Source organism: Cyprinus carpio, chromosome A1 (assembly GCF_018340385.1).
Source record: "Cyprinus carpio isolate SPL01 chromosome A1, ASM1834038v1, whole genome shotgun sequence".
NCBI classification, from domain to species: Eukaryota; Metazoa; Chordata; class Actinopteri; order Cypriniformes; family Cyprinidae; genus Cyprinus; species Cyprinus carpio.
In genome coordinates, this window is record NC_056572.1 from 35,112,133 (window position 1) to 35,166,678 (window position 54,546).

A 54,546-nucleotide genomic window follows, 5' to 3' on the forward strand; every position below is an offset into this window, starting at 1 on the left:
AATTCCTTTAAAGGGATACGGCTAGGAACCTAGCATTTTATACTAAGTCTTGCCTATCACACAGGGGCTACCACTTGCTTTCGCAAAAGCTTGCTGAAGGAGCTGTCTCAACAGATCTCCAGTAGCAACACCCTGTTTAGATGGGTATCCAAGGATACATAGGTGGAGTGGCACCCAAGATGAACGGGGCTTATACCAACTCAAGAAAGGGCACGAAGCAACCGCGTGAAGCCCTCACCATATAGGATTTTAGAAAGAACGCAGAATACTAGCGTGTGAAATTACCACAGTGTGGATTTCAGAAAGAGTGCAAAGACTTCACGTGCACACTTACCATAGCATGGATTTTCAATTACTGTTCTAAGGAAGGGCTCTCGTGGCATATTGATAGTGCAGCTCATAGATGGAATGGTGCACCTCAAAACAGTATGTTTAAGAGTCATCTGTGCCAGAATGCTGCCTCGTCTGGATCACATACCTTAGGTTCTGCTTACCTCCTTGTGACCCACACCTCCTCTTTTTTACCCTGCCCGCAGGTGGGGGAGGTGCAGAGCGAGTCGCAACACTAGCCTCAGTCCCATCTTTGATCCTCAGATCGAGACAGGCTAGGACCCCTATGTTGTTCGGGCTCAGACCTGGACCATCATCCTCCCGAGTCTCTCTCGTCCGCCGCCATTTTGAGTGCGAAAGGGAAAGTCCCTCTTTAAACCATTCAGACAGATCCACCTGAAATTCTCACGAGCTCATTCTCCTCCGTGCCTCAGCAGCGGCGGGTCCTGAACCCCATGAGGGAAACGGAATGGCTGCTAGCACTTTATCGGAAAGAGAGACTAAGCGTAGAGCAGAGCTTTTTCCTTGAAAAAACGCTGCCAATGCATGCAGATTGCCTCCTCCAAGGCAGCCGCATGCTCTTTACCCAAAACAAATGATTTGAAAAGATCGTGTGTATCATCGCAGTCAAATAACTTGAAACATGGATGCACACATTGTCCCTCAACAACTTGCTAGTAGTTGCCATATGATAGACAGAGAAAGAGCGCCTTACCGGTTCTTTTTTCAGATGCACGCATTCAAAAAAAACAGTCAGTTTGAAGGTTATCTTAAGAAGAGAATGACGTGTTATCCCGTTGTCTGTTTATAATCGCTAGCCGGTAGTGACGCCAGAGGCTGCTGCCGCTGCCAACTCGTTGGTGTTTTTTCGTCAATGTATGCTTGGTGACACGGGTCACTTAATGAGGTGTTCCCCATAGCGACCCCCAGAGGACGCAGTTCGAAGTTCCCTTGAAAGGGAACATATGATTTTGCTTAAAATAATCATGTTAAAACTCTTCATTTAAAATCAGAAACCGTGTTCATAGAAAACAGTAACTGAAATTGTATAACAGTTTTTAGTTCACATCAACCTTGCAGACACCATATCTGCTTCAAAAGAAACTTCTGCTTACTGCATTTTGTGAGCTTTTCTCCTTCATCCTGCCTGCATGACCCTCGTGTTTGAGGAGTCCAAATAAAATCCTTAATGACTATGTGTTCAACACATTTTACGTCAAATGGTCTCGATCTCCATTAGTCTCTGTGGCTGACCGTCTTCACAGATGAGTTGTGATTTTTAGCATGTTGCCTAGTGTTTTTAAAACCCAAAACCTTCGCAGGAAGTGATTTCGTTTCCAAAGTTACAAATTCAAAAGATGTGTTGGCACATGATGCAGTCCTTGAGTTTCTTGCTACCAAGTTTATTTTTTTCTCTGAATCATAAGATCAGCATACTTTATGCAAACATAAACTTCTGACAAACGAAAACCATGACAGTCATGTTTTAACAAACTTTATCCCATCACAGGTCTGTCAGTAAAAAGCATCAAATATCAATAACAATTCACTAATTCACAAATTATTCGATACACAGGAAGTTGTTTCATTTGGCTCTGGTCTTCAAGAAGAATATTTGCTGATGAGAATATTTTCTGAAAAGAGAAAAAGACTAAAAATTCTGGTGTGAGTTTGATAGCTGTAAAATTTCGCTGGTCACATTTTCTCTCTATTTTTTTTGTTGTTGTATAAATTTTTTTTTTTTTTTTTTTTTTTTGATGAGTATATATATATTGTATAAAGTGTGATATATTATTGTTGAAATGGATTACCTTTAACTCTGAACTTAGATTTGGTTGAAGGAAGTTCCGGAGATTCTTTCCAGTTTAGAGAAACAACAACAGACACTCATCAGACTGCATTTGAAAACAGTTCCTGAATCTGGTGTCCAACACCATGTCTTCTGATCTAAATTGTTGGAGTTGAATAATGAAAACAGGCAGCAGTAAGAAAACATTATTATGAGGCGTTCATGAAGGCTTTCAGTGTATGCACAAGAACTACTGACGCTCTCTATTGTCAATTTATATGATGTCAATTTATAGGCATTTCAACGAGACGTTTGTGTAATTGAAAGGATGGGTAGTATTTAACAGACTCTTATTGCCCTGTTTAGACAAGCTCTCCACAAAACAGACAAAACAAGCCCTGCAAATTAATAATTATGTTAAAAAAACAATTAATTTTTAATGGTATTTTATTATTTTAATTGCATTTAATATATTATAATTTTAATAAAGCACTTGCATTGGGTTTTGTAAAAAGCTGACTTTTATGCATGTTTTTGACATGAGTTTTTTGTTGCATTTATACCAGTTTTGACCAGCAGTCTCGTCAGCGGGGTGTAGTTAATAGTGCATCGAGAAACAGAGAATCATTTTTGCGAAGCTTAATTGTTTCCAGTTGATTCAGAAGCTTCCAAAGGAATCATGTGTTTTCCATCACTAGCTAGAGTCGGTTTAAGGATTTTGATACGTATTACACAAAACAAGCTTGAATACGGTGAGGAGCTAGGCTCCGTAAATATCTATAATTTGGTGGAAACACTTGGGCATGCTTTGGAGCTCATGTTTCTTGAACACTTCAGTCTGACAAACCTGCTCCTGCTGGATGCCTGGACTGGAGAAATCCCACTCCATTTCAAAGTGAAGCAGATAAGAATTAATTAAATATGAAATGAAAATAACAATGCAGTTTACTATGATAGAAATTGACAAATTTATTCAGCGAGAAAGCAATTACAGACGCCAACATCAGAATAGAGAGGAGTCAGGGCAGTCTGAGACACTTTGGGCTTCTAACTTATTTTTGCTGTGATTGTCTCTCAACATTCAGAATCCAACAAAAGAGACTCATGATCACAGCTAAGAATGAATGTAATGTGTATAGAGCTGTGCTTGTGATGGAACAAACATGAACACATCAGGGTTTTGTATCCCAGATGCTTTTAGATTTACAGCATGAGAAGCGAAGATTATTATAGCAGCCACAGAAAATAAATAGCATTTTTACAATGTCAGCTACAACAAATGTAAGATCAGCTGATTGTTTTTTTTTTAAAGGCAGGAACCTTAATGCAGAACTCATGTGTTTTAGTAGAATGATTGTATTTAAGATGGCAAGAGCAAACCACAGGCGGATGACTGTTTACCACAAAATCCTTTATCTTCTCAGGGAAAAATGCATCAGACTCCAGCTGTTCAGCAGGTGAGCGCATCGGCCCATCTCTCCACTATAGTTAGGTTGAATACAGTGATCCCCTCATTTTCAGTTATGGTTGTTTGGCTCACCTTTGAGCCAAAAGCCTGAACAACATCATGTATCATGAGGTTTTAGTTTTTGATGAGACACAAATTTATGAATCAACAAGCCACCAGTATATAGCACGCTGCAGGAGTATTAAACTAAAGTAGTGCAATGAAGCTGGAGTAGAAGTAGTGCCATAAGAGAGAAGAAGAGTTTTCTTTACTAGAATTTATGTGTAAATCTGCCTTTAATTGTGGTTGTGCTGTTTGTGAAAGAAGCTTTCTCTTGCAAAAACTTTCTTCGAAGGTTGTGGATTTTATAAATAAGAATCAAAAAGACCAAAACAAATGAACACACACTGATTTTTTAGCTTTCTTCTTACCTCCTTGTTTCCAGTGGTAGGAGTTATCCACCCATTTCATGATGCCCTCGCTGCCACTCTGTCAGGACAAACCAATCCACACTCTCTCACTTTGACTAATGAAGATATGACCTCTGTGTTAAAAAAAACAGGGATAAGATGTGAATAAGTGTGATTACTCTCATTCATTAACAGACACTCCACAGAACCTGCCTGCTTCTTTCTTTCAGTGTTGATAATGACCAGATCAGCTTCCGATCCTGCAGTCCTATCTTGCCATCAGACCAGAGTCATCAACTCGGTGGATATGAAGAACCTACCTGAACCACACAGAAACATTTTTTCTATAAGGCCTGTACGTACAAAGATACAAAAAGAAACGGCAACATAACATATGGCGCGGTATTTGTTTAGATGCTTCTCTTTCTTTGCTTCCTCTCCATGAAGAAGTGACTTTGCTTTCTAACTCCAGTTTCTTCTTATTTAAAGAGTAAAATCTCTCAACTGACTTTTTTCTCAGCAGTGGTGATCTTTGACTCTAGTCTCCCAGTTTCAAGGTTCTTCTTATGTTAAAATCAGTGTGATTGTCACTGTAAGCTGTTGATGGTTCTGATTGAACTCTTCAGCTGTGTTCTTGTAACTCTTTACCAGGTCTCTCTCTGGTGTAATGGTGATGTGCTGCAGTATGATGAAGACAAGCAGAAGAACACAAATGAACTTCCGGAGACTCACTGTGATCAACACCAAACATCTACTTCCTCCCGGGCCGTTTGTTCAAACACAAGAATTGTGTGTTATCATTTTCATATAGTCAGTTTCAAATCAACCTAGGTAATCTACTATTGCTTTGGCAATACAGTTTTTGTTTTATGAATATGTTTTTATAAGTCATCTGTAATTTCATTATAAATATGAAAACAAGAACATTTTTGAAATGCAAATAGAAAAGAGAAGTCCATACTAATACACTTCATTTACAACGGCGAAAAACATTAACATTTAATTCATATATAAAGAGTTTTGAAATTGTACGATGGTTCTCATTTCCTCTATAGTGATGCTATTGTCATCATCCATCAAGAAACCATTTCAAAAAGTCCAAATAATCCTTTCTGTCTGTATAGATCTTTCTTTCCTTCATTCTGACCGTGACTCTGAGTTTGAGGTCCAGTTGTGCTTCCCCACACTTCATGTTTAAATGATTTTCATAAATAGTCTCTAAATCCATTATCCCACTGTGTTGATCGATGCGTCTTCACAGATGAGCTGTTGTCTTTGAAATGTTTATTAGCATTTTCAAAAGTGTTAAGGCTACACAGGAAGTGGTTTCATTTCGCAATGGTCTTATACCCTGACCTCTTTCAGTCACACTTAAAACCTCTCAGCAGAGCCATACTACTTAGTTTGTGTTTTCTACATTCAACCTTATGTTATCAGAAAGCCAACAAAAAGAGTCTGTAAACACTCAAATGGACCCAAACAACCTTAAACAGGAAACAGCAGGAAGTGCACTGGGTGCTTCTCACTACTCAAACTGATGCTTCCTCGTTTCATCACTTCTCTGTCCTCCAGCCTGTGACACGTTAAACAGAATCGTTTTTTAACTTGTATGTCATCAGGAAGTACCTAACTGACCCGCTGAGGAGGTGAGGAATAAGTAGTCAACCTATAGGTGCTTCTTAAATGGAAGGCTGCAGTCTAATGAGGATGTGTCCTTCTGAGGCTTCAAGGCTAGACCCTTTCTCAGCATTAAATGCTAGAATGAGGGTGTGTTCACATTTGTCATGTTTGGTTCGATTAAAACAAACCTGGTGCGATTGCTCTGTTAGTGCGGTTCATTTGAGTCACTGTAAAACCTGACAAGTAACTTAACTCAAACTGTTTGAGTAAACAGATATCCTTAAAAACCTGACAAGTTATGTTAACTCAAACAGTTTGAGGAAACCGATTGCCTTAAACCATTTAAGTTTTAAAACTAACAGTTATGAGTACTCTGAACTTAATTCAGTTGAGTTCAGAAAAAGAAGATATATACGTTGCAATTAAGTAATTAAGTTATTAACTGAGTGATAATTGAGCATTAGTGATGAACAGCTGCTGTTAACAAACAGAATTACTGAAGAAAAGAGAAACACAAGAACTACAACTGACTTCAGACACAGCCTTAGGTAAAATAAACTGAAATAAAATACATTAAATCTCTCAAGATCTGATTAAACAACCCCACAAACAGCATCACCAGCTCCACTTATTAATAACCAGACTGACTTTATTTCTGTCAGACGTCTACAGAAGATCTGATTGAGAATTAACTAAGGTTTAGATGTTGATTTATTGTTTTATTTGAAGTAACCATGTTAGAGATCAGTGTTTGCTTTAGTTGGGCTCTTGACTTCTGTCTTAGTTTATTTTTTCTCTGGTTGTTGTAGCCATGTGTTTTTGAAACATGTTTGTTATAACTCAAAAACCCAGCAAACATTAGGGATGGCTGACTTGAAACAGATGTTCCGAAGCTTTGCAAGATCCCGAAGCACAGATGTTTCAAAACACTAATCCGAAGCATGATTCAAAATGCCCATGCCACGTGACCACGGCTAATGAAATCTCAAAGTGTTTTGACAGGTGGCATGGTCCGCCGAATCAGTGTTTGATTGACACAGTCGGGTACAGACCACACAATGGTTTCTGTGGCTGTTGTAACCATATGTTTCTAAAACATATTTGTTGTAACTCAAAAGCCCAGAAGAAACTCACTCACTCACTCACTCACTCAGAAGTTTTTTTTTTTTTTGATCCAAAACAACTTACAGTGCCTTCAGGCAAACATTTTTTATCTAACCTGTACCTAGATATTGGTTGTTATACTGTATATTCATGATGATAATCATCAATTATTGAACTGTCTGGAGTTTAATCTCTGATGAAATATGTGTTACATGATAGAGGAAATGTGTGTGTAGTTGGTGTAGGACGGAGTATGTTGTTTAAAAAGCTAAAAACGCTGTGCAGTTTTACAAAGCCTTCATTATAATGCACAGAAGAGAAAAAAAAAAAACATTAGCCTGTAACTCGCCATGTCCCTGAAATGATTGTTTTGTTAAATTAAACTGATCTTTAGGCTAACAGACGAACAACCAACTACATTTAATGAATGAATTGGGTTTATTATCCACAGTGGGAGGATCAGGTCTTCAGATAGAAGAATGAATTATGAATTAAATAATTTTTGTAAATTTGATTTTCATATCATCAGAGTATGAGAAAGTATTCTTTTAATTTATATAGCATGACAAGACAATTATTGTTACGTATAATTATCTGCAACAGTCTAATATGTCTGGTGTGTGCCATTTATATTTTTATGAAACTTTAATTTTCTTTACTACATTGCAAAGCATAGACTTTTCCTCCCCTTTATTTCAGGAAAATATGCTGTTCCTCGTTATTTTAAAGTGAAGAAATCGAGAAACGATTATTTCTACCAGCCAGTGATGATTCTGAAAGGACATAGCTGTAATCTGTTGCTATAGTAGTATTTTAGTGCAGTTGTCTCACAGCCACTGCGGTCAAATATTGAGATAAACTTCATAAAGTATCATCTATTTATATTAAATTAATATATTAAATTTGTAATATGTGAAGCTTGTAACCTGTTGGCTTCTCACTGTGCATAATGTTATTTTGGTCATGAAAAATGATTATTAATAAAAGAAATCAAGCCACAATGTCTCACTTTTTTAGAGATTTTTATTAAAAAAATATTAATTTCTCTGCTGTGGAAGGACTTAGCCTACTTCTTTTTTTTTTACAGATAATTTCTCCAGCCTTTGATAACATCCTCTCACAAGGGAAACTTGTTGCTGGCATGCAAAGCTATTTTTTAGCAAGGACATACAAATGAGGAAAGATTACTGTTCTCTCTTTCCAGTAAATTAGGGGATCATGAGTTCTGGGCAAAAACACATCATGGAGGTATTTTTTGACTTCCACTGTGGCATCAGCTGTAGCATTGTGTATCAACTGGGTTTCATGGATACGATTATCAAAAAGTTCCCATAAACTGTCCTGTGTTTCTACTGGTGTTGATGTTGATGTTGATGGTGATGATGATGATGATGATGATGATGATGATGATGATGATTGGCCTGATGATGAAAACAGCAATTAGTAACAAATCCTACACTGACGGCATATATGAAGTATATTTTATATGAATCAGATAACATAACATAACATAGACCGAAACTGTAGCTCACTGGTTCATTAATTGGAAACCTTCATAAACACAGTTATGTAATGAACGTTTATGCTCAGTCGGCAGAGAAAAATCAAATGGAATGTAGAACTACAACAATTAGGAAAACCAAAATGATGTCTTCACTGGCTGTAGTTTGGGTGCTCATATGTAGATCTATAAAATGTATATTCACACAATAGTATATTATATTGACAACATATTAAATCATATTCACATTGAAGCTGTTTTTAACATGATTGTCAGTTGTGATTGGGACATTAGGTTGTAGGGCTTAGGTTGACACGGGGCTATGGACTTTCTAAACAGTTTCCCAACAGTTTGTTAATATATTTCAATTATAATTATATTTCAAACAATGCATACCTTGCTTAGATGGCCCAGCAGTGTCAGTAGCAGGCCTAGGTACAGGGGGAATGCTACCATCGTCTGCACCCTGCAAAATGACAGGATATATGCTCTTCAAATGGCGCATCATGGATGGTGTATTGTTGCAGTAGGCTAGCTGCCGATCACAATACATACATCTCACTTTATTTGGGGTTTCCAAATGGAAATGCTCCCACACCACAGATGTACGGCATCTCTTCTGAGGACCCTCCATTTTTATGGATCTATCTATCTATTTTAATCTATCTATGTATCTATCTATATTAATATATCTATATCTATATATGTATCTATCTATTAATCTATATATGTATCTATCTATTAATCTGTCTGTCTATATATATTTCTATCTATGCATCTATTAATGTGTCACTGTATGTATATTCTGTCTGTCTGTAGCCTATCAGTCAGTGTGTAAATTTAAATGTAAGCCTAAATATAACTAAACATATCGCACTATAAATGTCACTATATCACCAAATATCCGTAATCTCAAAATCAAACTCCTTTCACAAAAACCCACGAGGTCAAGATGCGTTGATTTCACTTTTATACAGATGTGCGATTGTGTGGTCTGTACCCGACCGTGTCAATCAAACACTGATTCGGCGGACCATGCCACCTGTCAAAACACTTTGAGATTTCATTAGCCGTAGTCACGTGGCATGGGCATTTTCAACATCTAAACCTTAGTTAATTCTCAATAAGATCTTCTGTAGACGTCTGACAGAAATAAAGTCAGTCTGGTTATTAATAAGTGGAGCTGGTGATGCTGTTTGTGGGGTTGTTTAATCAGATCTTGAGAGATTTAATGTATTTTATTTCAGTTTATTTTATCTAAGGTTGTGTCTGAAATCAGTTGTAGTAGTTCTTGTGTTTCTCTTTTCTTCAGTGATTCTGTTTGTTAACAGCAGCTGTTCATCACTAATGTTCAATCAGCACTTAGTTAATCAGTTAATTACTTAATTGCAAAGTTTTAAAACGTACATGGTTTAAATCAAGGCAATCTGTTTACTCAAACGGTTTGAGTTAAGTTACTTGTCGGGTTTTACAGTGCAGCACTCCTACTCGTGCTGTCCTCTGTTAAGCAAGTTGGGGACCTGAAGGCACTGTTAATTGACAACTCGTGTGTTGAGTTCGGGACAAGTGATTGCAGACTCAATTTAAAACCTAGGAAAGGTTATGTGCCTAAAGTGGTTTCGACTCCATTTAAAGCGCAGGTCATAACACTATCTGCTTTCCACCCAGAAACACTGGACGGGCCGGAGTCTTTAAACACTGGCCTGGTTTGGAGTGTATGTGTGGTGTTTGTTTTTACCTGTAGCTCTAGACAGTTCATGCTCTTGGAGCTGTTGGTTGTTTGTGTTCTTGGTGGGAGCACAAAAGGCCTGTCTGTGTCCAAGCAAAGGCTGTCACACTGGATCATCAACGCAATTGCTTTGGCTTTGGGTTCTAAGGGCGAGAAATGTCCTATAGGGGTTCGGACCCACTTAACTTACGGACTCGCGTCCTCGTGGGCCTGGGAAAATGGCATATCTATTCAGTACATTTGGATGGCAGCAGGCTGGTCAATACCCAGCACTTATGTGAGGTTTTTTTTAACCTCGATGTGTCGTCGCTTGCCTCACATATGCTGTCAGTGCATGCAGCACATGCGCCTACTCAGCCTCAATTATGATCTGAGCTGCTTGCCTCAGTGGTTTCTACTAGGTTGTATACACCCCTGTATTGATGTACCACTAATTCAGTGCTGTCCCTATCAGCTTATCACATTGTTATGATATTGTTCACGTCTTTTTGGACATGATCACCATCATACTCTGCTTATTTGAGCACCGGTACGGCCGTTGCATCATAACACATAACACTCAAATTAAACTTCATTGAAATTAAACAAACTTCAACTAATCTATGTGATGACGTTCCCATAGCAATGTAGAGTGACCGAATCGAAAGGGAACGCTCTCGGTTACTATCGTAACCTCAGTTCCCTGAGATGAGGGAACGAGACATTGCTTTTATTGCCGTGTCACCTAGCTCAGGATCTTAGAATGCCAAATGCTTCAATCAAGATTCTGAATGGATGATGTACAAGCGCTGCTTTATATAGAGTGGGGGGCCCTCTCATATTTCACTGGCGTGATTTAATAAGGCTTCAGTAGTATTTGGAAAAAAGGGTAATTCCCATAGCAATGTCTCGTTCCCTTATCTCAGGGAACCAAGGTTATGTTAGTAACCGAGAGCAGTTTCACTTGCAGAATAATAATCGCTGTTCCTCAATGCATGATGATATGAAAAGCACAGGCTCCGTCACACCTCCCCCCGACGACATTGAGTGGATCCGATTAACTCCTCCCTCCTCTAACAGGTCAGATAAATCATGAAGATCCTCTCCTTTCTCCCAACCTTGACTCGACGATCTCGCAATCTCGAAAAAAAACAACGCATGTGACAAACTCCAAACTACACACGCCACCATGATACTTTACACCAAATTAATAAAATAAACATGGGTATCTTCTTCCGTATTTCAAACGAATAATATGACTTATAACTGTAACAGTGAACTTGAATAAAATAAACACAGGAATATTCTTCCGGATGATTTCTCAACCTTAATCTAATAAAAACAATGACAAAAAAAAAAAAAAAATTCGTTATGAACTGTAAAACAGACTTCCTCACGTGGAATATCCTCGTGCTGGATTTCTTCCGCAGCAGACTCACGCGGGGCTGGAGTGCGCGCATGCGGCCTCCTTCGAACTCTCTCGCAGTGCTCTCTCCTGCGTTGAGCTGCAAACTGATGCGTGATACGATTATACTGAAATAACTCACAGAAACTTTCTCCACTGAGCCTGCTACTCAAAACATCCGCCTACGTGACAGCTATGAGCTTTTGCCACGGTGAGAGTTAACTCTTTTCACCCCTTGAACTTGAGGGGTCAAAATCCACAGATCTCATAGGACGAAGTGACATTCTCAGAAAATACAGCTAAATTGAAGTCCCCTGTATGACTTTTTCTTTCACACATAAATTAAATGGTATTAGAAATGTCTTAAATGAACATATATAAACCGAAGTCCATCAACATTTAACTTGCACATGTATGTAAGCAAAAATCAGCAATCTCATAAAATGTTATATTTTAAACAAATTTTAATGGTGAAATTCTCTTTTGCATTTCTTTTAAACACAACACTAAATTCAGAGATCCAAACATTTGTTCAGGGCTCTACAAAAGTTACATTATTATACTGCTCAAAAAAATTAAAGGAACACTTTTTAATTAGAGTATAGCATCAAGTTAATGAAACTTCTGGGATATTGATCTGGTCAGTTACGTAGCAGAGGGGGTTGTTAATTCATTTCAGCTGCTTTGGTGTTAATAAAATTAACAACAAGTGCACTAGATGGGCAACCATTAGAAAACCCCCAAAACAGGAATGGTTTTACAGGTGGAGGCCACTGACATTTTTTTCCCTACTCATCTTTTCTGGTTGTTTTTCACTAGTTTTGCATTTGGCTAGGGTCCATGTCACTACTGGTAGCATGAGGCAATACCTGGACCCTACAAAGGTTGCACAGGCAGTCAACTCCTCCAAGATGGCGCATCAATATGTGCCATTGCCAGAAGGTTTGCTGTGTCTCCCAGCACAGTCTCAAGAGCATGTAGGAGATTCCAGGAGACAGGCAGTTACTCTAGGAGAGCTGGACAGGATAGTAGAAGGTCCTTAACCCATCAGCAGGACCTGTTTCTGCTCCTTTGTGTGCAAGGAGGAACAGGATGAGCACTGCCAGAGTCCTACAAAATGACCTCCAGCAGAGCACTGGTGTGAATTCCCTCTGAGAAAACAATCAGAAACAGACTTCATGAGGGTGGCCTGAGGGCCTGACATCCTCTAGTGGGCTCTGTGCTCACTGCCTGGCACCGTGTAGCTTGATTGGCATTTGCCATTGAACACCAAAATTGGCAGGTCCGCCTCTGGCTCTCTGTGCTTTTCACAGATGAGAGCAGGTTCACCCTGAGCACATGTGACAGATGTAAAAGGGTCTGGAAAAAGGGTGGAGAATGTTATGCTGCCTGTAACATTGTTCAGCATGACCGGTTTGGTGGTGGGTCAGTGATGGTCTGGGAAGGCATATCCATGGAGGAACACAGAGACCTCTACAGGCTAGACAATGGCACACTTACTGCCATTAGGTATCGGGATGGAATCCTTGGACCCGTTGTCAGACCCTACGCTGGTGCATTGGGTCATTGTTCCTCCTGGTGCACGACAATGCCCGGCCTCATGTGGCGAGAGTATGCAGTCAGTTCCAGGAGGATGAAGGAATTGATACCATTGAATGTCCCCCATCTCGCCTGACCTAAATCCAATAGAACACATCTGGGACATTATGTTTCGGTCCATCTGACGTTGCCAGGTTGCACGTCAGTCTGTCCAGGAGCTCAGTGATGCCCTGGTCCAGATCTGGGAGGGAATACCCCAGGACACCATCCTTCGTCTCATTAGGAGCCTTCCCTGATGTTGTCAGGCGTGCATACAAGCACGTGGGGGCCATTCAAACTACTGAGTACCATTTTGAGTTGCTGCAATGAAATTTCAGCTTAATGGACTAGCCTGCTGCATCCTTTTTTCACTTTAATTTTGAGTGTCTTTGAATTCAGCCCTCTGTAGGTTGATAATTTTCATTTCCATTTCAAACAATGTGGCATCTTTTCGTTCCTAACAAATTACCCAGTCCATATCAGTATAGATATCCTGCATGATATTTTCCCCATTGAGATCTGATGTGTTTTCAAAGTGTTCCTTTAATTTTTTTTGAGCAGTGTAGATAACATTTCAAATGAACCTGTAAGTAAAGTGTACATTTATTTATAATGACAAGCATCTGGAATTCCTATAAAGTAAAATATGTTTTCCAAAACATATGATTATGCTTAAAATAATCATGTTAAAATGTTAATACACTTCATTTAAAATCAGAAACCGTGTTCATAGAAAATAGTGACTGAAATTGTATAACAGTTTTTAGTTCCTCAAAACTTACTGACACCATCTCTGCTTCAAAAGAAACCTTCTGCTTACTGCATTTGTGAGCTTTTCCTTCATCCTGCCTGTGACTCTGTGTTTGAGGTCAAAATGTGTCCTTAATGTCTTTGTGTTCAACATTTTGATAAATGGTCTCGATCTCCATTAGTCTCTGTGGCTGACCATCTTCACAGATGAGTTGTGATTTTTAGCATGTTGCTTAGTGTTTTTACATTTATGCATTCAGTAGATACTTTTATTTAAAGCAACTTACAGTGCATTCAGGCTATACAATTTTTTTTTTTTTTTTTTTTACCAGTATGCGTGTTCCCTGGAAATTGAACCCACAACATTTCGCGCTGTTAACGCAATGCTCTACCACTGAGCCACAGGAACACTTTTTTTTTTTTTTTTAAACCCTAAACCTACGCAGGAAGTGATTTCATTTCCAAAGTTACAAAATCATAAGATGTGGTACTTGAGTTTCTATTGCAAGTTTATTTTCTTCTCTGAATCATAAGGATCAGCATACTTTATGCAAACATGAACTTCTGACAAACAAAAACCATGGCAGTCATGTTTTAACAAACTTTATCTCATACCAGGTCTGTCAGTAAAAAGCATCAAATATCAATAACAATTCTCTCCAAATTATTCGATACAACATTTAAAATCAACCTTCAATCCACTGTCGTATTTAGAAAATATAGGGCTTTTAAAAAGCATTTTTTAAAAAAAAAAGACAAACATAATTAAAATATTCAAACAGGAACACATGCTGAAAAAGTAGAAAAACAATTCCAGGTTAATATACTTGATATAAAAGCAGAAAGAACAAGTTAATGTGCCTCAGCTTTTCAGAGTTAAACCCTTAGATATGTATATTCAATTGTTTTAATGGAGGGAAACAAGCTACAATTCTAGTTTTATATTATTTATTCTTCATATGTTTCCCTTTAAATGCATTGTGTATCAGTTGTATGTAAAGTGACCCACTGTACTCAACCACTGAAAATAGGTAATATTAAAAAATTTGGACATGGAGCCACACCGAAATCCCTAGAAATAGCCTTACGAATGAAGATACCAAAATAAATGCTTCATATAGCCTAAAAGGATATTAAGATGTTCTTAATACTAACTTTCTTCTTCATTTATGTTTTTTTTTCACCAGGAAGAATATAATATATATATAAAGAGAGAGAGAGAGAGAGAGAGAGAATAAAAAAGACAATCACTGGAGCCAAGACTGATCTGGTTGAGTTGACACGGAATGACCCCTGTCTTGACACTGTCTTCACAGATGATCTGTGATCTTTGGAAGAAATTATGACTACAGGTGTTTTAAAATAGTGCTAAATCTACACAGGAACTTATTTCATTTGGCTCTGGCCTTCAAGAAGAATATTTGCTGATGAGAATATTTTATGAAAAGAGAAAAAGGCTAAACATTCATAAAAATTGTGAGTTTGATAGCTGTCAAATTTCGCTGGTTGCATTTTCTTTCTACTTTTAGCGTTCAGTCTTTTTTTTTTTTTTTTTTTTTTTCGCTAAGAGTGAATAAATAAACAGTCTAAATGTGAAATATAATAGTACTGAAATGCATTACCTTTAACTCTGAACTTAGATGGTTGAAGGAAGTTCGGAAGATTCTTTCCAGTTTAGAGAAACAACAACAGACACTCATCAGACTGCATTTGAAAACATTTCCTGAATCTGGTGTCCAACACCATGTCTTCTGATCCAAAGTGTTGGAGTTGAATAATGAAAACAGACAGCAGTATGAAAACATTTTTATAAGGGGTTCATGAAGGCTTTCAGTTTAATGCACAAGAACTACTTGTAGTCAATTTATATGATATGTCAATTTATAGGCCTATGATACGATATATACGTATATAGTTTTATATGATCTCGGATCAGTTTTGTCAATTTGTAGACATTTCAACGAGACATTCGTGTAATTAAAAGGATGCATAGCAGTAAATAGACTCTTAAGCTGCATTCACACTAGCAGCGACTTTTGTCTGGCGATGAGGTTGCTAGTGGGTGCAGTGTTGCCAACTAATTTTCAGGGGAAGTTGCTAAAAGAAGGTAAATTTCTTGCTAAAAGTTGCTAAATGATGTTGGTTTGTCATTGAAGGATGATGTCATTATGTAATTACAATGCAAAATTGTCTCACTACATCAAATCTTAAACAAAAATTAGAAAATAAAAAAATATATGTTTAGTTTTTTATATATTATATATATATATATATATATATATATACATATATATATATATATATAAATTCATAATATAATATCAGAAAACAAATAACATAAAATTAAACACATTTTTTGAAAGATTACAATTTGTTTTTATTATCTAGTAAACTAGTAAAACTACACATTCTGAACAATTCTAGTTTTAACCAGCGTATTAGTAGTTAGTATGCTACACAAACTGGGCCCTTCTTATTCAGTATTTGAAATTGTATGTGATAGTTTTCATTTCCTCATAGTGACACTATTAATAACATCATCTGCATAACCATTTCTGCGTTCAAATAATTTTCTTACTGCGCTTTAGATCTTTTCGTTCATCCTGACCATGACTCTGAGTTTGAGGTCCAGTTGTGCTCTGAATATCTCTGCATTCAACATTTCCATAAATAGCCTCTAAATCCATTATACACTGTGTTGGTCAGTTTGTCTTCACAGATGATGTGTGGTCTTTAAAATGTTTATTAGCATCTTCAAAAGTGTTAAGTCTATACAGGAAGTGGTTTCATTTCACACTGGTCTTTGACAAGAATAAAGTCTTTCAGTCACACTTAAAAACTCTTGGCAGAGAAGTACTTAGTTTGTGTTTTGTACATTCAACCTCATGTTATCAGCTTCAAAAGCCAACAAGAGGAGTCTGTAAACACTCAAATGGACTCAAACAACCTTAAACAGGAAATGCAGCAGCAAGTGCACTGGGTGCTTCTCACTACTCAAACTGATGCTTCCTTGTTTCCTCACTTTTCTGTCCTCCAGCCTGTGACCTGTTAAACAAATCAGATTAAGCCATCTTGAAGGACATTTCAATTCTCTAACTGACCCATGAGGAGGTGAGGAATAATTAGACAGCCCTATAGGTGCTTCTCAAATGGAAGTCTGCAGTCTAATGAGGATGTGTTCTTCTGAGGCTTCAAGGCTAGACCCTTTCTCAACATTAAATGCTAGAATGAGATAGTCTAGTAAGCGTGCACGCGTGTCTACATCATAAATGTTTCCACCTCCAACTCATAGCATGAAAATGCTATTAAATCTATAATTTGAAGAACACTTTAAATTAAAAATTGATTTTCTGTTAATGCAGTACAGGTAATGTCCACTGTCTGTGGTCTCAGTGGATTACATTATGCACAGTTTAGCATTTTGTGATCCATTTACAACAAAACAGCAGAAAACAATATGCCTTTGCCTCCTGATGAAATTACATAATGAAATTGGACAAGCTTTTTGAGCTTATTATATTTTTGTGAATTTGAATATGTGCAAAGGACTGTAGGTGATTGTAACGTAGGAGGCATGACAACGGAGTAGAGGATCCAAAAGCAAGGCTTTATAAAAAGTGTGGTCAGACAGGTAGGGTCAAAACACCAGCAAACAGTAATACCCAAGGCACAGGCAAAACGGTAATCCAATACACAGGCAATAGTCAGGGCAAGAAGCAAACAACCAAAAAACAAGGAAACAGTCCAGGGTCAGAAACAGGGATGGGAAATGGACACACATATACACATATCTAGCACACACACATATACACTGCACGCAGCATTAACATGGTCTGTTTGCCGGCACTGCATCATGTATACACAGACCTGTATAATGCCTGTGAGTGTTTGAACGTATTGTGTATTATGTGTTTAAGATATGTGAGGGTACGATGTGTATTTTGTTTATTACGTGTAGTGGATATATGCACAAGGTGTTGGGTAACATTATCCACTACATTGTTCCTTCATTTTCATTATAAATAACCACAAAACACATATGTTTGATTTAAAGTCTTTATTTAAGATTATGTCACACAGTATAATAAATATAACTTACCTGCTTGTAATATACCAGTGGCCAAACCTGAATTGTTGTAAACCTAAAGTATTTAAGCATGGTGGACACACCACCTGAATGGGAGAATGCATGTTGGGTATGACATCACTTGGGGGGGTTTCCAATGTACCTGTAAAACAAGGTTTATATTTGTTCATCCATATGTTGTATTTTTATATTTTGATTTGTGGAATTTATACTTGAATAGATTTATATGCATATTGTGATGCATTTGTAAGGAAATAAACTTACCTGTAAATTGGTACATCCAGGGGCGTGGCCTAGACTATAAAATGGCTGCTGGAGTTGTACATGTGGCTCATCACTCATCATGAATGAGGGTCAGGTTGGTTTGTGTGGGTCAAGTCAAGTCAAGTCAAGTCAAGTCAAGTCAAGTCAAGTCAAGTCAAGTCAAGTCAAGTCAAGTCAAGTCAAGTCAAGTCAAGTCAAGTCAAGTCACCTTTATTTATATAGCGCTTTATACAAAAAAGATTGTGTCAAAGCAGCTGAACAACATTAATTAGGAAAAGAGTGTGTCAATAATGCAAAATGACAGTTAAAGGCAGTTCTTCACTGAATTCAGTGATGTCATTCATCTCAGTTCAGTTTAAATAGTATCTGTGCAATCATTTGCAATTAAGTCAACGATATTGCTGTAAATGAAGTGTCCCCAACTAAGCAAGCCAGAGGCGGCAGCGGCAAGGAAACAAAACTCCATCGGCGACAGAATGGAGAAAAAACCTTGGGAGAAACCAGGCTCAGTCGGGGGGCCAGTTCTCCCCTGGCCAGACCAAATCAGCAGTTCAATTCCAGGCTGCAGCAAAGTCAGATTGTGCAGAAGGATCATCTGTTTCCTGTGGTCTTGTCCCGGTGGTCATCTGAGACAAGGTCTTTACAGGGGATCTGTCTATGCGGCTCATCAAGTTGTCCTGGTCTCCGCTGTCTTTCAGGGCTGTAAAGGTGCTCTCTGGGTGCTGATCCACCATCTGGTCTGGATACGTACTGGATCTGGGTGACTGCAGTGACCCCCTGATCTGGATACAGACTGGATTCTGGTGGCTACGGTGACCTCGGAATAAGAGAGAAACAGACTAATATTAGCGTAGATGCCATTCTTCTAACGATGTAGCAAGTACATTGGGTGTTATGGGAAGTGTTCCCGGTTCCAGTTTACCTAATTAATGCAGCCTAAAAATCGTTTAACGGATTTGGATATTAGAAGTGTATTAGTGTATTATGTGTAAGCAAGGTTAAAGAGATAGGTCTTTAATCTAGATTTAAACTGCAAGAGTGTGTCTGCCTCCTGAACAATGTTAGGTAGGTTATTCCAGAGTTTAGGTGCTAAATAGGAAAAGGATCTGCCACCCGCAGTTGATTTTTGTCACGGAGACGAACCCCGTGATTCCCTCTGCTGGCCAGCAGAGGGCACCCTTACCTCAATACTGACACACATGCATCCATCCATTCATTTACACTGACTACACTACGTTTCCCACAAGCCCCGTCCTTGGACTCTAATCGCCGTCACAAGTGCTCTTCATCAGGACTTGTGTATAAAAGCTGGACTATCACAGGAGATTAACGCGAAGTCTTGATTTGCTGTGTCTGTCATTTCTGAGCGTTACTACCCGTGTTTGTTTTCCTGTTACCGACCCTGTTTGATCTCCTTTACGTACCTTTGCTGCCTACCTACCGACCCTTGCTTGTTTACTGGAATTTGATTCTCTGTTCTCCCTACGTTGCTGATATTGCTGGTGTTGACCATTGCCTGTACAACTACAAGTTTCTGCAATAAAGCCTGCATATGGATCTTTTGTCGAGTTCTGGATCATTACAGAAGACTTCGCCATGGATGAGATGTAGAGTTTTGTGTAGTTATTGATGACTTATTGGGGTCTTAATACAGTCAGATCGCTGCTAACCAGTTTCAGCTGAATCGACTGACGTCTATCAATCAGTCAAAGCCGTTCAGAGTCTCCATACAGCTCCCGCGGCCACACCAACGCCGGAAGCGTCCGCCATTACCCACGCTGCAGGGAGGCCGTCCCAGGTTAATCCTCGTCTCGCTTTCTTCAGAGCAGCCATCAAGTCTTAGGCAGCATTCTAGGTTATTACATGCAGAGTTTTTAGGTCCTATAATTAACACCTCTGTTTTTTTTTTCAGAATTTAGCAGTAAGAAATTACTCGTCATCCAGTTTTTTATATCGACTATGCATTACATTAGTTTTTCAAATTGGTATGTTTCGCCAGGCCGTGAAGAAATATAGAACTGAGTATCATCAGCATAACAGTGAAAGCTAACACCGTGTTTCCTGATAATATCTCCCAAGGGTAACATGTAAATCGTGAAGAGTAACGGCCCTAGTACTGAGCCTTGAGGTACTCCATACTGCAGTTGTGATCGATATGATACCTCTTCATTCACTGCTACGAACTGATGGCGGTCATTTAAGTACGATTTAAACCATGCTAATGCACTTCCATTAATACCAGCAAAGTTTTCTAGTCTATGTGTGACACCCTGAAGTATGTACGCATTTTAGTTATTGTGATTTTTGGAAGAAAAAGTTTTTTTTTTTCATACACTGATTTTCAGTTTACATATATTCTATATGTTAAATGTAAAAGGGAAGCTGAAACTGTCATGTGTAAAGTACTGTCTATTGCTGAATGAGATAGGGACTCTTATTTTGAAAATGAGGACTCGTATAGAGGAGTGGTGTTGCGCCAGCGCCCTCACAATTGCTGGGGATTATGTGCGACACAGACACGTTTGCTCCTGTCTCCTCAATTTTTCCTGTGTTTACAGGTATGACTTTCACAATAAGAAAACAACATCCACACGAGTTATTTAATCCCATGTGTATGTCCATGTTGCGAATATATTGTTTATAAGTGTTTTTGAAGATATTGAATATGCGTAGATCATCCGCCATTTTGTGAATGCTGTGAAATGGATTCATGTGATGTGTTCGTGAAATGCATTTAATTTGATTCATACAGGCTCCAGTTACCAGGTTATGATAAAAATGATATATTATTTTTTTATCCATGTTATATTTGTGTTTGTGTTAATCAGAGTTCATGTGTGACATAAATATCAATGCACTTCTACAGACACTGTTTCAAACAGACATTCCAGTGAAAACGAATGTAATGCAATTCTATTTCCTGTCAATACAGAAGGAAAAATGAATGTTAATGTAACATGATGGCAGATCTGTTCATAAGATCAGTAACTAGAACGTTAAAGGTGTATGGTTTACATATATTTTTCAGGTTCTTAGGCCTTACATGTTCAGTCATGTGTGTTGACTTTATGCACATCAGATACATTGTGACTTTTCTGAGTAGATTTAAAGGAGCATAGTGGAAAGCTTAAATGTATGTTTTTTTTTTGTTTTTGTTGTGGGAAAAATAGGAAAAATGGAAAGATAAACTGAGCATTGTTTTGATGAGGAAAAAGAATGACATTTGTGCATTAATGAGAATAGAAATAATTATACTTTATTGAATAACAATGTAAAAAATCATTTAAATCAATTGCTGGGGATTATGTGCGACACAGACACGTTTGCTCCTGTCTCCTCCATTTTTCCTGTGTTTACAGGGACTTTCTAATCTGCCAACATAGCCTTCTGTACAGGGCGTGTAACATATGCAAAAGAATGTTGTGGTCAATAATGTTGAATGCAGCACTAAGATCCAATAGCACTAATAGAGAGATACAACCACGATCAGATGATAAGAGCAGGTCATTTGTAACTCTTAGGAGAGCAGTCTCGGTACTATGATACGGTCTAAATCCTGACTGGAAATCCTCACAGATACCATTTTTCTCTAAAAAGGAATTTAATTGTGAGGATACTTCCTTTTCTAGTATCTTGGACAGAAAAGGGAGATTCGAGATCGGTCTGAATTAACTAGTTCTTTGGGGTCAAGTTGTGGTTTTTCGATGAGAGGCTTAATAACAGCCAGTTTGAAGGTTTTGGGGACATATCCTAATGACAATGAGGAAATAATAATAGTCAGAAGAGGATCTATGACTTCTGGAAGCACCTCTTTTAGGGGCTTAGATGGAATATGGTCTAATATAGATGTTGTTGGTTTAGATGATTTCACATGTTTATACAATTCTTCCTCTCCTATAGTAGAGAATGAGTGGAACTGTTCCTCGGGGAGCTATAGTGCACTGTCTGATGCAATACTGTAGCTGACGGCTGCATGGTTACAATTTTATCTCTAATAGTATCGATCTTAGAAGTAAAGTAGTTCATAAAGTCATTACTGCTGTGCTGTTGGGAAATCTCAACACTTGGTGATGCTTTATTTTTCATTAATTTAGCCACTGTATTGAATAAATACCTGGGGTTATATTTGTTTTCTTCTAAAAATAATCAGATCTAGCAGTTTTTAATGCTTTTCTGTAGGATAGGTTACTTTCCCGCCAACCAATACGAAATACCTCCATTTTCCGGGCTGCTCTCTTTAGGGTGCGAGTGTACTGATTATACCATGGTGTCAGACTGTTTTCCTTAACCTTCCTTAAGCATAAAGGAGCAACTGTATTTAAAATGCTAGAAAAGAGAGAGTACATAGTTTCTGTTACATCATCAAGTTGTTCTGAGGTTTTGGATATGCTAAGGAATTGGGATACATCAGGAACATTACTTACAAAGCAGTCTTTTGTGGTAGAAGTGATGGTTCTACCATACTTGTAGCAAGAAGTAGAATTTACAGTTTTAGCTATATGAAGTTTGCACAAAACTAAATAATGATCTGAGATATCATCGCTTGGCTGCATAATTTCAACACCATCAACATCAATTCCATGTGAAAGTATTAAATCTAGAGTATGATTTAGACAATGAGTAGGTCCTGAGATGTGTTGTTTGACCCCAACAGAGTTCAGAATGTCTATAAATGCTGATCCCAATGCATCTTTTTCATTATCAACATGGATATTAAAATCAACAAAAATTAAAACTTTATTTGCAGCCAGCACTAACTCGGATGTAAAATCAGCAAACTCTTTAATAAAGTCTGTATGGTGCCCTGGTGGCCTATATACAGTAGCCAGTACAAACATCACAGGGGATTTATCATTAACACTCGTTTCTCTGGATAATGTTATATGAAGCACCATTACTTCAAACGAGTTATACTTGAAGCCCGCCCTCTGAGAAATACTGAGAATATTGTTATAAATTGAAGCAACACCTCCCCCTTTACCTTTTGGATGTTTTTTGTATTTTCTAGTTCGGGGAACAGACACAGTCTCTATAGTGTGATATCTAGATGAAAGAGTCTCTATGTGCTGCGAATTAACTGACTTCTGTGATGTGAGGCGGCTAGCAGACGGTCGGTTTAGCCAGTCTGTCTGCTTCCTGACCTGGGTCCCAGTTAGTCAAGTACAAACTCTAAGACTATGTGCCATGTTTCTAGAGAGAAGAGCGGCACCACCCCAGGAGGGATGAAGACCATCTCTTTTCAACAGTTCAGGTCTGCCCCAAAAGCTCATCCAATTGTCTATGAAACCTATGTTATTCTGCAATAGAAGCTTGTGCTAAAGAAATTTGTTAACCAAACTACTTAACTGTTGTTGTGACTAGGATCCAACAGAGACTTGCAAGTGTTGTTTATATATATACAGTATATATATATATATACAGTATATATATATATATATATATATATATATATATATATATATACACTGCCCTCCATAAGTATTGGAACAGTAAAGACAAAATTGCTTTCTCTGCTGTGGAGTCAAGACATTTGCAAATATGATTAAAAGATAAATATGCGGCAAAACTACAGAATGTCACATTTTATTATTAGGTCTTTCGACACATACATGTTTTACCAAATAAAAAGGACAGCACTTTTAGAGTTCATCCCATTATTTGATGTGAGCATAAGTATTGGAACAGTTGAATTTAAGGCAGATGTAAAAGATTAAAAGCCAATATTTAGTTGCAGATGCCTTGCATGCAATCAGAGCAGTGAGTGCAACCCATAGACATAACCATACTCTTGGTCTTATGCTTTGAAATGCTTTTCTCCAGCCTTTAATGCAGCCAATTCCAACTGTTGCTTGTTTTGGGGAGTTTCTGTATTTAGTCTCCTCTTCAGCTGGTAACATTAATGTCATTTGGATTTAAATCTGGAGATTGATTTGGGCAATCTAAGACTTTACATTTCTTTGCACTGATAAAGTCCTTGACTGAACTGCCAAGGTATTTTGGGTCATTGATCCAATATGAAGTGCTTTCTAATGAGTTGGCATTTTCTTGAATATTGGTAGCCAAGATGATTTCCTGCCTTTCATTCTGCTACTGCCACCATACATTGTCATCATTAAAATTAAGAGGTCCTGTTCTAGAGACAGCCATGCATGCCCATGCCATGACACCACCGCCACAAAGCTTTACAGACGAGGTTGTATGCTTAGGATCATTTGCAGTTTCCGCTTTTTCTCCACACTTTTGTTTTCCAATCACTTAAATAAAGGTTAATCTTTGTCTCATCGGTCCATCAACTCAGTTCCAAAACGTCTCAGGTTACGAATGTAACCATTGTTCCCTGAGTAGGGAACGAGACACTGAGTCCTCTAGGGGTCGCTATGGGGAACACCTCGTCGTGACCCGTGTCTGAAGCATACATTGAAAAAACACCAACGAGTTGGCCGGCGACAGCCTCTGAAGTCACTACCGGCACGACTATAAACAGGCACCGGGAGAACACGTCATTCACTTCTTTGTCTTCACTGACTGTTTTGTTTGAAGCGTGCATCTGAAAGAACCGGTAAGAGCGCTCAGGTTTCTCTCTGCTGTGATGGTGACCACAGGGAAATCACACGTAGCACAAGGAGTAGACATAAACAATATCGGACAAAGGAAATCAAGACAGGGAACACTATTTAAAGACATGACATGAGGAGGGGATGACAAGACACACCTGGGATCAATAGAAATAATAAACGGGGTACAGCTGGAATCAAATTAATCATCATGAGGAGCAAAATACACAGAAAACACGGGACAGAGTCTGACACATTATAAAGCTGGGAAGAGCCAGGATATATATATATCCTATATATACACTCACATTTCACTGCTGGTTATATATGCTCTATATAATTGTGTCAGGGAAACACACGGATTCAATTTGCAGGTACAACTCAAATTTATTTAAATCTCAAACTCCACTCGGCCATGGCGGAAATTAGAGGAAGGATGAGGAGAACAGTCAACATGAGCCTACAGCCCCTCCACTAGGCAGAGTAGAAAATGAAGACCGGTGCACAGTCCCAGCGTCGGAGCCAACGCAACATCAGGGTAGAGAGAGCAGCTCACAGAGTCCAAGCGTCGGGTACTGACACAACGTCAGAGAAGTCTGGTGAAACAAGAGGCTGAGCACAAACAGAAGAGAAGACAAACTGAAAACACAAGACTGCATCAGGAGCCTAAACAACCACAGAAGGACAAGACTAGATGGAGGTCACAAAGTGTAGTACATAAACACCACAACGGTCGGACACAAGACTACACACAAGGGGAACTTAAAAAGAGGGAGAATTAAGGAATTAACAAGTTACAGGTGTGACAGCAGCTGAAATAGTAATTAAGATAACAATGGGGAGGGAACCACGAAGACAACGAGCACATGGTGAACTGTCAAAACACAACAACAACAACCTGCTGATCAGACCGAAGTCATGACAGTACCTCCCCCCCAGGGACGCCACCTGGCGCACCAAGGAGAGGGTCACCTCGTCGCCGACGGAAGTCCTCGACAAGAGTCTTATCCAGAATGTCCCGGCCCGGTATCCAACTCCTCTCCTCCGGACCGTAACCCTCCCAGCCAACCAGAAACTGGAAACCCCGACCACAGCGTCTAACATCCAAGATCTTTCTCACAGTATATACTGGAGTACCATCCACTATACGAGGGGGAGGGGGGGGTCGGGGAAGAAACAACAGGATTTAGAGGGGAACGAAACAGGTTTAACCCTGGACACATGGAAGACAGGGTGAACCCGACCAAGCGTGTAAGGAAGCTTGAGCCGCACTGCCACTGGACTTAGAACCTTGGTGATACGATATGGCCCAATGAACATGGGTGCCAGCTTACGAGAAGGCACCCGGAGAGGCAGGTCCTTGGTGGAGAGCCATACTTTCTGACCACACACATACTGAGGAGCAGGAGTCCTGTGATGATCAGCCGCTGCTTTGGTCCATCTGGAAGCCTGGGCCAAGACCTCCTTAGCCCTCCTCCAGGTGCGGCGACACCGACGGACGAACGCCAAGGCAGACGGGACCGCAGCTTCGGGTTCCTGAGCAGGGAAGAGAGGTGGTTGATAACCCATGGAACATTGAAAGGGAGACATACCTGTGGACGCTAAAGGAAGGGAATTGTGGGAATATTCAACCCATGGTAGCTGCTGACTCCAGGAGCTCGGACTATGTGATGCCAGACAGCGGAGAGCTCTCTCGAGATCCTGGTTGGCTCGCTCGGACTGCCCATTGGTCTGCGGGTGAAAGCCTGAAGACAGACTCGTTGAGGCCCTGATCTGTCTACAGAACTCTTTCCAAAACCGGGAGACAAATTGTGGCCCTCTGTCGGAGACCACATCCACTGGAAGACCATGAATCCGGAAGACATGGTCCACCACCACTTGTGCGGTCTCCTTGGCGGAGGGGAGTTTGGGCAATGGAATGAAATGGGCCGCCTTGGAGAAGCGATCCACCACCGTCAGAATCACGGTGTTGCCTCTCGATGGGGGAAGGCCAGAAACAAAATCAAGGGCCAGGTGTGACCAAGGACGAGAGGGAATGGGTAAAGGCTGCAACAGACCAACAGGAGACTGGTTAGAGGTCTTATTCTGAGCACACACTGAGCAAGCCAACACAAACTGCCTGACATCATGGGCCATGGATGGCCACCAGAATCGCTGACGGATGGAGGCCAGCGATCTCCGAACCCCAGGATGACAGGCTACTCTGGATTCGTGACCCCACCGGAGGACCTCAGGACGAAGCACAGCTGGCACAAACAATCGACCCGCCGGACACCCCCTCGGGACCTCCCCCTCCTGCACAGCCCTCCCCACCCGCTGCTCGATATCCCAAGAGAGGGCTCCCACCACCACCCCCTTGGGGAGAATGGTGTCAGGAGCCACATCCCTCCCAGGACCCTCGAACAGACGAGAAAGGGCATCAGGCTTGGTGTTCTTGGCACCCGGCCGATATGAGAGGGAGAAGTTAAACCGCCCAAAGAAGAGTGCCCAGCGGGCCTGGCGAGCATTCAACCTCCTGGCCGAACGGATATATTCCAGGTTTTTATGATCCGTCCAAACCAAGAAGGGCTGCACTGCTCCATCCAATGAATGGCGCCACTCCCCCAGAGACAGCCTGACTGCCAGCAGCTCCCTGTTACCTATGTCATAATTTCGTTCAGCAGGGCTCAGGCGGTGAGAGAAAAAGGCACAGGGGTGCACCTTCTCATCTCTGGGGGGACTGCTGGGACAGAACCGCACCTACCCCGACCTCCGAGGCATCCACCTCAACAATAAACTGTCGTTCAGGATCTGGAAGACAAAGAACAGGAGCAGAGATGAAACGGGACTTAAGAACATCAAAGGCCTCCTGAGCCTGAGAATTCCACTTGAACGGTACCTTGGGTGAGGTGAGTGCTGTTAAGGGTGCAGCAACCAGGCTAAAGTTCCGGATGAATCGCCTATAGAAGTTGGCAAACCCCAGGAACCGCTGCAATGCCTTCCGAGAATCAGGGGTTGGCCATTCGGCTACGGCCCTTACCTTAGCAGGATCCGCTTTAACCCCCTCCACTGAAATAATATGCCCCAAGAACGAAACTGACTTGGCGTGGAACACACACTTCTCCACCTTGACATAAAGCTGGTTCTCCAGCAGCCGTTGTAGCACCTGACAAACGTGTTGAGTGTGTTCCTGCAAGGAGGGGGAAAAGATGAGGATATCATCGAGATACACAAAGACAAATCTGTTTACCATGTCTCTCAACACATCATTGATCAGGGCCTGGAAGACAGCTGGGGCATTGGTAAGCCCAAAGGGTAAGACCCGGTATTCAAAGTGTCCCGTAGGGGTATTGAAGGCTGTCTTCCACTCACCCCCCCTCACGGATACGGACCAAATGGTAGGCATTGCGGAGGTCTTATTTAGTAAAGACCTTGGCTCCCTGTAATAATTCAAAAGCAGATGACAGAGGCAGAGGATACCTGTTTCTAATGGTGATGTCATTAAGTCCCCGGTAATCAATGCAAGGACGCAGGGAGTGATCCTTCTTAACAAAGAAGAACCCAGCGCCAGCAGGTGAGGAAGAGGGACGGATGAGGCCGGCATTTAAGGATTCCTTAATATATTTGTCCATGGCCTCTCTCTCAGGACCAGACAGGGCGTACAAACGCCCCTTGGGCGAAGAAGTGCCTGGGAGGAGATCGATGGCACAGTCGTACGGCCGGTGAGGAGGCAAGGACGTGGCCCGGGACTTACTGAAGACTCGGCAAAGATCGTGGTACTCCGCCGGGACTCCGGAGAGATCAGCAGCCTCCACCTGAAACACAGAAGACAAGGAGACAGGAGACGAGGCAGCACCTAAACACGAAGCAAGACAAGACTGACTCCAAGATAACACAGAGTTCCCTGACCAATCCACGTGAGGGTTGTGCTGCACCAACCACGGGTAACCCAGGACAACAGGAGCACCTGGGGAGTCAAGGAGGTACAGCTCAATTACCTCACGGTGATTACCAGAGACCACCAGACTTACTGAAGGAGTGGAGTGGGTGTTGGAGGAGAGGAGAAGGCCATTGAGGGACCGGACAGAGATGGGAGAAGGGAGAGGAAAACAGTCAACATGAGCCTACAGCCCCTCCACTAGGCAGAGTAGAAAATGAAGACCGGTGCACAGTCCCAGCGTCGGAGCCAACGCAACGTCAGGGTAGAGAGAGCAGCTCACAGAGTCCAAGCGTCGGTACTGACACAACGTCAGAGAAGTCTGGTGAAACAAGAGGCTGAGCACAAACAGAAGAGAAGACAAACTGAAAACACAAGACTACATCAGGAGCCTAAACAACCACGGCAGGACAAGACTAGATGAAGGTCACAAAGTGTAGTACATAAACACCACAACGGTCGGACACAAGACTACACACGAGGGGGAACTTAAAAAGAGGGAGAATTAAGGAATTAACAAGTTACAGGTGTGACGGCAGCTGAAGTAGTAATTAAGATAACGATGGGGAGGGAACCACGAAGACAACGAGCACATGGTGAACTGTCAAAACACAACAACAACAACCTGCTGATCAGACCGAAGTCATGACAAATTGTGTATGTGACAAATAAAAATCTTGAATCTTGAATCTATATATATATATATATATATATATATATATATATATATATATATATTAATGTAACTCTGATTGGATTCATCTGAAAGAAGAAAGTCATGTACACCTAAGATGGCTTGAGAGTGAGTAAATTATGATCTAATTTTCTTTTTTGGGGTAACTATCCCTTTAAGTCAAAATAATCTGTAGTTTTTATTCATTTATGGTCAAATATGAAATTACTTTGTGTCAAAAGTGTTTTTTTTTTTTTTTAAGATTGAATGATAAAGAAAATCCATAAATTGGTAGAAATAAAATGTTGTCTCTGATGTTCCTCTTCCTCTCTGATCAGTTCAGTCTGCTAAACCTACTCTTTGCTGCATCCTGCTGGACTGAAGGAAACAGCAATAAAGCAGATACACAAAAATAAAGTATGAAATGAAAACACAAATGCACAGTTTACCCTGGTAATGATAGTAATTTAACATTTTATTCAAACAGAAAGCAATTCAACTCAAAAGCAGTTTCACAGACACTCAATATCAGAATAAGAGGGTGAATCAGAGTAATCTGGACACTTTAGACTTCTGTAGTTTACTGTGATTGTCTTCTCAAGACTTCAGATCAACAAATGGGACTCAAGATAACAGCTAGAATAAGATCATTTTAATGTAAAGCTGCTTGTGATGGAGCAAAACATGAACACGTCAGAGGTTTTGTGTCCTGAATTCACGCCGTGAGAAACAAAGATTATTATAGCAATAAGAAAAAAAATTACATTTTGACATTTTCCTTCTAACAAATTTCAAAGGCAGGGACCTCAATCAAAACTTATGTAATTACAATAAGAATGATTATATTAGATAACAGAATCAAAACCACAAGACGGGATGAACCTTATTTCTCACAAATCCCCCTTTTCTTCTCAAAGCATGGCAGATCATTCCAGTTGTTCAGTGTTGACCATCCCGGCAATCTTCTATTATAATTCAGTTCAATACAGTCCTCATTGTTATGGTTGTTTGGCTCACCTTTGAGCCAAAACCTGAACAAAATGTATCAGAGGTTCATATTTTCAGGAGCACAAATTATGAATCAACAATATTCAGTATAATAGCACATTTGAGAGTAAAAGAAAGTAGTATAGAAGCTGGAGCAGAAGTGAAAAGCAGAAGAAAGAAGAAGAGTTTTCTTTAAAGAATTTACTGTAAAATGTCTTTAATTGTGATTGTGTTGTTTGTGGAATTGTGGTTGTGATTTTGTAATGAGAATTAAAAAGACAAATGCTGCGTTTCCACCGAAATTAACCTGGAACAATTGCACCAGAAACTTTTTTCCCCAGGAGCTAATTTCCCCCCAGACCTGTTGCTGTTTTATATTTACAATAAAACGAAGTAGGATATGAAATACCACTGCCTCCTTTCGTTTTCATTTAAACATAAAAATAGCCGCAGAAATGTACTTAGTTCAGGGAAATGTGTATATATACAGCCATTACTATGAAACGAAATATTATATCAATTGCCTCTTTTTATTTTCATTTTAGCATATAGATAAATTGAATACAGACCAAAGATTACCTGTTAGATTTACCCAAAACGAATTATATTTTATGTTTAACTACTGAAGAGACTTCAGAGCCAGCGGCAAATGTCAGAAGGACTAGCCGAGTTGAGACTGCTCTAGGCAGTTACATGAGCACTGAGCTCCCGCTGATCAATGCTTGCGCATACAAGGAATTTGTTTTAGTGACATATGCTTCCAGTACACAGAGACAACAACACACAGTCCAAAAAAATAAATAAAAAAACCTTTGCAAATAAATAAGTGTACACTTATAAATTTATTAGTGTTGATTGAGATGCAGGGATGTACTAGGATGGAGGGGTAACAAATAAATATAAGGATATTGCACATTTTTATTCCTTAAGTGGGGAACATTTAACTGTTCATGAGGTAGATTGCCTGGGGGAAGAAACTGTTCTTCTGCCTGACTGTCCTGGTATTTGCTTCTCTGAAGCGCTGGCCAGATGGCAAAAGTTCAAAGATGGGGTAACTTGGATGTGAGGGATCCAGAGTGATTTTCTGAGCCCTTTTCCCCACTCTGGATGTATACAGTTCTTGAAGGGTGGGCAGGGGAGTACCAATAATCCTTTCAGAAGTCCGAACCGTTCTCTGTAGTCTGATTTTGTAGCTGAACCAAACCAGACAGTTATTGAAGTGCACAGTACAGACTCAATGACGGCTGAGTAGAACTGTTTCAGCAGCTCCTGTGGGAGGTTAAAAATCCTCAGCTGGCAAAGGAAGTACAACCTTTGTTGGGCCTTTTTCACAATGGAGTCAATGTGATTGTCCCACTTCAGATCCTGAGAGATGGTGGTTCCAAGGAATCTGAATGACTGCACTGCAGTCACAGTGCTGTTCATGATGGTGAGTGGGGGGAGTGCAGGGGGGTTTCCTTCTGAAGTCCATGATCATCTCCACTGTTTTGAGCTTGTTCAGCTCCGGGTTGTTAAGACTGCACCAGACAGCCAGCTGCTCAACCTCTTGTCTGTAAGCAGACTCATCACCATCCTGGATGAGGCCGATGACTTTAAAAGTGACATTTGCAAACTTCAGGAGCTTGACAGAAGGGTCTTTAGAGGTGCAGTCATTGGTGTACAGCGAGAAGAGCAGTGGGGGGGGGGGAGAACACATCCCTGAGGGGCACCAGTGTTGGTGGAGTGGCTGTTTGACATGAATTTCCCCAGTTGCACTAGCTATTGCCTATCTGTCAGAAAGCTGGTGATCCACTGACAGATAGAGCTAGGAACAGAGAGCAGGGTCAGTTTGGTCTGGAGGGCTGTTGGGATGATGGTGTTGAAAGCCGAACTAAAGTCCACAAACAGGATCCTCACATAAGTCCCTGTTTTGTCCAGGTGTTGCAGGATGAAGTGCAATCCCATGTTGATTGCATCATCCATGGAACTGTTTGCTCGGTAAGCAAACTGCAGGGGGTCCAGTAAGGGTCCAGTGATGTCCTTCAGATAAGCCAGAGCCAGTTTTTCAAATGACTTCATGATGACGGACGTTAGAGCCACAGTTATGTAGTAGTTTGGTCCTGTTATCTTGGGTTTCTTTGGAACAGGGATGATGGTGGAGCATTTGAAGCAGGAAGGCACTTCACACAACTTCAGAGATCTGTTGAAGATCTGTGAAAAGATGGGGGCCAGCTGGTCAAGCACAGGTTTTCAAACAGGCTGGTGTAACGCCATCTGGGCCTGGTGCTTTTCTTCTTTTGTTCTTCCTGAAGACCTGGCGCACATCATCTTCACAGATTTGAAGAGGAGGTGTGGAGAGGGGGATTGCAGGAGGTGTTAACGGTTGTGTAGGGAGATGGTCAGAATGGGTGTTGAGGGTTTCAAATGTACAATAGAACTCATTCAGGTCGTTAGCAAGTTGTTGATTAGCCTCAGTGCAGGGGGATGGTGTCTTATAGTTTGTGATGGCTCTCAGTCCTCTCCACACTGAAGTGGAGTCGTTGGAAGTAAACTGGTCTTCCAACTTTTTAGCGTAGGTCTTTTTAGTCACTCTAATCTCTTTGTTCAGTGTGTCCCTGGCCTGATTGTACAAGACTCTGTTCCCATTTCTGTAGGCATCCTCTTTGGCCTGACGAAGATGTCTGAGTTTTGCTGTAAACCATGGCTTATCATTGTTGAATTTTAAATAGGTCCTGGTAGGAATGCATATATCATCACAAAAACTAATATAGGATGTCACAGTCTCTGTGAGTTCGTCCAGATCGGTGGTAGCAGCTTCAAAAACACTCCAATCAGTGAGGTCAAAACAATCTTGTAAATCCTGCTCTGTTTCACTGGTCCATCTCTTCACAGTCTTTACTACAGGTTTAGCAGATTTAAGTTTCTGCTTGTAGGTCGGTATAAGATGAACCATACAGTGATCAGACAGCCTCAAAGCTGCTCGTGGAACAGAGTAATATGCATCCTTTATTGTGGTGTAACAGTGATCCAATATGTTACTGTCTCTGGTGGGACATGTAAAATGCTGTCTGTATTTTGGCAGTCTATGGGAGAGATTGGCTTTTTTAAACTCCCCAAGAATGATAAAAACGGAGTCCGGGTATTGTTGTTCTGTCTCTGTGATCTGATCAGCGAGTTTCTGTAAAGCCAGTCTTACGTGCGCTTGTGGAGGAATGTAAACACTCACCAGAATGAACGAGTGAAATTCCCGTGGCGAATAGAACGGCTTGCAGTTGACAAAGAGCACTTCTAGATCTGAGGAGCACATCTTCTTTAACACAGTTACATCTGTACATCATCGTTCATTGATGTAAAAGCATGTCCCGCCGCCGCACCATTTTCCCTGTTGATTCTGCGTCGCAATCTGCTCTAAACAGCTGAAAGTCTGGCAGATGGAGCGCGCTGTCCGGTATGGCATCATTCAGCCAGGTTTCCGTGAAACACAGAGCAGCAGAGTGTGAGAAATCCTAATTTGTCCAAGAGAGCAGAAGAAGTTTGTCCGTTTTGTTGGGTAGAGAGCGGAGAATTGCCAGATGGATGCTAGGCAACGGTGTTCGAAAAATGCGCTTCCTGAGTCTGACAAGCGATCCAGCACGCTTTCCCCGTCTGCGCATCCTGTAGCGTTTGATCAGCGCCGCTGCTCCCCCGACAACAACGTTCAGTAAAACATCTGAATAACTGAAATCCGGTAAAAGATCTTGTGGTGTGTTCTGCCGAATGTTCAGCAGTTCTTCCCTGGTGAAACTGATCGTGTTTGTTAAACAAAAAAAAAAAACAGGAAAAATGAACAAAAACAGTACAAACACTGGAGAGCCAAGCACTGAAGCAGCCATGTGCGGCGCCATCGAGAGCGAAACACATTTTTAAACAGGCGTTGTCTTTATAAATAAACCACAGATTTGAGTTTTAAACAACTACATTCTCACCTGAAATACTTTTAAAACTACATTTCATGACACAATAACAATAATATTTTGAAAATTATCAGAATAAATTGTGGTTGAAATCACAATGCTCTGTGAACTCAACCAATTAGCATGTTTAGAGCCCAAGTCCTGCCCCCGAAAGTTCCGGACCTTTAAAAAAAGTAGTACCTCGCGAGCAGGGACTTTCTGAGGGGCATTTTTTGTACCCGGAACTTTATTTAGATCCTGGTTCCTGCGGTGGAAACACACCAAGTACCAGCCAAAAGTTCCTAGTTCCTGGGTAAAGTTCCAGCGGTGGAAACGAGGCATAAAACAAATTAATACACAGTGATGTTTAGCACTTACCCTTGTTTCAGTGGTGAATTATCCACCCATTTCATGTTGCCCTCCTGCTCTCTGTCAGACAAACCAATCCACACTCTCTCACTGACTAATGAAGATATGACCCTCTGTGTGAATAAAAACAGGAATAAGTGTGATTGCTCTCATTCATTAACAGAAACTCACACAAACTTACCTGCTTCTCTTCAGTGTTGATAATGACCAGATCAGCACCACGATCCCTGCAGTACTGTCTGCTGTCAGACCAGCTCAACTTAGTGGATAAGAAGAACCAACCTGAACCACACAGAAACATGCACTTTATAAAACTATGTGTATTAAAGATAAGAAAAGAAAGAAACAACAACATAAAAACATGTGAACTAGCCTCGCTTAATTGCTTCTTTTTTAAGTCCTTCACTCAGAGAAGCGACTCTGGTCTCCAATTCCAGGTTCTTCTGTGTTAAATCAGTGTGATTGTCATGTAGGCTGTTGATGGTTTGATTGAACTCTTCAACTGTGTTCTTGTAACTCTTTATCAGGTCTCTCTCTGCTGTGATGGAGATGTGCAGCAGTATGATGAAGACCAGCAGAAGAACACAAATGAGCCCGAGACCCACTGTGATCAACACCAAACATCTACTTCCTCCTGACAAACACGACCAAAATACACAAATATCAGTTAATAACTATTCATTTTATTAGAAATTACGTTTCAAATTAACCTCTGCAGGTAATCTACTATTGTTTTTGGTCATAGACATGCCTTTTTATGTTTTAAGTCATCTGGAATTGCTATTATAAAATATGCAAAAAAGAACATTTTGAAAAAGTAAATATAAAGATAAGTCCATGCTAATAAACTTAATTTACAAACAGAAACATAGACATATCATTCTTATAAATATTTTAAATTGTATGTGACGGTTCTCATTTCCTCATAGTGACACTATTAACAACACTATCTGCCAAAACATTTCTGCTTTCAAGTAATTTTCTTCTTACTGCGCTTTAGATCTTTTCCTTCATCCTGGCCGTGACTCTGAGTTTGCAGTCCAGTTGTCCTCTCAATGTCTCTGCGTTCAACATTTGCATAAATAGCCTCTAAATCCATTATCCAATGTATTGGTCAGTACGTCTTCACAGATGAGCTGTTGTCTTTGAAATGTTTATTAAATGTTAAGTCTACACAGGAAGTGGTTTCATTTTGCAATGGTCTTTGACAAAGTTTTCAGTCACACTTAAAAACTCTCGGCAGAGCCGTACGTCTTAGTTTGTGTTTTGTACATTCAATCTTATGTTATCAGCTTTAAAAGCCAACAAAAATAGTCTGTAAACACTCAAATGGACTCAAACAACCTTAAACAGGAAACGCAGCAGCAAGTAGTGCACTGGGTGCTTCTCACTACTCAAACTGATGCTTCCTCATTTCATCACTTCTCTGTCCTCCAGCCTGTGACCCGTTAAAAAAAAATCAGATTAAGCCATCTTGAAGGAGTTCAATTCTCTAATTGGCCCATGATGAGGTGAGGAATAAGTAGTCAACCCTATAGGTCAGGTGTGACAAACTCTGGTCCTGGAGTGCCGCAGCCCTGCAGTGTTCAGCTCAAACCCTAATTCAAACTCACCTGCCTTTAGCTTTCTATTAGTGACGGCAAGATGAAGCCTTTCCAGCCAAGAGGTTCACCAAAGAGTTAATTTTTGGAGGCTTCATTTGCTCACGATACCACCTGGAGACCAAAGAGTCTAAAATATGCAGATATATTACAGACAGAGGTGGATAGACCAGGGGTCAGAAAGTAAAATTCCTGCAATATGTTTATTCCATCCATAAACTCATCAGCTGATTTTAGCAGAGGAGGAACCAAGTCATTCCTTTCAAGTCACAAGCAAGTCTCAAGTCAAATCCCAAGTCCTCAAAGAGCTAAGGTCTCTTGAATCTTTTAAAAATTCAAAGTAATTTGATTTTAAATAATTGCAATCGTGTTTCATAGAAACATAAGTGCAATGCTGAATTTAAAGCTTGCGATAGCAAATTAGCTTACACTTTCTGTTTATGAAACATTTGACTGAACATCATGAAGATATCTTTCTTTGTTTTTGTTTTTTGTTTTGTCTGATATTCAGCTACTACTGAACTATGGGCTTTTGTTTCTGATTAAAAGTAACAAAGCACAAAACTTATTGTGACTATTGGATGGCAGGCACGCTACAAATAATGAATAGAATTAAAGACATGAAACATTTCCAAGCATTTACACTGTCCTTCAAAGCAGATGTCAAACGGTTCAGTTTCTTTTAATAATCCCAGTTCATATGTAATATTTTACTGCATAATTATTACATGCTGTACAGAAATATATTTTGTATTCAGTTACTGTCGACAATGTGGTATAGGCTATATTCTACACCGAGCTTCGCGATATCGCTTATCCTGCCCGAAAAGACCATAAACATTACAGTTCACATCTGCAGTAAGAATTAACTAACAGACATGAATCCTAAAAACAAATAATGTCTGAGCAAATCATGACTTTTCACTTTACACCAACCTAACACTAGGCGTAAGATTTAGTCTCAGACATAGCACTATGCTGAGATGGTGCAACGGGTATCAATTCTACGCATGACTTAAAGTGCATTTTACGTCCGGCCTAGTCTTACGACCAGGTGTACGTCCAGCTGATGCAACCGGCCCCTGTTTGCCAGATCTGGGCCACAAACAGGCCATAGCAATGCACTGTAAAAAGTGATACTCTAGGACATCATAAATTAAATACACTTCATATTATAGAGAAACACCCAACATGACTTTGTGATTAGTGCCAAAAACCTGAGACTGTAGAACATGTACTTGTTTATTGCGCAAAATATGAATTACAAAGGATGGTCATGATAAAACACACGGAGAGAATAAACAGGGAGTGGAGCAAAGAATATACTGGATTGCAGTAGGAGCGGGAAAGGAATTAAATATTTGATTTACATGTGAAGTAACTATAGCTCCAGGAGATGGCGGTAATGCAACACCAAGGATCTTCCCCTTTGAGATGTACACAAATATATAAGCAAACATCCAAAACGCTAAACCTGTCACACTAATTGTCACAGATCCATTTTCTCTTATCTGTGCATGGGATATCATTTTCCAGTTGTTCAGGACAGATTTTGCAGGATTCAGTTCAATACAGTCTTCATTTCCACCCGCGTCATTCGGCTCATTACTTTCCCAAAACCTGAATTACATACAAGCAGTTTCAGTTCCTGAGCAGATACAGCACTCACTCACTCACTCACTCACTCACTCACTCACTCACTCACTCACTCACTCACGTTTATTAAAAACAAAACCAATGCAAAAGTTTCACAGTTGTTTTAGATCAGGGGTGTCAAAACTCAGTTTCCTGGGAAAGCCAGAGCCCTGCAGAGTTTAGTTACATCCTGTTCCAACACACATACCATGTAGTTTTCAAATAAGCCAAACAAAGACTTGATTTGTTGGATCAGGTGTCTTTAATTAGGGTTGAATCTAAACTCTGCAGGGCTCCGGCCCTATAGGAATTTGAGTCTGACACCCCTGAGGTAGAGCAGTGAATCCCAACCACGTTCCTGGAGGCCCCCCCCAAAATTGCAGGTTTTCCATGTCTCCTTAATATTAAACACACCTGATTCAGATCATCAGCTCATTAGTAGAGACTCCAAGACCTGAACTGGGTGGTGTGTCAGACAAAGGAGAGATGCAAAATGTGCAGTGTTGGGGGTCCTCCAGGAACGAGGTTGGGAACCACTGAGTTAGAGTGTTCAGAGCTATTCACACTGCGTTTAACTAGATACATCTCAAGTAAAATCCTTTTGAGGGAAAAATAGTGACAAAAAATATGTGAATTTATACACTTATAATCTGAAAAGACTGCAGGTAAATCTTCATAATACAGCTGCAATATAGGCTATAATATGAGGATGCGGTATGCTAGAGCCTTTACATAAACAGGTTGCGTGCCATTGACACAGTAAATATCAAATAAGAGCATTAACCTGGGTTTAGGAATGTACAGTGTGAAATGTCATCTCAAAATAAATTCATAAGCCAGGTAAATTATGAGCAGTGTAAAATGTTTAAACAGAGTTTAGAATGACCCTATTTGAAGTGTGAAAAAACTTCTTATCACTTACCCTTGTTTCAGGTGGTGAATTATCCACCCATTTCATGTCCCCTCCTGCTCTCTGTCAGACAAACCAATCCACACAGTCTCTTTGAATAAAGTAGATACAAGCCTCTGTTTGTGTTTAAAACAAAACAAGAAAAGAAGAGAGTGAGAATCGCCATTACATTGGTCTTCTTCTTTGTAATCTGTCAGTCAATTAAAACTAATCTCAGATGACCTGATAAGTGTTTATTGCGCAAAATATGAATTACAAAGGATGGTCATGATAAAACACACGGAGAGTATTGGATTGGAGTGGGAGAGGGATATGATTTAAATATTTGATTTACATGTGAAGTAACTATAGCTCCAGGAGATGGCGGTAATGCAACACCAAGGATCTTCCCCTTTGAGATGTACACAAATATATAAGCAAACATCCAAAACGCTAAACCTGTCACACTAATTGTCACAGATCCATTTTCTCTCATCTGTGCATGGGATATCATTCCAGTTGTTCAGGACAGATTTTGCAGGATTCAGTTCAATACAGTCTTCATTTCCACCCGCATCATTCGGCTCATTACTTTCCCAAAACCTGAATTACATACAAGCAGTTTCAGTTCCTGAGCAGATACAGCACTCACTCACTCACTCACCTTTTCTATAACCTACTCACTCACTCACTCACTCACGTTTATTAAAAACAAAACCAATGCAAAGGTTTCACAGTTGTTTTAGATCAGGGGTGTCAAACTCAGTTCCTGGAGAGCCAGAGCCCTGCAGAGTTTAGTTACATCCCTGTTCCAACACACATACCATGTAGTTTTCAAATAAGCCAAACAAAGACTTGATTTGTTGGATCAGGTGTCTTTAATTAGGGTTGAATCTAAACTCTGCAGGGCTCCGGCCCTATAGGAATTGAGTCTGACACCCCTGAGTTAGAGCAGTGAATCCCAACCACGTTCCTGGAGGCCCCCCAAAATTGCAGGTTTTCCATGTCTCCTTAATTAAACACACCTGATTCAGATCATCAGCTCATTAGTAGAGACTCCAAGACCTGAACTGGGTGTGTCAGACAAAGGAGAGATGCAAAATGTGCAGTGTTGGGGGTCCTCCAGGAACGAGGTTGGGAACCACTGAGTTAGAGTGTTCAGAGCTATTCACACTGCGTTTAACTAGATACATCTCAAGTAAAATCCTTTTGAGGGAAAAAATAGTGACAAAAAATATGTGAATTTTATACACTTATAATCTGAAAAGACTGCAGGTAAATCTTCATAATACAGCTGCAATATAGGCTATAATATGAGGATGCGGTATGCTAGAGCCTTTACATAAACAGGTTGCGTGCCATTCACACAGTAAATATCAAATAAGAGCATTAACCTGGGTTTAGGAATGTACAGTGTGAAATGTCATCTCAAAATAAATTCATAAGCCAGGTAAATTATGAGCAGTGTAAAATGTTAAACAGAGTTTAGAATGACCCTATTTGAAGTGTGAAAACCTCTTATCACTTACCCTTGTTTCAGTGGTGAATTATCCACCCATTTCATGTTGCCCTCCTGCTCTCTGTCAGACAAACCAATCCACACAGTCTCTTTGAATAAAGTAGATACAAGCCTCTGTTTGTGTTTAAAACAAGAAAAGAGTGAGAATCGCCATTACATTGGTCTTCTTCTTTGTAATCTGTCAGTCAATTAAAACTAATCTCAGATGACCTGATAATGGATAAGAATAAATGAAATATATATTATTGTGGGCACTGATTATTCAAGCAGTTATAAAGATTAAATACGAGACATTGGTGACATTATTATTATTATTATTATTGTTATTATTACTTATTTGTATGTGTGTTGAAATATATGTTAATTCACAACATAATTTTACATTTACATTTAATCATTTAGCAGACGCTTTTATCCAAAGCGACTTACAAATGAGAACAGTAGAAACAATCAGATCAACAAGAGAACAACAACGGTATACAAATGCAGCTAGTTAATTGCCTTGAACTAGCTGCATTTGCCACTGAACTCACCTGCTTCTCTTCAGTGTTGATAATGAGCAGATCAGCTCCACGATCCCTGCAGTACTGCCTGCTGTCAGACCAGCTCTTCAACTCAGTGGACATGAAAAGCATGCCACTACCTTTCAATGAACAAATACAACAAACAAATACAATTTTATTGATTAGTTGTGTTGTAAAGTGAAACTATAAATTGATTTGTACAAACCTCGTCTTGATAATTTCCTTAGTTCAGTCTCTAACTCCAGGTTCTTCTGACTCAAAGAGCTGAAGTTGTTCTGCAGTTGGTGTTTTTCAGTCATTAGATCAGTGTAATTGTCCTGTAAGCTGTTGATGGTTTGATTGAACTCTTCAACTGTGTTCTTGTAACTCTTTATCGGGTCTCTCTCTGGTGTGATGGTGATGTGCTGCAGTATGATGAAGACCAGCAGAAGAACACAAATGAGCCCGAGACCCACTGTGATCAACACCAAACATCTACTTCCTCCTGACAAACATGAACAAAACACACAAATATCAATTAATACCCTTCATATTCAAAAAAGATCATGTTGAAAATGTAAAATATAATTCCATGTTAATACATTTAATATAAATGCGTGACCATGACCAAAACACACAAATATCAATTAATGACAATTCACTGTTAAGTTCTGTATCAGTTACAAAATATTATTACTCACTTATAAGGCCCTTAATGGTTTAGCTCCTGCGTACCTTACTAGTCTTCTACAACGCTACAATCCATCTCGCTCCCTAAGGTCACAAAACACTGGACTTTTGGTAGTACCTAGGATAGCAAAGTCCACTAAAGGAGGTAGAGCTTTTTCGCATTTGGCTCCCAAACTCTGGAATAGCCTTTCTGATAATGTTCGGGGTTCAGACACACTTTCTCTGTTTAAATCTAGATTAAAAAACACACCTCTTTGGCCAAGCATTCAAATAATGCATCTCATAATTTTGGACTGCAGTTATATCTGATCAAATGCGCATGATTATTCTTTAGCTTGGGTTAAACTAATTAATTTTACTTGGCTGGAACAGCAGCTACGCTAATGATGTCTCTATTTGTTTCTCTGTTTTGCCACGGGATTTACACAAGTTCCAGTCTGGATCCAGAACACCTGAGAAGAGATGATGAAAACCCCTCAGAGGAACTCAGATGATGCTAACCCAGAGACAACATACAGAACTACCACATTTTGCTATAAGTTTGATTGCATAATTGCTGTTAATAGTGTTAATCGTCTGTTTGTTTACGTCTTTTTTATTGATTTATTGACGAACATTTCTGCTGTATGCACCTAAACTGACAGTCATCACTGATAAGCTACTACTAAACATTGTAGAAACTTAATTTTCTGTAAAGTTGCTTTGCAATGATTTGTATCGTAAAAAGCGCTATACAAATAAACTTGAATTGAACTGAACTTGAAACTACTTTGAATTATTACTTGGATTAGGCTCAAATCCACCTCTGATTTGCATAATCTACAATTCCACAAAAATGTATATTCTTTGATAATGACGGCAACATTTCAACAATAAAAGTAGGCAAACAAGAACATAGGCTGAAAAGTTTCAATAATTCCATGTTAATACATTCCATAAAAAGCAGAAACACTTTCTGACTGTTTTTTGTTTATCATTCCTCATTTCCATTTCTGCTTCAAATGAAACTTTCTGCTTACTTTGCTTTTGAGCTTTTCCTTCATCCTGGCAGCGACTCTGTATTTGAGGTGCACATGTGTCCTTCATATCTTCATTTTCAGTATTTTCATAAATGGCTTCTAATTCCATAGTTCGCTCTTATGTCCTGCAGCATGTGTTCACAGATGAGTTGTGGTTGAATGATAGGAACGGTTTCTCTTGTCTTTTAAATATAGGACTAACCCTAAACAGGAAGTGGCTTCATTAATTTAGACGCAGAGTACTTTGAAACTCTCTGCATACAGACTCAGACACGCTAAAACAGGCCTTACTGGACCTTTGTATTGATGGCAATAAACTGGAAGGGAATGAATGATGTTTTTAAGCTGGGACAGAGAGGATGATGCTAGGAAAAATGGCTTCAAAAGATGCCTTCATGTTTCAGTTTACACACAAGTGGGTGGCAACAGGATATTCGCATAGGCATTTACTCAGTGTATATGTAGAGGTCAGTGTTCTGCCATTTATTTACTAAGATAGTATATGAATACATACAATAGCTGATATAAATGTGAAAAAATACTCTTATTCATTATATGAAAAACTGGATATTGTGAGTTTATTAGTGTTTAGTTTACATTTACACAGCAAAAAATCCAGAGTGAAATTAACTCTGGGAGTACATGTGAGACCACACTCAAGAGTGTGAAAGTGTTAAAATAGGAGTGTTAAATTAACACTGAATCAGAGTTAAAGTTAATGAGATAATTAAGTGATTAATTGAGTGATGATTGACCATTATTGACAAGACCTGATGTTAACGAGCAGAATCAACAAAGATGAAAATCACTATTTTAATGTCACCATTATAGTGGCCAATGTTTGCTTTAGTTGGGCTCTTGACCCTTAACATTTTAAAGCCAGATTTTGTTTGGCTGTTGTAATGGAGTTATAAAACAGACGGGCAAACAAAAAATATTGGTTTTCCTGAATCACTGAGTTAAACTTTCATTGTTGATTATTGCGGCCGAATGATTCTTCAGCATAGGATTGCCGGCATTTTAAATACAATCTGTGGAATTTCTTAAAAGTTTTTTGTTCAAAAATCTTTCAAAAGATTCTTTCATTTAGACATGCAAACATCAAGAATCAACCTGTGAACCTCAACGACGGTGACAATCAAAAAAGCATGTTGCAGGAGACTTGTGTTGCAGTGCATTCTGGGTGCCACCTATCAAAATTCATCCATGAGCTCCCATGATGCACTGCAACACAAGTCTCCTGCAACATGCTTTTTTGATTGTCGCCGTCGTTGAGGTTCACAGGTTGATTCTTGATGTTTGCATGTCTAAATGAAAGAGTCTTTTGAAAGATTTTTGAACAAACAACTTTTAAGAAATTCCACAGATTGTATTTAAAATGTAAAGCAAACACTGACCACTATAATGATGACATAAAAAATTGTGATTTTTGTCTTTGTTGATTCTGCTCGTTAACATCAGGTTTCGTCAATAATGGTCAATCATCACTCAGTTAATCACTTAATTATCTCAATAACTTTAACTCCGCTTCAATGTTAATTTAACACTCCTATTTTAACACTTTCACACTTTCACACTCTTGAGTGTGGTCTCACATGTACTCCCAGCAGAGTTAATTTCACTCTGGATTTTTAAATTTCATCTGAATACCTACATGTTGTACATCACAGACATGTGAAACAAAACGGATATTATGATGGAGATTTATTCGATAAAATCAGCTGGCAGTGACATGGCATGTACCTCAATCAGAAATGATGCAATTACAATAGAAATTAATTATAAAATATAACAAAAGTGAACACTATGAAATATTACAAAATTTAGGGATGGAACATTCACAGATCCCTTTTATATTCAGTGAGCATGGCAGATCATTCCAGTTGCTCAAGACAGAGACAGGACATTTTGCAGGCCTCAGTTCAGTGCAGTCCTCAATTCCATTATTATCATTTGGCTCACCATCAACCCAAAACCTGAACAACACGTGTCAGATTCAGTTAATGTTTCTGTTAATAAGACCCCTTATTTAAATTAAAACAGAACCAAAGATTTATTCAGCATCTAAGCAATAGGGATAATTGCATTTATATTTATTAATTTAGCAGAAAGCAGCTAAAAATTAGAAATACCAAATTCAATATCATGAAAGGGCCAACAGTACCGCAATGACAAGTTTCAAGAGTATGCTAAAAGTACAGAAGTGAAAGTGAAGAAAAGTGAAGGAAACATTTTTACAGCAGCATTTTCTTAAGAAGGGCCCTCAATTGTGTTTGCAGTTCAAGTTGGTTGCAGAACAGGTGCGTCTTCAGCTGTAATAGTCCCACTGCTCATTTTGTAAAAAAAAAAAAAAAAAAAAACACAAATCAAGTGTTTTAGCTCTTACCCTTGTTTCAGTGGTGAATTATTCACCCATTTCATGTTGCCCTCATTCTCTGTGTCAGACAAACCAATCCACACTCTGTCCTTGATGGATGAAGATATGAACCTATAGGTTACTCACTATTACAGCTGAAGACTGTTCAAAAAACAGTCAGAAAGTGTTTCTGCTTTTTCTGAAATGTATTAACATGGAATTATTTGAACTTTTCAGCATATGTTCTTGTTTGCCTACTTTTATTGTTGAAATGTTGCCGTGACTATCAATGAATATACATTTTTGTTGAATTGTATATTATGCAAATCAGAGGTGGATTTGAGCCTTATTTAAAATACACACACACACACACACACACACACACACACACACACACACACGTATATATATATATATGTGTGTGTGTGTGTGTGTGTGTGTGTGTGTGCAGTTAATTGTCATTAATTGATATTTGTGTGTTTTGTTCCTGTTTGTCAGGAGGAAGTAGATATTTGTGTTCTTCTGCTGGTCTTCATCATACTGCTGCACATCACCATCACATCAGAGAGAGACCTGATAAAGAGTTACAAGAACACAGTTGAAGAGTTCAATCAAGCCATCAACAGCCTACATGACAATCACACTGATCTACAGGATCGCAAATCGAGGAGCTGTTGGAGGCAGAGGTACACACACCAAAAAAACTGCATCTTTAAATGTCCTAACCAAAGCACAGTAAACTAGAAGGAAGAAATATGGTACTGAAACAGTAACATGGTATGGCTCATGTTCAGTCTATTCAATGCTTCATTCAGTGCAAGTGTGTGTCCCTCTGTTCTACATTTGACTTGCTGTTTTCCAAAACATAATCATTTTTATTTGGCACCAGCTGCAGTAGTTAAAGTTGTTTTATATTATACAGCTATCATTGAGCTAAGGTATATCCCCCCCTCCCAAGCTATCATTGAAGAACCTGTATTCAGCTCATGCTGCAAGAGTGTGGTGGGATGCAAGGTCTGTATTGACCAGTGGATGGAGATCTCAAGGCAGTGCCCTGAATGCAGATCTGAAGATTTTGTCATCACAGAAGTTGCAGGCCTATGAGCCCTATTCAAAGTTCTTGAAGTCACTAAGAGTGTTGTGTAATTCTGTGTAGAACAGTTTGGTTGTTTTTCTACTTCCTGCAGTAAAATTTGTTCAGTCAGTAAGGTCCAAGCAGGGTATGTGCAAATGTGATAGTTTTCTAAAACATTGCAGTTTTGTTTGCATGTTTTGTGAAGATTAAATAAAGTTTTTACAGATTTCATTTTCCATTGTACTTACTGACGTACACCTCTGCATGCAGACACCCAACTGTGCAAATTCATTTATAGATTTAAAACCCGGTCCTGAACCTGGAGAACCATGTTCTGCAGAGTTCAGTTCCAACACACTTGCTTGGACATCCTGATCCTGAAGACCTTGCTTAGCTTAGGTGTGTTTATTTGGGGTAACTAAACTTTGTAGGACACTGGCCCTCCAGGAGCAGGACTGAGAGCCCTGACATTAGCTCTTTACATTCACTGCAGGTGATTTATCAACACCTAGTACATCTTAAAATATACAGCTCATGAAAAATAAGTTTCAGATGGACAAACAATAAATGCATAAACCAGTGTGAATAAACAATATCTTAAAAGAAATTTGGAGGTAGGTTGAAAAAGCCAGAATGGGAAGTTTTAAGTAGTTGTACAGCCTGAAGTGTGAAGTTTATTCTTTTACACAGATATGGCATATTCATGGCAGTACACGTGGAATTCATGTATTTATTTGTCATTTAAACTGATGTAAACAGAAAAAGAGTAGACTGGATTTTTAAAACCTGTCGCCCCCTCTAGTGGTCATTAAGTATTAAGGCCTTCATTACTCAGATAACTAGGATTTTTTGGGAAGGTACAGCAACGCGAGTCAGATGAGTCTGAAGGTCTGAGCTGAATTTGATGAAACATCAAAGTTCTAGTCGGTGTCAATTACTCTCATAATAAATAATAATAATGTTTAAATATATGTTGGCTTTCTCAAGCCCAACAAAGAAGACTAAGAAGAGAAACATCAACCATTTAGTATGTAATAAAACTAATATTACTAATTTAATTCATAAATTTAACTTTATTAATTTTCACAATTATTTATTAATGTCACACACACCTACCTAGAGCCTTTTGAATTAAAAGACGAGAGTGGTAAATTTTTCATGTCACATACACCTAGTGCCTTGATTTAAATAAAAGAAAATTATTTCCACTTCAGTTTTATCCAAGGAGACAGAATTATTTGCATTGTATTTATCAGTGGGACAATATTCATACAATACTATAATCCAGAAATAATTTAAAGGGGTCACTTGCAAGTCGCAGCAGCATGAATTATGTGCCCAGCAACATCTGATTCAAATATTACGCTAATTAACAGTGAGTGGTGGTTTCAGACATTACAGTGCTGCACTCATACTGACTCTTATTCTGCCTGAAAGAATGAAAAGGCCGTGCTGAGGGCGGAGCGATTCAACCAATCAGATGAAAGGAGCGTTTCAGCGCCGCCCACAAGTGCAATCAAATATTGAAGCCATAAACCGATTTGTAAACCTCAAACGAAAAAATGAGAAATCAAGCCAAAATCTCATTTTCCGTTTGTTAAACTAAACGGGAAAACGAATAAACGAGCCATTTTTCCATTTCTCTTTATTGCATTCAAATAGGAAATTAAATTATCAAAACGTACAAGGATCTATCTGAGGCCATCAGTTCAATACAGTTCTCATTTCTGCCTACACTATTTGGCTCTTCTTCAAACCAAAATCTGTATAATGTGTTAAAAGTAAACTTGTCACAGAAGCTACAGCAAAAGTGAAGGTGCAGAAAAATAAAGTTTTATTTTGATTGTGGTGTGTGTGAAAGAGTTGTGTCTTCAGATTGTGATGGTCTCATTTCAAATGAAAATATGAGGAAAAACCCTAAAACAAATAAATCCACAGTGGTTTTCTGTGAATGTTTTATTGCCCTTGAGTTTATTATAGCAATAAAAAATAATGACATTTTTACATTTTCCTTTCCTATGAATATCCACTATTTTGAAGCAAAACCACAAAAAGGTCGGATGAACCCTATTTCTCACAAAACCATTTTCTCTCCACTGAGCATGGAAGATCATTCCAGTTGTTCAGGACAGGATTTGAAGGCATCAGTTCAATACAGTCCTCATTTCCGCCTTGGTTATTCGGCTCACCATTGAGCCAAAACCTGAAAAACATGTATCCGATTTTCTATTAATCAACAACAAAACTAAAAATAAAAAAGTTGCACAAAGTACAGTAGCACACTTACCCTTGTTTCAGTGTTGAATTATCCACCCATTTCATGTTGCCCTCGTTCTCTCTGTCAGACAAACCGATCCACACTCTCTCACTGACTAATGAAGATATGAACCTCTGTGTGAAGAAAAACAGGAATAAGTGTGATTCTCTCATTCATTAACAGACACTCACACAAACTCACCTGCTTCTCTTCAGTGTTGATAATGACCAGATCAGCTCCACGATCCCTGCAGTACTGTCTGCTGTCAGACCAGCTCTTCAACTCAGTGGACATGAAAAAACAAACTGGACCACACAGATTTCCTAATAAAAACACAACAACAATAAAGATAAAAATAATAATAAACTCTATGCATAAAGGCAACGAAAAGTATAGAAACAACACAAAGCCAAATTTGTACGGACTCAGTTTAGATTCTTCTTTCTGAAGTTCGTCACTCAGAGATGTTACTCTGCTTTCCAGCTCCAGTTTCTTCTGATTCAAAGAGCTGAAGTTGCTCTGTAACTGGTCTTTCTCAGTAGTGAGATCTTTGTATTTAGTCTCCAGCACCAGGTTCTTCTGTGTTAAATCAGTGTAATTGTCCTGTAAGCTGTTGATGGTTTGTTTGAACTCTTCAACTGTGTTCTTGTAACTCTTTATCAGGTCTCTCTCTGCTGTGATGGTGATGTGCAGCAGTATGATGAAGACCAGCAGAAGAACACAAATGAGCCCGAGACCCACTGTGATCAACACCAAACATCTACTTCCTCCTGACAAACATGAACAAAACACACAAATATTAATTATTGAAAATTTACTTAATATTTTTAGATATAACATCAACCTGTAAGTAATCTACCTTTGGTTGATAGATAAATAGAGGGGCTTTTTAAAGAGCATGTTCATTTATAATGACAAACATCTGGAATTATTGTAAACATAAAACATACTGTATATGGTAAAATAAATATGCAAACAAGAATATATTCTGAAAACATAAACAGAAAATAATGGTTTCTAAGAAAACAACGATTGATTTAAAAAAAAACCATTTCTCATCCCCTCAAACATTAGCGATAACATCTGCGACACCAGCTTTGCTTCAAATTTAACTTCCTGCTTACTTTGCTTTCGAGCATTTTTTTCAACCTTGCAGCGACTCTGTGTTCGAGGTCCAGATCTGTTATTAATATTTCTGCATACATAAAAGGTCCCCGATTCCATTATTTCCTCTTACTTACAGTAGAGTACAGTATGTGTGCACAGATGAGATATGATCTTTATAATGTGTACCGTGTTTTTAAATAGTGCACACCCTACACAGGAAGTGGTTTCATTAGTTTAGCCTCAGAAAAATCGAGACTTTCATTCTCATTCTAAAACTCTCTGTAAACTCATATAACTGTATGATTGAATATACATTGCATATTCAACCTTATGTTGTCAAAGAATATGTAGTTTTTCCTGTGATCATGTTAACAGCTACATTATACAACAAGAGGAATCTGTGACCATCAAAGTGGACTCAAGCACCCTGAAACAGGCCTAACTGGGCCTTTGTCTTGATGACAAGTGACTGGAACTGGAATTAATATGAAAATTAATAATGTTTTAATCTGCACCACTGTAGTATTAAGAGACAGAGAAGATGATGGTAGAAAATAGAAATTGTGTTATGATGACTTCCTGTTTACAGCTATTGCACACCAGAGAGTGACAAGAGGATATTCATAATTTTATTTTGTCAGTAGGTGTCACTGTTCTGCCATTTTAACTAAGACGGTATAAATAAATAACTTGTAGTTGAGATCTGAATGGCAGAAGTTCATCAGATCCCATTATTTCCTGGAAACTCGTAAGGTCCGGTGAGAATATGCTAGTCTCGCGAGAACCAACCTTTGTTTACAGGAACAGAGTTTCCTTACTTTAGCAAAGGAAAACCAGTCTCCTCTTGGCTTTTATCGAAATCCTCCGACATTTTTCTTTACAAATCTTCATACTTCTAATTCATGGTCAGTGTTTTGTTTTGCTCTCTCCGCTGCATTTCTGCATTCATCACTTCTCACCGGACCTTATGCTACAACTACGTCATCCACCGGAATGAACGCAAATATGACAGTTAGCGGAAGCTAGAGATTACGGTTTGTAAAGTTTTTAATATGAATATTTTTCTTACAAAAATGCATGGATTCGCTACAGGAGGCCTTTATTAACCCCCCAGAGCCATGTGGAGCACTTTTTATAATAGATGGATGCGCTTTATGGGACTTCTTTTGGACAATTGACAAAAAACACCCATTCATTGCCATTATAAAACTAGGAAGAGCCAGGATATTTTTTTAATATAACTCTGTCTGGATTCATCTGAAAGAAGAAAATCATGTACACCTAAGATGGCTTGAGGGTGAGTAAATTATGGGCTAATTTTCTTTTTTGGGTGAACTATCCCTTCAAACCAAAATAATCTGTAGTTTTTATTCATTAATGTTCAATTATGAAATTAATTTAAAGATTAAAAGATAAAACATATCCATAAATTGGTAGAAATAAAATGCTGGCTCTGATGTTCCTCTTCCTCTCTGATCAGTTCAGTCTGATAAACCTGCTCTCTGCTGCTTCCTGCTGGACTGAAGGAAACAGAGCAATAAAGCAGATACACAATAATGAAGTATGAAATGAAAACAGAAAATGCAGTTTACTCTGGTAATGATAGTAATTGAACATTTTATTCAAACAGAAAGCAATTCAACTCGAAAGCAGTTTCACAGACACTCAACATCAGAATAAGAGGGTGAATCAGAGTAATCTGGACACTTTAGACTTCTGTAGTTTACTGTGATTGTCTCCTCAACACTTCAGATCAACAAATGAGACTCATGATAACAGCTAGAATAAGATCATATTAATATAGAGCTGCTTGTGATGGAGCAAAACATGAACACATCAGAGGTTTTGTGTCCCAGATCACTGGATAAGACAATGACATTTTGACATTTTCCTTCTAACAAATTTGAGATCAGCTGATTGTTATTTTATAAGGCAGGGACCTCAATCAGAACTTATGTGTTTGCAATAAGAATGATTAATTTAGATAACAGAAGCAAAACCACAAGACGAGATGAACTCTATTTCTCACAAATCCCCTTTATCTTCTCAGAGCATATCATATCATTCCAGCTGTTCAGCGGTGACCATCCCGTCTTCCCTCTATTAAAATTCAGTTGAATACAGTCCTCATTTCCACCGTAGTTGTTTGGCTCACCTTTGAGCCAAAACCTGAACATCATCAGAGGTTCAGTTCAGCATCAGAGGTTCAGTTTTTCAGGAGCACAATTTATGAATCAACAATACTCAGTATAATAGCACGTTTCGAGAGTAAACTAAAGTAGTACAGAAGCTGGAGCAGAAGTGAAAATTAAAATAGAGAAGAAGAGTTTTCTTAAATAAATTTACAGTATTTAAAATGTCTTTGTGTTTGTGTTGTTTGTGGAAGAGTTTTCTCTTCTGCTTTCTTCTGAAGGTTGTGATTTTATAATGAGAATCAAAGACTAAAATGAACACACACTGATTTTTAGCTCTTACCCTTGTTTCAGTGTTGAATTATCCACCCATTTCATGTTTCCCTCCTGCTCTCTGTCAGACAAACCAATCCACACTCTCTCACTGACTAATGAAGATATGAACCTCTGTGTGAAGACAAACAGGAATAAGTGTGATTCTCTCATTCATTAACAGACACTCACACAAACTCACCTGCTTCTCTTCAGTGTTGATAATGACCAGATCAGCTCCACGATCCCTGCAGTACTGTCTGCTGTCAGACCAGCTCTTCAACTCAGTGGACATGAAGAACCTACCTGAACCACACAGAAACATGCACTTTATAAAACTGTGTACATTAAAGATACAAAAAAGAAACAACAACATAAAAACATATGTAAGTGCTTCTTTCTTAAGTCCCTCACTCAGAAAAGTGACTCTGGTCTCCAGTTCTTGTTTCTTCTGACTCAAAGAGCTGAAGTTGTTCTGCAGTTGGTGTTTTTCAGTCATTAGATCAGTGTAATTGTCCTGTAAACTGTTGATGGTTTGATTGAGCTCTTCAACTGTGTTCTTGTAACTCTTTATCAGGTCTCTGTCTGCTGTGATGGTGATGTGCAGCATTATGTTTTTGATCAGCAGAAAAACACAAATAATCTGGAAACACACTGTGATCAACACCAGACATCTTTCTCCTGACAAACAGGACCAAAACACACAAATATTAATTAATGAAAATTCACTAACTATTATTAGATAATTATTATTATGATTGTTAACATTTCAGACTGACCTTTGTAAGTAACTGACAGTGCTTTTTAAAAGTGTGCTCTATTACGTCGACAAAGCTAGAAATGTTAGGCCTATACAGTAAAAAGTTCAACCATTTAAAAGTGTGCTCTATTACGTGCTTTAAAAAAGTATAAAAGCAGAAACAGAAAAATATTCTGTTAATGCTTTAAATATAAAAGCAGAAACATAGTCTCATTGCTCCTTGACAACAGTTATTCAAGCCTTCTAAGCAATTTTCAGTTTTAGCAGCACTATCTTTCCTTCAAATTAAACGTTCTGCTTACTGTGCTTTCGAGCATTTCCGTCAGTTTGGTGGTGACTCTTTCTGCTTACAGTGCTTTCGAGCATTTCTTTGCCAGTTTGGTGGTGACTCTGCGCACTATCTTTCCTTCAAATTAAACGTTCTGCTTACTGTGCTTTCGAGCATTTCCGTCAGTACATGTGAGACCACACTCAAGAGTGTGAAATTGTTAAAATAGAAGTGTTAAATTAACACTGAATCAGAGTTAAAGTTAATGAGATAATTAAGTGATTAACTGAGTGATGATTGACCATTATTGACAAGCAGAATCAACAAAGACGAAAATCACAATTTTTTTTATGTCACCATTATAGTGGTCAGTGTTTGCTTTAGTTGGGCTCTTGACCCTTACGTTTTTAAAATTACATTTGGTTTGGCTGTTGTAATGGAGTTATAAAACAGACGGGCAAACAAAAAATATTGGTTTTCCTGAATCACTGAGTTAAACTTTCATTGTTGGTTATTGCAGCCGAATGATTCTTCAGCATAGGATTGCTGGCATTTTAAATACAATCTGTTGAATTTCTTAAAAGTTGTTTGTTCAAAATCTTTCAAAAGAGTCTTTCATTTAGACATGCAAACATCAAGAATCAACCTGTGAACCTCAACGACGGTGACAATCAAAAAAGCATGTTGCAGTGCATTCTGGGTGCCACCTATCAAAATTCATCCATGGCTTGCATGATGCACTGCGGCATGAATAAATTATTAGCTGAATTGTCTTAGTAATTTCCTTTATTCTTACTATTCTATTTTTGTTTTCATTGCTACTTTTAGTAGTTTGTTTTCTAATTTTTATATTTTTTGTTTTAGGCTTTAAATAAGTTCAGTGATTCAGGTCAAATATTTATTATGTAAAAACATAATTAATATCACATGATCATGTTTTTATTTTTGTTCGTCTCTTTATTTCAACTGAGTTATAACCAAATCTAACTTTAAAAAAGTCAAGAGTCAAGAGCCCAACTAAAGCAAACACTGACCACTATAATGGTGACATAAAAAAATGTGATTTTTGTCTTTGTTGATTCTGCTTGTTAACATCAGGTCTCGTCAATAATGGTCAATCATCACTCAGTTAATCACTTAATTATCTCATTAACTTTAACTCTGATTCAGTGTTAATTTAACACTCCTATTTTAACACTTTCACACTCTTAAGTGTGGTCTCACATGTACTCCCAGCAGAGTTGATTTCACTCTGGATTTTTTGCTGTGTGTGTTCGAGGTCCAGATGTGTTATTAACATTTCTGTGTACATAAATCTTCTCAGATTCCATTATTTTTTCTTATGTCTTGCAGTATGTCCACAGATGAGCTGTGGTCTCTCAGGAAGTGTACCTTGTTTTTAAATAGTGCTTGCACAGCAAATGGTTTTATTATCAGACACAGGAAAACTTAGACTTTCCCCACATGTTCAAACTCTCTGTAGATTTACACTATGGTTTAATGCAGTGGTGTCCAACTCAATTCCTGGAGGGCCAGAGTTCTGCAGAGTTTTGTTCCAACCCCGCTCCAGCACACATACATTTTGTTTTTTGAATTGGTGTGAAGGACTTGATTAGTTGTTTAGCGTCTCGCTGCAGCCTGCGGTGGACATCCAACCCGGCCCACATCCAAGTTTGATGTCACAGACCACGTCCATGTCAAAATACGTCACATTCTCAATCATTTTGAAACAGCAAGAAGCATCGATAAGAAGATAATTTGTATTGTTTGCCAACCGCTAAAAAAGAAGCTGTTGTTTGCCGTGTCGATAAGTAAAAAGAACTATCTTTGGTCTTTAACAACACTTAAAACGTTGACAACTTTAAGAATGTGTGCGTCGTTTGTGTGCATAAACAACAGTAAGTATTTTTAATTTCAACTTCACACAGGCACGTTATTGCTTAGCTAGCAACAAATATACTTATATATATGTGTGTGTGTGTGTGTGTGTGTGTGTGTGTGTGTGTGTGTGTGTGTGTGT

The 54,546-nt window shown here is 39.0% G+C and overlaps 4 protein-coding genes across 4 annotated transcripts; all 4 read right to left on the reverse strand.

Moving 5' to 3' along the window:
- Positions 1-29,946: 29,946 nt before the first annotated feature.
- On the reverse strand, positions 29,947-34,719 carry LOC109109657 (CD209 antigen-like protein E). The gene is made up of 3 exons (XM_019122745.2): positions 34,585-34,719; positions 34,413-34,516; positions 29,947-30,167 (listed from the first exon to the last, which is right to left on the reverse strand). The coding sequence occupies exons 1-3, from the start codon at positions 34,702-34,704 to the stop codon at positions 30,020-30,022; spliced, it is 372 nt and encodes a 123-aa protein (XP_018978290.2). The 5' UTR covers positions 34,705-34,719; the 3' UTR covers positions 29,947-30,019.
- Positions 34,720-38,874: 4,155 nt separating this feature from the next.
- Positions 38,875-42,853, reverse strand: LOC109078854 (CD209 antigen-like protein E). Its single transcript, XM_042764482.1, has 5 exons — positions 42,260-42,853; positions 40,777-41,055; positions 40,581-40,690; positions 40,058-40,161; positions 38,875-39,131 (listed from the first exon to the last, which is right to left on the reverse strand). The coding sequence occupies exons 1-5, from the start codon at positions 42,366-42,368 to the stop codon at positions 38,996-38,998; spliced, it is 738 nt and encodes a 245-aa protein (XP_042620416.1). The 5' UTR covers positions 42,369-42,853; the 3' UTR covers positions 38,875-38,995.
- Positions 42,854-47,343: 4,490 nt separating this feature from the next.
- On the reverse strand, positions 47,344-49,229 carry LOC109065501 (C-type lectin domain family 4 member E-like). Its single transcript, XM_019082469.2, has 5 exons — positions 49,072-49,229; positions 48,373-48,717; positions 48,149-48,270; positions 47,978-48,081; positions 47,344-47,893 (listed from the first exon to the last, which is right to left on the reverse strand). Exons 1-5 carry the CDS (start codon positions 49,169-49,171, stop codon positions 47,758-47,760), a joined length of 807 nt encoding a protein of 268 aa, XP_018938014.2. The 5' UTR covers positions 49,172-49,229; the 3' UTR covers positions 47,344-47,757.
- Positions 49,230-50,651: 1,422 nt separating this feature from the next.
- Positions 50,652-52,363, reverse strand: LOC109074243 (CD209 antigen-like protein E). The gene is made up of 4 exons (XM_042764530.1): positions 51,913-52,363; positions 51,701-51,804; positions 51,530-51,633; positions 50,652-51,223 (listed from the first exon to the last, which is right to left on the reverse strand). Exons 1-4 carry the CDS (start codon positions 52,106-52,108, stop codon positions 51,073-51,075), a joined length of 555 nt encoding a protein of 184 aa, XP_042620464.1. The 5' UTR covers positions 52,109-52,363; the 3' UTR covers positions 50,652-51,072.
- Between the last annotated feature and the right edge of the window lie 2,183 nt (positions 52,364-54,546).

Bases quoted from the DNA above. Each gene is read 5' to 3' on its own strand.
- LOC109109657 (XM_019122745.2), bottom strand. From the start codon at position 34,704: ATGTTTCTGTGTGGTTCAGGTTGGTTCTTCTTATCCACTAAGTTGAGC. The intron at 34,517-34,584 runs GTAAGTTTGTGT...TTATTCACACAG, and splicing joins TCAACACTGAAGAGAAGCAG to AGGGTCATATCTTCATTAGT. The intron at 30,168-34,412 runs GTAAGTGCTAAA...CATTTTGTTCAG, and splicing joins AATTCACCACTGAAACAAGG to GTTTTGGCTCAAAGGTGAGC.
- LOC109065501 (XM_019082469.2), bottom strand. From the start codon at position 49,171: ATGGAATCGGGGACCTTTTATGTATGCAGAAATATTAATAACAGATCT. The intron at 48,718-49,071 runs GTAAGCAGGAAG...CATGTTTGTCAG, and splicing joins AAAAAATGCTCGAAAGCAAA to GAGGAAGTAGATGTTTGGTG. The intron at 48,271-48,372 runs GTCCGTACAAAT...TGTTTTTATTAG, and splicing joins GAAAGAAGAATCTAAACTGA to GAAATCTGTGTGGTCCAGTT.
- LOC109078854 (XM_042764482.1), bottom strand. From the start codon at position 42,368: ATGGAATTAGAAGCCATTTATGAAAATACTGAAAATGAAGATATGAAG. The intron at 40,162-40,580 runs GTGAGTTCAGTG...AAACACAAACAG, and splicing joins TCAACACTGAAGAGAAGCAG to AGGCTTGTATCTACTTTATT. The intron at 39,132-40,057 runs GTAAGTGATAAG...TATGTAATTCAG, and splicing joins AATTCACCACTGAAACAAGG to GTTTTGGGAAAGTAATGAGC.
- LOC109074243 (XM_042764530.1), bottom strand. From the start codon at position 52,108: ATGCTGCACATCACCATCACAGCAGACAGAGACCTGATAAAGAGTTAC. The intron at 51,634-51,700 runs GTGAGTTTGTGT...GTCTTCACACAG, and splicing joins TCAACACTGAAGAGAAGCAG to AGGTTCATATCTTCATTAGT. The intron at 51,224-51,529 runs GTAAGAGCTAAA...GATGATGTTCAG, and splicing joins AATTCAACACTGAAACAAGG to GTTTTGGCTCAAAGGTGAGC.